We start from the raw sequence: 72,089 nt of genomic DNA, 5'->3' as shown, positions 1-72,089 counted from the left end.
TGTGGAAACAAAATATGTTAGATGCTGCAGTGGAACAAAACTGAAGACAAGACCTCTACTCTGCAGGAACTTTTCCTCTAGTTTGTAGGAATCACTTATAAAGGACACTAATAAATCAAAGCAGTATTTCTTTAAAAAAAAAACAAAAAAACTGATCCTTGTGGGATGTTACAAGAAACATCATTTGCCCACAATTGCTCTCAGTCCTGACCTCCCCAAAGCAAAAATTCCAAACATTACATATCAACAGATGCAAAAACTAGAAAAGGATCTTTTAGGGCAGAGATGAGATAGAGGCTCAAGACCTCTTCAGCTTTGGTTGTAAGTCCAAAATATGTTGCAATGAATTTACGAACTCTTTCCCTACCACAATCACTATTAAATATCAATGCTAAGGAGGGACATCACCAAGATGGTGGAGTAGGAAACCCCAACTTCTATTTCCCCACATAGGTAAACAATTAGACAGCTATCCACCAACAAAAACAGTTCTGGGGGAGTTGGGAGTCCACGTAAGAAACTTTAGCAACACTGTGGAACAAACAAAAAATAAACAAAAACAAAACACCTGAGAATAACTGCACAAAAAGGAAAGGAAGAACAACTTCGTTTTGTGTGCATCATCCCATCCTTCAGGATGGCACTGCTCAGCGCCAAGAGGGAACTCCCCATCTAGAAAGAGGTTCCCTTGCTGGGAAAGGGAAAGCAGGGTGAGTGATCAGCTTCCCCAGCCTTTCAGGACACTGTACAGAGAATCCACAGCAGTTTCATCCTACCCAGAGACCAGCAAAGCTGAGACATACAGAGAAGGCTAGGGACAAAGACGAAGGGAAGGGGCTAGCAGTATCAACTGCACAGCAGAAATGATTGCGGTTCCAGAGTGGTCCCTCTGCAGAGGACCCTAGCAGTTTTATCCACTGAGGAAACTAGTACAACTGCAACAGAACCCCTGCAGATGTCACTGGTTTTCACCCAACAGGTTTTTTTCTTTTTTAATTATACCGACTCCAGATGCCAGATCTGCACCAACATCCTGCCCTGGCTTCTGCAGCCGCAGGAGTGTAAGATGACAGCCTAGATTTCCATGGCTGACCCACCACTGTGTACACACTCCAGGCTAGCTCCTTCAGCTGTGTACTTGCACACCTCCAGCCCCACTCCTGTCACCAAACTCCGTGCCTTGTACACACCCATTGCAAGACTCTGCAGCCACAGGACTGCACACTGACAGCCAGAGACCCTACAGTTGCCAGTGCACCCATACTTGGCACCAACCCTTGATGCCTGCCCTATCCCCACCACTATATGTGTTTCTGAAATCGGCACCTGTCACAACATAGGCACTAGCAGCTGGCTCCCACAGCCCAGGTGTACACACCAGCGGCTTCAGTCACCTACACTGCCTTCTCTAGTCCAGTCCCTAGCAACTGCACCTGGACGTGACACTGAGGAATCAACAACCTTTGTGTCCACTGAAAAGCCCCCACAGTGCTCATCGTGGAGTCACAGACACCATGCCCCACCACCAGGACCCAGAACTGCCATACACACCCACACTGGTACTCGGAACCACTAGACCCGAGCTTATAATGCACTGTGTACCCCCACACAGTTGAAGGTCTTTCCTTATTAAAGCCAGTCCATAAATTTTGGAAGAGGTGACTGCTTCTTCAAATGTATAGACACCTATGCAAAGGTACTGAGAATCACAAAGAATCAGGAAAACATGACATTAACAAAGGAACACATTAAATTTCCAGTTTCTGATTGGCATGTACCCCCACACAGTTGAAGGTCTTTCCTTATTAAAGCCAGTCCATAAATTTTGGAAGAGGTGACTGCTTCTTCAAATGTATAGACACCTATGCAAAGGTACTGAGAATCACAAAGAATCAGGAAAACATGACATTAACAAAGGAACACATTAAATTTCCAGTTTCTGATACCAAACAAGGGAAATCTAGAAATTGCCCAATAAAGAATTGAAAATAATTGTTCTAAAGATAGAGAGCTACAAGAGAAGAGATAAACAGTTAATGACAATACAGGAAAACAATACAAGAGCAAAATGAGAAGTTCAACAAAGAGAAAGAATACACAGAAGAAGAACCAAAAGGAAATTTTGGAACTGAAGAATACAATGAATGCACTGACAAAGTCAGTAAGAGCTTCAACAGCAGACGGCACCAACCAAGCAGAAGAAAGAAACAGTGAGCTCAAAAATATATCACTTGAAACTACCAAGTCAGAGAAACAAAAAGAAAAAAAATGAACAGAAATGAGGAAAGCGTACAGACACTGTTAGAAAAGACTGCATCACTGAAGTTACAAGAGGAGGAAAAAAAAAAGGGATAGAAAATTTCAATAAGAAATAATGTCTGAGAACTTTACAAACCTGGAGACAGATTTAGAGATCCAAAATCAGGAAGCTAATAGGTCACTCCACAATTTCTATCCAAAACAATGTTCTACAACATACATTATAATAAAACTGTCTCAAATCAAAGATGAAGAGAGAATTTTAATAGCAGCGAGAAGAAAAAATTTCTCATATAAGAGAATCCCCATAAGGCTATGAGTGGATTTATCCACAGACCAGGAGAGAATGGGGTGATATATTGAAAGTGCTAAAAGGAAAAAACTGCCAACGAAAATATTTTACCTGGCAAAGTTGTCCTTCAGAAGTGAAGGTGAGATAAACACTTTCCCAACAAACAAAATCTGAGGGAGTTCATCACCACTAGTCTTGCCTTATTAGATATGCTGAAAGGAGATCTTCAAGCTGTAACAAAAGGACACTAATTAGTAACAAAAATTTAAAACATATAAGCATGTAGGGGGTGGGGTGGGAGTGGCAGGGGAGAGGTCAATGGGGGAAAAAAGAGACATATGTAATACTATATCTAATACTTTAAAAAATAAAGAATTTTTAAAAATAAAATAAAAAGCTTAATCTGAAAAAAACACATAAGAATGTATAATATACTGCTAAAGGTTAAGTATACAGTCAGATTCAGCAAACTCTAATAGTGTAATATGATAATTAGTTTACCATTTAACTACAGACTACAGGGGAAAAAGTATTCAATAGAATTATAGTTACAACAACTTGTTAATGGATACATAATATAAAAAGATATAAATTGTGATATCAAAAACCTAAAATGTAGCATGGAGGAGTAAAAGGGTAGTTTTCATACATAAACAAAGTTTAGCTATTGGCTTAAAATAGACTGTTATATCTACAAGATGTTTTATATCAGCCTTAAAATAAACACAAAACAAAAATCTATGCTAGATACAGACAAGATAAAAAGAAGAGAATCTAAGTATGTTACTATGGAAAATCATCAACTCACAAAGGAGGACAATGAGAAAGGAAGAAAGGAACAAAGAAGTACAAAAGAGCCAGAAAACAATGTAAAGGATGGCAATACCTATCAATAACTTATTTCAATATAAATGGATTAGATTATCCAATCGAATGGCATAGAGTGGCTGAATCAGTGTGTGTGTGGGGGGTGGGGGAAACACACAAGAAAAAACAACAACAAGACCTAATTATGATGCCCCAGAGACCTACTTCAACTTCAAGGACATACACAGGCTCACAGTGAAGGGATAGAAAAGATAATGTCATGCAAATGGAAACCAAGAGAGCAGGGGTAGCTATACTTATATACCAGACAAAATAGAATTTAACAAAAGATCATGAAGGTCATTACATAATGATAAAGGGGTCAGTTCATCGAGAGGATGTAACAATTAACTATATATGTACCCAACATCAGAGTTATATTAAAAATGGGAAAAGTACTTGAACAGATATTTTTACAAAGAAGACATACAAATGGATCACCAAGTACATAAAAAGGTGCTTAACATAAGTTATCATCAGGAACATGCCAATCAAAATCACAATGAGATACCACCTTATATGTATTAGAATGACTATCACAAAAAGACCAGAGATAACAACCGCTAGAGAGGATGTGGTAAAATAGGAACCCTGGTACACTGCTGGTAGGACTACTATGGGAAACAGTACAGAGATTGCTTAACATTAAAAATAGAACTACCACATGATCCAGCGATCCCACTTCTGGGTGCATATCTAAAGGAAATGAAATTACTACCTTGAAGAGATATCTGCACTCCCACGTGCATTGTGGCATTATTCATAATAGACAAGACATGGAAACAACCTAAGCACCCATCAACAGCTGATTGGTAAAGAAAGTGTGGTGTATACATATAAAATATAAATCAGCCACGAAAATAAAGGAAACCCTGCCATTTATGATAACCTGGATGAATCTTGAGGGCATTATGTTATTGAAATAAATCAGACACAGAAAAATACTCTATAATCTCACTTATATATAGATTCAAAAAATGTCAAAATCAGAGCAATAGAGGGTGGATTGATGGTTACCAGGGGCTGTGGGTTGGAGGAAATCGCGAGATATTGGTCAAAGGGCACACATTTTCAACCATAGGTTGAATAAACTCCAAAGTCCTAAAAGTACAGCATGGCAACTATAGTTAACACTACTGTATTGTATACTTTAAAGTTGCTATGAGAGTAAATATTAAATGTTCTTTCTCATAACAACAAAATGGTAATTATATGAGGTAAAAGATGAGTCAATTAACCCTACTATGGTAAACATTTTGCAATATATGTGTATCAAACACCACATTGTAAACCTTACTTAAACTTACACAATATTATATGTCAATTACATTGCAATAAAGCAGAAAAAAACACAAAAATGTCAATGCTTTTTAACATCACCTAGTTAAGGAAGCCTATAATTCTTACATAGTATTTTCTCAATAAAGATATATAGGTCTATGGATAAATTTTAAAACCTGTTCTTTTGGATTTCCTGCCCCTAAAAAAGTATATTTCATGTACAACTGAAAAACTGTAAGATGACAAACAAAAGGTTCTTTTCATTCACATTTCATTAGCATTTGAAAAAGTTTAACTATTTGCGTGTTCAGATCTCTAGCATCAAAGCTTACTCAGCCCTGGCCAGTGTACCTCAGTTGGTTAGAGCTTCAAACCTTACACCAAAAGTTTGTGGGCTTTATTCCTGGTCAGGGCACATACCTAGATTGCAGGTTAGATTGTGTAGGCGGCAACTGATTGATGTTTCATTCTCACATTGATGTTTCTCTCTCTTTCCTTCTAAAATCAATAAAAGTATGTCCTTGGGTGAAGATTTTTAAAAAACCATACTCAATGGCTATGTCTTTTGCAATTATATTTTTAAAATTCTTTGAACATACCAAGATTAATGTTTGCTGCATGCATGTTTATGTATGCATACAAAGCTCATTATTTATCTCTCTTAAATATTTCTGTAATTATTTTAGTTGGTAATAATGTATTAAAATCAGTTCTAGTGTCACTGAAATCAGGTTTTAAAAATCTTAATTTTTGAACTTGATTTGTAAATTGTTAATTCTGGAACTATAAACAAAAAATTATATCACATATACAGCAATATTAAGAAAGTAGCATATAAAATAAAGCATATGCAAAAAAATCCACAATTATATTAGATTGATTTTTATTAAAATATGACTACTTTTTGTAATTTAAAATAACATTAAACTAGCCCACTAGTTTTTATACTTTAAAAATCACAAAACTTACTCTAGGTGGCGTACTTCTATAAGCTTGTGGAAGAAAAAAATACAATGGAAAATCAAGCTTTTGTGTTATTTCTAATCAATGATTATTAAACTTATGAATTCAAAAATCCACCAATATTTGAGATTTGTTAGTGGAAAATTAAGTTCAAACTTAGTTATTAAGCTAAATTAGGATATAATTAATAACAAAATACTCTATAATGACGCTCTTTAAAGGAATAAATATTTCCTTGTGAGAAAAACCATAGAGAAATCTTATGCAGAAAAATGAAATACTTAGTAGTAACCTCCAAAAATGAAAGAAAAAAGCATTGTATTCAACTCTTTTTACATCTTTAACTTATTTTTTAAAGTCCCCCTCATTCTAAAATTCTGAATCTAGGGAGCCACTGTTGATGGCACCATTTGTTTGGTACCATTTCTATTTCCTGAGTGCTATTAGTTTTCTTAAATCAGCGACACATCATGCTATTTGAACTTCTTTTTAGCAAGACAATTTTTATAGTTTTTCTTCAGTCGTTTTTATCTGGAACCACCCAACTCTGATCAACCTCAAAGAACTCTAGCCATGTGTATATATATTCAGTCAGACTAGTGGGGAGATTGGGGAATTATCAACCAATGGGGCTGTGTTATCTCTGGTTCTCTCTGTCATACGGAATGTGACATGTATACCAGTAGAGTGAAATTGGATCTAAAATCAGCTGTCATTTGAGTCCAACCCTTGAAACCCCTGGCTATAGTTACCAATCTGGAGACCTTCAAATTTATTTTAAATTGATGTGATATTATGGCATGCATTGTTACCTAGTTTTTAAAGAACATGCTCTTTGGTAAACTTCAACTTTTTTGGTGATTCCTTTGATACAATCACATATTCACAAAATTGTTACCCATGTTTTCATGCAATATTTAAGTTACCTAAAAAGGAACTGAATTCACAATTAAAGGGGCTTATTAGTTGTATATCTCTCAAGTTACTTAAGCATAAGCTCAGATTTCTTCAAAGTTACTATCCATTCTCTATTTACAAAGATTCATTATTGCTTGGACGTCTACAAACAGATGTTTTCATATCAGTGACTTATTTGCCAAATTACTATCTCCAAGTTTATTTTGGTAGTAGCAGTTACATAAGATAGAGAATTTTTTTTTTTTATTTCTTTTTTTTTTTCTTTTTTTTTTTTTATGATTTATTTTTTATTTTTTTTTTTCCAGGACCTAAAGAGTTGAAAATAAGTTGTACTTTCTTATAATATTTTCTTACATTAAATAGTAGAGAAACAATTGATCCTATTGGAATTCACTTATTTGTGGCTCAAATGGTTAGTTACAATATGCTTCTAATTTAACTTTGGGGACACCAAAATCTTTCCAATTATTAATCTGACTTTTATATTAAGAAACAATGAGGACAGAATATAGACTTGATGTTAGTCTTGCTTTCTACTATGCCCATTATAATACAAAACTCATACCTTCTATACCACAATGATTATAATTTGGTGAAAAAAAATACAAAAATATATATATATATATATATATATATATATATATATATATATATATATACACATACACATACATACACACACAGGGGAGAGAGGAGGGAAGAAATGTATATATGAACATTTTCTATATGTGTGCAGACAGAAAGATTTTCTCTTTTTAAAGGACTACTGAACTACCTTCATCTTCCTTCTTTAAAAAATAAAGTTTAAAAAACTATTGAAGGCAACTAATATAAATCAAATAAATTCAGCTGGACTTCTGAGAAAAATAATAGCAACAATTCTACATACAGGGTCTCCCCCCAAAATATATACACACTTTAACAGCTGATAGTTCAATTAATGTTTCTTTCTTTTCAGATTTTACCTATTGAAATTAATAATTTAAAGTATGTATACATATTTTGGGACACCCTGTATATACTCATTTTTTAAATTACAAAGAGAAAAGTATTCCATTCAATAAACAAAAGAAACATGTATACCTCAGTTCTTTATTATGGCATCTAGAGAAAATAGGGTTGAGGGAAAAAATGGGAAAAATAAATAAAGCAGAATAAAAGGGGATAACACAAAGAATGTCATATGCAAACATAAAAATAGAACAAAGGGAATAACACAGAAATCCACAGAATCATCTGCTTCTTCCAATCAGTCTTCAAATAATTGAGACTAGTCAGATGTTAGTGGGCCTCAGGAATACCTGATGGGCTTGTTAAAAACAAATTGCTGGAGTCTCTCACATAACAGATTGGAGTGAGGCTCCATAATTTGCATTTCTAGCAAATTAAAAAATGAACATGCTTTGAGAACCATTCACTAGAACTCTCTAAACAGCCCATTAATGAAACTTGACCATTCACAATATTCTTAGAGTTGGAGAAAATTCTGTAGCTATTGAGAATGATCCAGATTTATGTATCTCAGAGTAGTCAAACTGTGAAGTATTATTTTTTCTTCCTGTTATTAATGTGGCATATATATGATCTCATTGGAAGCCTTAAGCATAATGTTGTTCCTGATATGGATATTAGATTTTTGAAATGACTTACTGATTAAATTTAATTTACCAGGGAACTAAGTGAAGCTAAAGTACATCTGGAAGATTTGTTAAATAGAGTATACCATAATGTGCAGAGTATTTTACTTTTAATTCATTCAGATATGTACCCTGTGCAAGCATCTGTTAGAAGCTGGAATGATAATAATGGAGAAAGCCGGCTATAGTCTCTGACGTTATTTAAAGAACCTATTGGGGAGGACAATCACCTGAAAATACAGTGGAAAATATAGTGGAAATGGTCCAAATGAAAGGTATGTGATAATATAAAAGTATACAACTGTTCTCCAGAGGAGCTAAATATTGACATTTCCAAGTTGTTTCACATAATCATTGACACACAGGATTATCAATGTTTTATTTTAGCCATTCTAATAAGTGTGCAATGGCATGTCATTAAAGCTTTAATTTGCACTTCCCTATTAATTGCTAATGATTTTGAACATTTTTTCATGCACATATTTGCCAACCTGATAGCCTCTTTGTGAAGTGTTTGCCTTTTGCCCATTTCCTAATTAGTGTTTTCTTACTATTGAATTTTGAAAGTTCTTCATATATCCTGGACACAGCATTGTTTGCAAATATTTGTCTGTGGCTTGTCTTCTTTAACAGGGTCTTCTCTGGCCTGTCTTTTCATCTTCTTTAACAGGGTCTTTCTCAGAACAAGATTTTATTTGTGACAAGATCCAATTTATTTTTTTAAAAAATTGCACCTTTGCTGTTACTTGAAGAATTTTGACCAACCCTAGGTCATATTGGTCAGATATTTCTTCCCTTTTTTTTTTCCTAACATTTTTACAGTCTTACATGTTACATTTAGATGCATGACTCATTTTGTTTTTTTAATATTTTATTGATTTTTTTTTTTTTTTTTTTACGGAGAGGAAGGGGGAGGCATAGTTAGAAATATCCATGAGAGAGAAACATCGATCAGCTGCCTCCTACACATGCCCTACTGGGGATGTGCCCGCAACCAAGGTACATGCCCTTGACCGGAATCAAACCTGGGACCCTTCAGTCCGCAGGCCAACACTCTATCCACTGAGCCAAACCAGCCAGGGCCATGACTCATTTTAAGGTGTGTGTTGTTGTTTTTTTAATATGGTGGAAGGTCTAAGTTGAGGGGTTTTTTTTCTTTGCTATGAAATATCCAATTGTTTCAATACCATTTTTAAAATATTCAACTGTCTCAATTCTATTGAATTGCTTATGCAACTTTTTCAGAATTTTTCATACTGGTGTGGGTCTATTCTGGACCTGTTCCACTGCTTTGTATGTCACTCTGACAAAACCACACCATCAGTAGCAATACCACATTGTCATGATTACTGTAGCTACATAATTTTTAATATGTTAGTCTGATTCCAAATTTATTTTCAAGGTTGCTGAAACTATTCTACTTCATCTTTTCACATAAATCTTAGAAAGTTTTATCTACAAGGAATCTGAGATTTCAGTAGAAATTGTATTAAATCTATATAGATCATTTGGGGGAGAACTGACATCTTTATTATATTGTCTTCCAATCCATGAATATGGTATGTCTCTCCATTTTTTAGGTCTTTTTTTCTTTTATTAGCATTTGTAGTTAGTTTTCAGCAAACATATCCTATATATGGTTTTAAAATTTTATACTTAATATTTTTATATTATAAATATTATTTATTGCTAGCATTTAGGAATACAATTGGTCTTTGTTGGCCTTGTATCCTGTGATCTTACTAAACTCACTTGTTAGAGTTCCAAGATGTTCTTGGAGATTTCCTGGGATTTTCTATGTAGATTATCAGGTTACCTGTAAATAGAGACCATTACTTCTTCCTTTCCAATCCATATGTCTTATTCCCTTTCTTACCACACTGCACCAATACACCAATACTATGTCAAATAGAAGTGGTTGAGAGTGCACATCCTTGCCTTGTTCTCAATCTTAATGGGACCACATTTAATCTTTCATTAGGTGTGATAGTAACTGTAAGTTTTGTGGATTTGGGTCAGACTGAGGAAATTTCCTTCTATTACTGAGTTAGCTTTTTAAATCATAAGTAGGCACTACATTTTGTCAAATGCTTTTTTATTATCAATTGAAAGGATCAAGTGGTTTTTCTTATTTTCTTAATATGATGGATTGCATTGATCAATTTTCAAAATATTAAAGCAGTATGCATTTCTGAAATAAACCCCACGTGGTGGTGAAACAACTCAAATGTCCTTCAACAGTGGATTACCAGAATGTGTATGGTGCATTCATACAGTGGAATATTACCTAGTAATAAAAAAGGAACAAACTATTGACACATGCAACAGCACCCATGAACCTACAGGAAAACACTCTGAAAGAAACCAGTCTGAAAGGGTTACATATTGTGTGATTCCCGTTTATAGAAGTGACAAAATTATAGTGATGGAGAAAAGATCAGATGTCAGGCACCTGTGTTAGAAGAGGGTAAAACTACTAAAGAGTAGCAAGAGAGAATTTATGAAGTTCTATCTACACATATAACATTTCATAATCAGAAAAAAAGAGAGAACATGTAAAAATTGTGAATCCAAGTAAGGTTTATACCAGCCGTGGGCAAACTAGGGCCCGCAGGCCGGATCCGGCCTGTTCGGCTGTTCTATCCGGCCCGCGGAGCCGAAAGAGCGGAGGGTTCTCTTGCTCTCCCCTCCGCTCCTTTACTTTGAATTTATATTAGTTCACACAAACACTCCATCCATGCTTTTGTTCCGGCCCTTCGGTCCAGTTTAAGAACCCATTGTGGCCCTCGAATCAAAAAGTTTGCCCACCCCTGCTTTATACCCTAGTTAATAGTATTGTTGCAATGTCAACTTCCTGCTTTGATAACGCACTATGGTTACGTAAAATAATAGGGAGAAGCTAGTACACGGGAATTCTTTGTACTGTATTGCAACTTCTTGTGAGTCTTAAAGTATTTTAAAATAAAATGTTATTTTAAAAATACCAGTAGGAAAAAAAGAAGGGCCTAACCTCTGGAGAATGAGTCAAGGAAGGCTTTGGTATATACCGCAATTTTCAACCTTTTTCGTTTCCTGGCACTCATAAACTAATTACCAAAAGTTTGCCACACTCCAAAAAATATATTTTGTGCCGATCTGACAAAACAATAGGTATAATTTTGATTCATTAACATTGGACAGCTATCGTGTTGGCTGTTATTTTTTTTTTTTAAATAATCTAAGGGAAAATAGGTCAGTGCTTCTGGCTAGTCAGGTATTGCATGTTTTAAAAATTTGTGAGGTTGGCCGAAACCGGTTTGGCTCAGTGGATAGAGCGTCGGCCTGCGGACTGAAGGGTCCCGGGTTCGATTCCGGTCAAGGGCATGTACCTTGGTTGCGGGCACATCCCCAGTGGGGGGTGTGCAGGAGGCAGCTGATCGATGTTTCTCTCTCATCGATGTTTCTGACTCCCTGTCCCTCTCCCTTCCTCTCTGTAAAAAAATCAATAAAATATATTAAAAAAAAAAAAAAATTTGTGAGGTTGCTGGTCTATACAGAAGGACCAAGTATATTGAAGAAGAAAGCATAACAACTCCATGAAACTTAAGTGTGGATAAATTTAGAAATAGAGGGGAGAGGGAGATAGTTTATCTATATATATAAAAGCCTAAGTGACAGTTACGGCCAGTCACTATGATGATGCACTGACCACCAGGGGGAAGGTGCTCAATGCAGGAGCTGCTCCCTGGTGGTCAGTGTATTGCCACAGCCAACCTCCCGTGTCCTTCCCCCACTATAGGCCCCGATCGGGACTGGTGAGATGGTCCCAATCATCCCCAATTACTGGCCAGGCCAAGGGACCCCACCCATGCACGTATTTGTGCACCAGGCCTCTAGTACTTAAATAAAAATCTGAATCCTTCTTCCTGATTCTGATACTATATAGAACCTCAAAGGCCAAAGAGCAATAAATGAAAAACAACTGAATTTTAATGAGGGGAAGGATAAACTGGCCTCTTCAGTGATGTTAGTAACATTCTAGCTGCTGTGGAGAATGGACTGGAAGTAAAAGTACAGGAAATCCAGCCATCTGGCTACTGTCCAGAAGTCAGGGGATGGTTATTGGGCTCAGATAGAGGGGCAATGGAAATAAAGAAAAAGACAGATTTGCAATGAATAAGAGCATAAAATTGTTTAGAGGACTAAAAAGGTCCATTAGATTGGTGACATGAAATTAAACTATTGCAAAGGAATAATGGGAAGGGTGTCGGGAAGAATGTAGTTTAAATAAGAGAACATAATGAAGAAAATAGTTTAAGAATAAGTGTAAAGAAATGAGATGATAGGAGGTCTGGGGGAAGGCAGGCTGCTTTGTGGTAGGAGAAAATATGGCAAATTCATGAAAGTGAAGTACAGCTAAAGTATAAAAATGAAGGGGCAGTGATGGGAATTGGCTCAGAAAAGGGTAAGGCTACTTGATTACAAGAGGAAAAGAGGTAAAGCTGGGTACAAGAATATCTGATCCTGGGTGGGTTTTTATCTGATTCTCTTTCTTTGGAAAATAGTAAGAAAGCTGTTATTAGTTTGCTAGGTCTGCCTTAACAAAGTACACAGAGACCTGGGTGTCTTAAACAACAGAAATTTATTTCACCACAGTTCTAGAGGCCAGAAGTCCAAGAGCAAGGTGTCAGCAGGGTTGGTTTCTTCTGAGGAATTGCTCCTTGACTTATAGATGGATATCTTCTCTTTGTCTTTCCTTGATCTTTCCTCTGCGTGTCTGTGTCCTAATCTCTTCTTATAAAGGTCAATCAATTGGATTAGGGTTAAACTATATGACTTAATTTTACATGAACTGCCTCTTTAAATACTCTATCTACAAAAAATTCACTTTCTGAGGTACCCAGGGTTAGAATTTCAACATGAATTTGCAGGAAACACAATTCAGCCTATAACAAGAGGTTACTAACCAAGAGTAAAAAGGGAGATAGCATACATCAGAGGTTCAAAGTGAAAGAGGTTTAAAATAGTTCTAGTCTAAAACAGTTCTTACATTGACTATAAATGAAGTAACATTTTAAGTGGGTAACTTATTTAGTTCAAAATAAAGTTGGGCTTTATTATTCCACTAAAAAATTGTTTAAAAACAAATCATAAAATCGGAATTCTCTTCCCTGCTCTAACAAGCAATGTCCCTTGAATATATCTGGCTCTACTTTTGTTACTCTAAAATGGGAACAATATATTAAAGGACAAGTATATGCCTCACAGTATATTAGAAAGAGAACTAAACTTGGGAGCCCGACATCCTGATCCTATTCCTTGCTCTGTCACTGTGAGCTTAATTGCTCAGAAACTTCATTCCTCATCTTAAAATGGAGTACAACTAAATCATCTTTTTCTTTTTTTTCCCTTCTAAAACCTATAGTTCTATGAAATGAAGTAAAATGATGTTACCTTGAGAATAAATGGATTATGGCATTAGAAGAAAATCATTCTTTAAAATATTTGCCAATAAAAATTGTATGCTTCCAGTATACTAAAACATTGGTCTTCCATTTATTTTTTCTACATCCCTCTCTGCTCCCAAGTCAATATTATCCTTATGGTTAAAGCTGTTTTAATATGCCTTTTTCTCACTTCTGTTGGCTTAAATACTGGGTGCTAAATTGCAACAAAATATTACTTATGTTATATCTAATTATCTACTTGACTTTAAGTGATTATATTCTTAAATAGCATTCCTAGCATGTCTAAAATAAGAGTTTTTCATGTGTAAAAACCCATGCCCTGGCCTGGCAGCTCTGTGGGTTAGAGCTTTGTCGTCATACACCAAGGTTGCAGGTTCAACCCCTGGTCAGGGCACATACAAAAAGCAAGTCAATGAATGTATAAATATGTGGAACAACAAATTGATGTTTCTCTCTCTTTCCCTCTCTCTCAGATCAATCAATTTTTTCTTTAAAGTTAAATGGTAGATATAATTAGTCAGAAACATATATTACTAAAGTAAGAGAAATCAAGAGTTTATTTTTCTTATGTAGTAAGTACGAGGTTGGCAACTGTTCATGTAGGTTCAGGTGTTCAACAATGCCATTAGGGACCCAGGACCCCTCTAATCTTTGAAGAAAACTTCTTTGAAATGTAGCTTTCATTCTCATATTTGCCCCTTCATGGTTGTAAGATGGCTGTTGTACCTCTAAGCACATTGTTGGCCAGAAGGAGGAGAAAGAGGCAAAAAGCTTCATCTCACAAAGCTTTGCCTCTTTAATTTGAAAGGAAGGCCCTTGCCAACAGTCTTTCATTAACATCAACTAGATCATATGCCCACACATTTGTTATCTGGGGCTGTCCAAAATGGTGGCCATGAGTCACAGTCGGCTATTTAAACTTAAATGAAATTAAATTAAAAATTCAATTTCTCAGTTGCACTGGCCCTATTTCAAGACACATGGAGCTAATGGCTATCATAATAGACAGCACAAATACAGGCCTGGCATATCACAGACCATAAAGAATGAAGCCATTTCTATATTAAATCAATCTGATGCATCTCCTGGAGTTGGGGTAAGATCCTAATCTCCTTGAGGAACAGGGATTTCTGCTCCTATCTCAACAATATAGGATACAATTTACTAGGAAGTGGAGGTAAGAGTTGCGCAGGCAACTGTCTGCCATGATGGGATTATCAGTACATTTAAATGGAGGTCTATAAATTATTACATATTAGCAATATACTGAAGAAAAAATTCTTGGCAAGAAGGTATTAAAATTTAAAAAAACAAAGTGAAACTAAGGCTGACAGTTATGAGGCACTAAATTTCTTATTACACAAATGTAATTGCTAAAGAAAACACTATTCTAGTGACTGATGGGAGAAGGTTAGAGAGAAGAAAGGTAGTGGGAATAGTATGCGGGCACTATTTTCTTTGTAGCAAACAAATTTTAAATGGCTGATTATGTTGAAAACGCAGTTACTAAATTCATGTATAAAAAGAGTACATCTTGTTATAACAAAGATTAGCTCAGAAGAATTATCTTCATATGAGAAGAGTTTTTACACAGTTGCTCATTACTCCTGACAGAATAAAATGAAAAGGACTATAACATGAAAGAATTAGACTAGATAGGAAGAATAACAGAATTATTCAAAAGGTTAAAATGCTGGTATCGGCAAGTTTTCTTCCTAAAGACTTTCAGGTTGTCAATTCCTCCACGATCCCCATTTGCCCAAATCCAGCAATGACAAGTGAGCAAGAGTTTCTGTATAATGTTGGTATAAATAAATAGGATTATGACTAATATATATATATATATATTATGTAACATATATGAATTACAAACTAATACTAACAATAAATATTTGTCTTGAATGAATAATTGATATTCTAAAAATTATGTCTGAACGAAGAGTTTAACTCTCAAAGTTCTTTGTATTCTATTGAAACATGCAAAATACTGTTGAAGGTAGTACAATGGTTGATTAATATGAAAAAAAAGAAGAAATTTCAATTATCACTAAGGAGATAATGAGAAAGGATTGTAAACATTTTTATTCTAAAAAGTTTATTTTTTTTATTTTGCCCTAAAGTAAAAATAATAACAGTCACTGAAACCCTTTAATTCCTATTCTCTAGATCTCTGAATATTCTTTTATGTAACTTACAGTTAAAAGTTTAATAAATATAACTTTATTAAAGGTTAAATTTGAGTATCATAGCATATATAAACCTTAAAGCATTTTAGGTAAAAATCTAATTATGTTCTATGGCAAAAACAAACATTTTACAGACAGATTGCTAAATTTTGGAAAATTACATATTTTAGCATGATTTAGCGGAATAATATTATAGTACATAAAACAATAGCCTACTGAAACAGAGCAAAATCCAACCTGACACTAAAGGAGAGTTAAAATAATTTGCCAATATTTTGCTCAGTTATATATGCTATGTATTTCTTATCATAGATAAAAAAGAGCTAACTAGGAATTGAGTTCTAAAATGTTATCTTCACTATTTAAGTATAATAAAAAGACTATAATCATCATATTCAAGTTTAATAAATCATCATGGTTTATTTAATGAGGTTATTTCTACATCAGATTATGGTTTAAAAGCAGTGTGATATTAAGAGAATGATGTACAATCAATAACTCTAAAATTCTTCTTCTATGGACCTTCCTGATCTTTCTGCTTAGGAATGAAAGGCATTTTTAGGTTTATATAAACATATTCTTTGCAACTGCCTCAACAGAAAATTAGCATATAAATAGCACTGGGCATTTAGTAAATAAGTCACAAGCCAATAGGTTCAATTGTGCAATTGTGAAATGTAATGTGAAAGAGTTTTTGAAACGTTAAGACTGGGTAATCTGCAGTGTTTCCAACATGTCTTCGACTGCCTTAAGAGAGTATTTGGTTTCCTTCTTACTTCGACCTGCAAACTAATTTTTTAAAAAATGCAATTAGGGTCAATTTCAATGGCAGGTTCAAAATCACAACCTTACATTCTCATTGCTAATGAGAGTTAACATCTATTTTATCACTAGCATAAAATCAAATGTTTTCAAACAAAGGTAAAATATAAATGTAAAGTACTTTCTATTAAACATTTTAAGTATAAGATATCTCTATGATTATTTAAAGTTGGTCGTAATCCTTTAAATTTTTCCAGATTTATTAGTTGACTAGGTAATATCATGCTTCTGCAGCAAAGAGCTGTCAAAAAAAACTTTGTTACATATTACAATGATGTAAACATGTTTTAAAATATGCATTTCTAGTTTAAATTGGATTTTACAATGAAAACAAAATATAATACATTAAATACTATCTTTGTTTATTTAAACCAAATTCATAGTGTATTAAATTCAATATAGTACACATAATCAGTGGGGGAACCACTGTTGACTACCCCATGCTAATTTCAAAATGACTTCTAACTAGACTGACAATTCCCATCATTTATCAGTTTGATTTAACACTACTAGATAAGTGTTTCTTATGGGGGTAGGTTACCAGGTAAGTAAATCTTTACTAGATAAGTGTTTCTTATGAGGGTAGGTTTATTATAACTACATTACCTATTTTCCCCATGGTTAAAGTACTAACATTTACTATTAAAACATAAAGTACTTTCAATTAACATCTAAGCACTCAATACATTTTCATGTGACTGATCTTTCCTTCAAATACCAATGCTGTCTTAGGTACTTAGCACTTGATTTATGATGTGTTCCTTCTCTTTTGTAATTAACTTAATTTGGCAAACTTCTTATGACCTGTTGAGAAAGATTAAGTGATCAAGCACAGGTAACATCATAGAAGCAATAGGTTTCAGGAATTGTTAACCTGCCTTTGACCTCTCTGCAGCTTAACATTATGATTCCCTTACTTCCTAAGCCATTAGCTCCTGTGGTTGAATCTTGATTTGACAGAGTAAATAAAGAGGATTTCTAAAGGAAATGCCAGGAAAAGAGAAGAACTCATAAGAATCAAGATCCCTTTTACTTTTTATAGACATTACTAATTAAAGTAATTCAAATGTTAAATATTCACAATTACAAAATGTCATAACAGCAACATCACATTTAAAACTTTGCCTTTACATAACTGCATTTGGTGAGTAAAGGATGTGGGGTGTGCTTATTACTCCTATTATCCAGTTGACAAATTCACTTTTATAAGGACTTACCAAGAACAGAAAGCCTTTTCTTTTACCTCTGCCTATCCAAAAATAGGAATGGTCCTAATCAGATACTTAAAGGTCTAATTCTAAGTAAAAGCTTTGATGGGTTGGAGGAAGGGGGTACAAATAGGATACCACATAATAACACTTACACAGCAAAATAAAAATAGATTCCCATAGAGCTGAAGTCATAAAAAGTATTTTAAAATACATTTTTCTTAGTTTGTACTTAAACATAATAACAATAGTAAATATGAATTTGTGATTTTTTAAATTATCTAATAAAAAAATCACCTAAGTTTGTGTATCAACATTACTAACAACCAGTGAGTACTATTTAGAATAAACAAAGCAAACTTATTTATGTCAGAACAAATAAAGAGAAAGTTGAAAATATAAATCAATCACTTCAAATTTTGCCTGACATGCAATTATTTTGTCTATTCCAGAATTATATGGCAATTTAACTGATTAAGCCGGAATCCTATTTTTCCCTCAAATCATGATTTAATTTTCTATTTCCCAAAAGGATAGTAACAGAATCACCTCCACAATCATAAATAACATATGGATCACTAGCACAGATGAATTTAGCAGTGTACCAAAGAAGCATTTATCTGGAAAATTATTGTGTGTAGGTTCACATTAAAGTTTTTCATGAGCATTAATCAAACTTGCCTGCCTCTACCGAACATGCTAAACCAATTACCTCATTGAAAAGTCAGTAGTAGACATATTCTGTTTCATTATTAAGTAGAAAGAAAGAAAAGCAGTTCCTAAAACCTCTTTTTCTCCAATTTACAAATGCCTAGAAAAACATTACAATAAGGAATATTTTTCTTTATACTTATTTATATGCCTAGACATGAGTCATGAAGTTCTCTATTAGATCCCACAGATTTGCTTACTAAAATGTCAATCTCTAGTTATAATTTACCAAATTAATTGTAAATTCTGCATTTTTGTTTTTATACAGTTAGATTTTTGCTTAAGTAAACTCTTTTTTCATAATTCCCTGTTGGATCTTAAAAAAAATTCACCCAAAAAATCACAATGATAATAATAATAATAATAATAATAATAATAAATAGTCAATGATTCATCCATTGCAATTACTGGGATAAGTTGGGCTAAAATTTACCTTTACACAATTTTGAAAGCAACATGGGTGTACAAAGTAACAGGATAAATAAACTGGGACACTGGTTGGATGAATCTCAGAAACATTACACTGAGAGAAAAGAGCCAGGCACAAAAGAGTACATAACCTATGATCTCATGTATATAAAGTCCTAGTACAGGCAAAATTAATTTATAGTGGTAAAAATCAAATCAGTGCTTGTCTGTAGTATGGAGTGAGTTCACTGCAAAGTGGCAGAAGGGAACTTTCTGTATGAAGATGTTGTGTATCTTAATTGGAGTGGTGGTGAGAGGGGAATTTAAACTTGTCAAAACTCAACTGTAGACCTAAAATGTGTGCATGTTTTTTGGCATATTTTACCTCAATAAAGTGGATAAAAAGGAAAGCAAAATAAACAAAGCAGAAGGAAGGGACTATGGAGTTATACAATCTATCTATCTATATATAAAAGCCTAAGTGACCATTACGATCAGAATGACCAGTGGCTATGATGTGCACTGACCACCAGGGGGCAGATGCTCAACTCAGGAGCTGCCCCCAGCCCGCAGGCCCCGATCGCTGATGGGGCCTACTGGCCAACCTCCTGGTTCCTCCCCCTGGCTGGCAGGCTCCAATCGCCTGATTGGGGCCGGGCCCCTGGGCTGGGAGGGGAACCAGGGGTGGGTAGCATTAGATGCGGCCCCTTTCCCAGGGGGACCAAGGGCCAGCTCCCTCCTCAGGGCCTGTGGCAAACCTCTCTGGTCCCTCCCCCCAGCCAAAAGGCCCCGATCGGCTGTCATTGTTGCAGTTGGTTCCTACTCCCCAGCCAAAAGATCCTGTTCAGGACCAGGCCCCAGGCTGGGACAGGGAACCGGGGGGTGGGTGGCGGTGGATGCGGGTGGCAAGGGAAGGAGGCGGCAGGGAGTTGGGGAACCTGAGGGGCCCTGATCTCTGGCCAGAGCTAGGGACCCCACCCATGCACGAATTCCATGCACCGGGCCTCTAGTAGTGTAATAAACTGCCAAATGAGAATATATTTCTCTTCCTATTGAGAGATAAGTACTGCATCCCTGATCTAGGCTGACCATGTGATTTTCTTTGCTCAATGGAATATTAGGAACATGTGACAACCCCAGAAGCTTGAAAAGCCCTTGCACATCCAAGTTTGCCTGTTTGCTGTTCTTAGAACCCTGAGAACCCTACATGAGTAGGTCCAGGTTAGCCTGCCAAATGAGAGATACCCAGCACTCCCAGACAACAGATAGCCTTTCAAACATTTAAGTGAGGGTATCAACCACTAGCATAGGACAGAAATATAAATAAGTCCAGTCGAGGGAGTATTTCAGATCTTGCTCCCTGGCTTATGTCCTCAGTTTTACTCAAATAAACTCCTATAAGATGGCAGCGTAGGTGAACACAGTACTTGTTTCTTCCCACAACCACATCAAAATCAGTGATTTGGAATATGAAGAAGTAAAAAAAAAAAAAAAAAAAACAATCAGAACAGCAAAAGGAAAAATAATCCAATTATATGAAATTAATGTAAGGAGGTTCTGGGACAACTTCAAGTGTATCAACATTCACATCTTGGGGATACCGGAAGGAGGAGAAAGAGAGAGCAAGCAAGAAACTGAAAACCTATTTGAAAAAATAATGACAGAAAATTTCCCTTACCTGGTGAAAGAAATAGATATACAAATCCAGGAAGTGCAGAGAGTCCCAAACAAGAGGAATCCAAAGAGGCCCACACCAAGACACATCATAATTAAAATGCCAAAGGTTAAAGACAAAGAGATAATCTTAAAAGCAGCAAGAGAAATGCAGTTAATTACCTACAAGGGAGCACCCATAAGACTGTCAGCTGATTTCACAACAGAAACTTTGCAGGACAGAAAGTATTGGTAAGAAATATTCAAAGTGATGAAAAGCAAGGACCTACAACCAAGATTACTCTAGCTAGCAAACTATCATTTAGAATTGAAGGTCAGATAAAGATCTTCCCAGACAAGAAAAAGCTAAAGGAGTTTATCACCACCCAACCAGTATTACATGAAATGTTTAAGGATCTTCTTTAAGAAGGAAAACAATGATCAAAAATATAAACAATAAAATGGCAATAAATACATATCTGTCAACAATTTAATCTAAAAATCAAAATAAATGAACAAGCAGAGCAGAAACAGACAGACAGACATAGAGACCATTTTGATGGTTGCCAGATGGGAGGGGGTTGGAGAAATGGGAGAAAAAGGTGAAGGGATTTAGAAGTATAAATTAGTAGTTATAGTGTAGTCACAGAGTTGTCAAGAACAGCATAAGGAATACAGTCAATAATCTATAATAATAAAAGCGTTATATGCTAATTAGACTGGACATCCTTCTGGACGACCTTCCAGATGAAGCTGGGATTACGAGGGAAGCCCAGGTCCTGGGTGCCAGAGGGCAGCCGGTGCCAGAAGCCGGGGGAAGGAAGGCCTACTCTTGCATGAATTTCATGCATCGGGCCTCTAGTATTCTAATAATTATGTATGATGTCAGATGGGTATGAGATTTTGGGGGATGATCACTTAGTAAGTTTTATAATGTATAATCACTGGGTGTACACTGTACACCTGAAACTATTATAATATTGTATGTCAACTGTAAATGAAAATAAAAAAGATTTAAAATAAATAAATAAGCCCAGTCCAGACTAGTGCAGAATTATTCAATTGAGCCCAAGCCAAACAGCTTACCTATAGAATCATAAGCAAGTAAGTCATTATTTTAAATCACCAAGTTAGCAAAGGATAAAAGATACAAATATTTACTGAGTCAGATTGACAGAAATTGAACCCTGAGCCTCTGTAGAAAAAGCACAGAATATGTAAGCTTCAAAAGCAACAAGAGATTTTATTTAAAACCTGTTACTGGTGTCAGGAGGAAGAAATAATTTTGCACAATGAGTCCTAGTTGAGGAGAAATGGAAGTTGCTATACAGAAATCTGACATGACCAACTAAATTAAGATGCAATACCTTCCAAGATTACAGGAACTGGCAAAAATTCCTTGTACTATCCTGTCCTATGGAGTCAAGAAAAAGCAAATCATACCTTCAGTAAAGTTGTGCAAAACATCTGAGAAATATAGAGCTTACAGTATAAAACTAAAAGACTAAAGAGCATTAGTGATGCTTTCAGAGCTCTTTCCAAAGAACACTGAGACCTTATAAATAAGCCTATAAAAAGAATATGGATCTAATAAAATACAATAAGAAAAAGTTTTTAAATAAGAATGGCAAGGAGGGTAATATAACTAGAGAATAGGGCTTGAATCTTTTAATGATGGCTTAAATTACTGAAATGATGGGAGTCATGGCTATTGGTAAAGTGCATCTCATAAGCAGGGAAGGGCATTTTTGTCTGTTTTTGTGTTACTGAGGGATAGGAAGAAAGAAAAAGAAAAAAACAAAACAAAACTCTGAATTTAGTAATTATTGAAAGCTTTAGGTCTGAACTGAAGAAAGTGAAGTGAAGGTAGAATATCAATTGTTCACATGAGAAAAGATTGAAAAGGGAGTTAGAAACTATAATTACAATGTCAGACACATTTATACCTGACAACTCTTTTATAGAGGCAGTATATTGTGGCCATTAAGAGCACCAATTCTGGAGTCAGACCTGCCAACTCTGGAGTCAGATTTGGTAAAAATTATGTATTACCTCCTTTAATCCTCAGAAAACTTTTATTATGCCTACCTTGCAGATGAACAGTGAGGCCCAGGATAGTATATAATATATCCAAGGTTGCAGAGCTAATGTCAGAGCCAAACTTTGAAGTCAGACAACATGGATCTATTCTGCGTTCTTCTCTTTAAGTACTACATGGTACTAGCTTCCATGGAACGGGACTCATGACACAATACAGAGATGGACAAAAACACTCTGGATAGTTAAAAGGGGGGAAACTGACTCCTATTTCACATCATACATAAAAAATCAGTTCCAAATGGACTTTAGATCTAAATGTGAAAAGCAGAAGGAAAAAAAGATCTAAAGACACTCAAGATTATCTTTATAACCATGAGTAGTAAACAATTTCTTAAACAGAAAACAAAAAGCACAAACCATAAAGGAAATGAAAGATTAGGTTGAACATATTTAACTTCAGAACTTTTATTCTTCAAAATCATTTGAGAGCAAAAGCAAGTAAGGAGTTGAAGAGATTTGCTATACATATAACAAACAAAGTGTTCATAATCAGTAAACTAAAAATCAAAATAAAAAGTCATAAATCAGTGAAAAAGATAAGGCTTCAAATGGCAATAAACATGAAAAAAACTGTTGAACCTCACTAGTAATCAGGCAAATGCATAATAAAACCACAAGACACCACTACACACATAACACAATGGCTATAATTACACAAATTGACAAACCAAATGTTAGTAAAGGCATGGAACACTCTGTAAGACTGCTGGTGATACTATAAACAACTGATGTGGAAAACAAACTTTATCTATTAAAGTGAAATATACATACGTCCCATGATCTAGTATTTCCATTCAAAGATATATCATCACAAACATATGTATATGTACAAAAAAAGACTTGTACAGCAATATTCAGTATAGTACTATCATAATAGCCCAAAACACAAAATAATCCAAATGCCTAACAACTTATGACTAAATAAAATATATGCTCATATAGACTATAGTACAATGAAAATGAATGAACTACAGACATAAAGTCTCATAAATACGTATAAACAGTGATATTGGCTAAGCAAAAATAAATACATACTGTATAATTCCACAAAGTTCAAAAAGGGCCCAAAACTACAAGATTATAAATCCACACTCTTGGGGAGGACAGAAAGACTACAAATTGAGAAGAGGTACCAGGAGAGCTCTGGAGTGCTGTAATGTTTCTCCTTACTGACCTGGATACATTTGTTGGTGCAGGTAGTTAGCTAGTTATTGATAAAGAAAGGGAGCAAAGGATATCACACATTATTAAGCATAATCAACTAGGAAGTATATGCCTGCTTGCTTCACAAGGAAGTTACAGCTTCACACACACCCCAGGGAACCAGCAGTTCAATGGGATAAGGGATAGAACGATAAAGGGGAAGGGGTAGAACAATAAAGGAGGAGGTAAGCACATGTGAAGTAGGAGCCAAGATGGTGATCATAAAGGCCTGTAAGCCTACCCTGGGAAAAGGATAAAACTGGATAAAGGGACACAAGACCCTGGAAGATCTAGGAAATAGATTGGTAGAGGGTGGACCCATCAGAAGCCCAGGAAAGCTTAAGAAGTTGACTGGTTATTGTGAAAAAGCACTTGGTCCTTCCCAAGTGTCTGTATGTGCACATGCTCTGTCTCTATGTCTCTCTCTGTAACATACATGTTCTCTCTCGACAGCAACCATGTGAGTCTGCAGGGACTGGGGCTCCAAAGGACTAGGCTTTAATATGGCACAGAATCTCTGCACACTGGCCCTGTTTCTGGGCAAGACTGGACTTTTCCCATGGCAGGATAGACAGAAATGGGACTGAAAACCTGGGGCCAGCCTTCCAATAAAGCTTATCATCAGACCACCCTTCCCATAAAGATCCTTGGAATGCTTTCCTCGTGACATTATGAAAGAGCCCCACTTTTATCAGCATCACATTTACCTTGTATAGTTCATTGAAATGTACATTTATGATGTGTTTCTTTTTACCATCCTATCCTGTGTAATAAAAGGCTAATACGCAAATTGACCAAATGGTGCAACGACCGGTCGCTATGATGCACACTGACCACCAGGGGGCAGACGCTCAATGCAGGAGCTGCCCCTGGTGGTCAGTGCGCTCCCACAGGGGGAGGGCCACTCAGCTAGAAGCCGGGCTCATGGCTGATGAGCGCAGTGGCAGGGGCAGGAGCCTCTCCCACCTCCACGGCAGTGCTAAGGATGTCCAACTGACGGCTTAGGCCCGCTCCCCCCTAAGCTGTCAGTCAGACATCACCCGAGGGCTCCCGGACTGCGAGAGGGCACAGGCCAGGCTGAGGGACACCCCCCAAGTACACGAATTTTGTGCACCGGGACTCTAGTGTATGTTGTAATTTAATAAAAATTGATTTTTGAAAATAGTTATCCCATGTCAAAAAATACACTCTGAGCAGCTAGTTGCTTCTCAAAAATGTCTTAAAAACAACAATGTAGTCTGCATACCATCCTATATAATAAAGGGCTAATATGCAAATAGACCGAATGGCAGAACAACCAGAACAACCAGTTGCTATGACATGTGCTGACCACCAGGAGGCATGTGCAAACATGGCAGGCATTGGCCACAGTGAGATGGTGGAGCAGGTGAACGGGAGCACCAGACCAAGGCCAGAGCGACCGCTCACACCCACTGCCAGTACTGGCCCCACTCACACCCACAGCCAGCACTGGAGCCGCCGCTCGCACCCGCTGCCAGTGCCCGGCGCCGGTCCCAAAAACTCGGTACCATCAGTGGGTGCGAGTGGCGGCTGCCGGCCCTAATTTCCCGAGGGCTTCTCTACCTCCCTTTGCTCCTGAGGGGCGATTGGGGTAGCAGCGGCCGCTAGCACCCGCTGCTGGCGCCGACCCCAATCGCTCTATGCCATCAGTGGGTGCAAGTGGAGCGGGTGCAAGTGGGGCTGGTGCCGTCAGCGCCTGGGAGCGGCGGTGGTGGGAGTGGGGCTGCTGGCAGATGGGACAGGGGGCCATGGCGGGAAGGGTCGGGCAGGGGCGCAGAGGATGGGCCAAGACCTGCCCCTGTGCCTAATGCAGTCTCATAGCCCACAGTTCCTTTCAAGGTGCACAAATTGGTGCACTGGGCCCCTAGTTAGTTTATATTATACAAGTCTTATCTTTAAACTTCTCCAAGCCTGCTTTGTATGAAATCCCGGTATAGATCTGAGCTCTCAAACTGATACTGTTGAAATTAACCTAGCTATTAATAGGAAAGGAGCAAAGGGAAAACTAGACATAACAGGCATGTCATTTGGATAGTTTCACCAGAAGATACAACTTTATACTCCATAGGGGTCCAATGAAGGGGAGATAGGCACATGCCCAATAAAGTTGGAGTGACACAGGGAAGGTGCTGGCTGTCAGAGCTGAGAACAAAGGTCATTGGCCAGAATGGGCACAACCATTGCAAGGGCATGACAGTTGGGATATTTAATCCCTTGAACAAAGGAGTTCACACCCTCTAGGGACTCTTGGGACTTGTGTGACTCTGCATTTGTGGGGCAATCCTTACATCCCACACAACAATGGACTAATGGACTGCAACTAGCCTGATACTGAACTGGACCCAGCTCAACATGGAAAGGAAACTCTGGATACTGGCTTTGCTTCTAGCTTTACTAAAACTCCAGCTCCACTTCTTCTATGACTGGACTAAGAGAAATGGGACTTTGGAAACCCAGGGATGTAATTCCACACAAATAAAAATCACCCATCTTCCCATGCAAGTCTCAGAAAACTCTTTTTCTCGAGAAACTGTAAGAATTCCACCACCAGCAGCACCCAGTAGGGAAGAGAACCTCCCATTTTCTCTGATAACAAAACTGCATTTGAAGAAGCCCAGTCAACCAAATATTTATAAATATGACTTATATCCTAACAGAGCTAACATTCTCTATTATATACATAAAATAAAAATACAGTTACATTAAATGATGTAATCATGGAAGCATTGAATTTTTTAATCTTCCCAAGCTTCTCCAACAGAAGTTCAAAAACAAGGAAACAGCACCAAAACCAAAATAACAGAAAATAAGGCCAAAGAAGACAACTTCAAAAAACTACACAGCAGGTAATTTTCCAAAACCCTAGAATATAGTTGTATCCACAACAGAAGGACCTAAAAAAGACCAATAGCTGTGTGTAAAAGAGGACAATCTACTACTCTACAAGCCACAGAAAGAAAAAAAAGTGTAAACTGATGAATCTTCCAATGGCCTGCAAAACCAGGACAGTCTCAAAGGCTACAGATCAAAGATATGCAAGTGTAACATTAAACAAGTCTAATAGTCAGACCTAAAAATCTCTGAAATATCTAGTAAATACCCTCTTCCAAAGGGGGAAAAAAACCTAAACAAACAAACAAAAAGTGAACAAAACAAAAAAACCCACCTCACACAGAACGAAAACTACTGGAATCTGAAATCAAACTGACCAAGACAGAAACCCTGGGGGTAAGAAGAGGAGAGATGGTTTAGAAAAGGTAGTCATACCCAGAGACAGCAAATCCCAGAAGAACAAAACAAAACAAAAACACTAACAATAAAACTAAACATTGAAAAATGAAAGCAACACCTCAAATTTTAAGATCTATAGAGATCTAGGGGTAGAACAGAGGGCTGGAACCGAAATATATTTCTGAATTAGACCTAGTTCTGACATAAGCTGAATATACAAAGAGGTCATATTTGAGTTCTCCTTAACAAAGAAGAGGAAGCTACAGAGAAGTCAAGTTGGAAAAGTTATCCTATTTTATCTCTGATTCCTTAAAAACTTTCTCCTAATAGCCCAGGAAAATTGTCTCCCTGAATCATGGAGAATAAGAAAAAGAATATAAAGTAACTCCATAAAAATTATTAAAGAAAAAAATAAGAAAATGACAGAAAAAGTATAGGAAAAAAATGAATAATATAGGATATGAGAAAAGAGAGCCAATAGACCTATAATTGGAGACCTGAACAAGAAAACTTAAGCCTTAGCTGGTTTGGCTCAATGGATAGAGTGTCAGCCTGCAGACTGATGGGTCTCGGGTTCAATTCCGGTCAAGGGCACATGCCCGGGTTGAGGGCTGGATCCCCAGTCAGGGGCAGGCAGGAGGCAGCCAATCAATGATTCTCTCTCATCATTGATGTTTCTATCTTTCCCTCTCTGAAATCAATAAAAATATATATTTTTTTAAAAAAGAAAAAGAAAACTTAAGCAAACAAAAAAGTATTTAAAATTATAATTTTAATAGCAAATTTCTCAAATTAAAAGAGGAATAAAATCCACATATTAAAGGGTCCATTGTATATTTGAAAAATTAACCCGAGAATAACATACTGTAGTATTTTAAAAATAAATAAAACATTCCTGAGGAGAACCAAACAAAAAGTCTAAGTTAGTTATTAGGGAAAGAAAATCAGGAAAATCAGGTGTCAGGCTTCTTGACAGAAATATTTTATCCTAAAAAACAATGGAACAATATGTTTAAAAGACTTAGTTATGCAAGCTTCATAAAGGTTTCATAAAAAGCCAAATCATCCTTCAAATATAAAGACTATAGACATGTAAGTTATAACATGCAAGATGTAAGAAGATATATTTTTCCAAGAAGCCTTCTTGAAGAATCTCCTAGGTATGAGCTTCAGAAAATCAGATAAGATATGACATGTAAGGCAAGTACATACACTGTTATATAGTCTGGTTAGTTTGCTTTTCTTCACTTTTTCATTATTTGAGATATCTTTAATTAATAACACATGCACATACCAAATTTGCTTCTGAAATGCATCCTGCAATTTGTTTATCCTTTCTGGATTTTTCACAATTACTTTTTATTTGCCAAATGCAGAACTAAGATTTCTAGATGGTGAGGCTAATTATGGGATCATAATAGTAACAGGCTCCTCTAGGGGGGGAAAAAAGTGATCCTACAACTACAAATTCATTCTGTAGTTAAAACACATTTGATAAAGGCCCAAAGGCATAAAAGTCCAATGACAGACATTTGGCTTTGTACTTTGTAGGAAAAAAAACAACAACTAAGACATACAATACATTAACTGACCTATATGATAATATAAAACTATTAATACTAACCTGATAAGCTCTGTTTATTTGACTAGCTGCCCAACTAGCATACTTCATGTTGTCCTTTTTTGTTTTTGCACTTGCTTTTGGATTAGAAGCAATATGACTTGCCGACTAAAAACAAAAAGGAAACATCAAAAACGAAATGCCATTTTTCTAGCAAGATAATAAAAAACATGTAAGGTCACAGTTGCAATGGGATGATAACAAAGTTTTAAAAACTGTACCAAAATAATTTGTTTTTAAAATAAATATAAAGTTAAATAAAATTGCAGTGTTTAAAAATGACATGTTTTAAAATAATAAATAATCCAAATGGAAAAGAGAAAGAATATCTTAAAAAATATCTAAAATTATTTTATTAGTTGTCTACCACAGCTCTTAAGGGTAAAATTCCATTTCTTTCCTGAAAAGTATTTCATTTGTTTCTTCCTGCCTCCATCTCTGCAATCAATTCTTTTCATTCATTCAAAAGTCCTTAAAAAGACTAGGATAAATTAAAATTCAAAGAACTGGCTTATTAAAGGAAAGTTTATTTTTCCAGGCATTTTGATTGTAGAGAGGGACTCATTTTATATATATTTTAAAGCTCAGCAAATTCTTCCTACCCCAAAGCACTTGTTAATTTACTTTTCTAAGCTTGTCACTTGGCATACCTAAATAATGGGAATATTTAATTACATGCTTCCCACAACTTCCAAACTCGTTTTCTACACCATTAAAAAAATGTTTTAATTTTACATTAGAGATTTTATTTCTAATATGTCTTTTATTGCCATAGTTCAAAAATATCTCATACAATTTTAATTTAAGGTAAGAAACATAACAATGTTGAGAATAAATCCAAGAATGTCAAAACAATTAAGAAATAGTATGAATTTTTATCAGTTACTATTTAATTTTATAAGAGAATATATCACTTCTGATACAATAAAAAATATTTTACACTGAAATGTCAAATATTTGGGATGTAATAACATTCAAAAATAAAATTATCTTATAACCTATTACTCATAATTAACTAGAAGAAAAAATGCATATGCTTATCAAAAAAAAAAAAAAAACAAGAAAGAAGTGATTGAATAGGATAGTTAATGGAGTTTAAATGACAGATTTGGTAAAATAACATTAAACATGCACCTTAACTCACCATGTAAAGTCCAAACAAAGCTCTCATGTTTCTGTTGTTCAATTTCAATGCCTGTGCAAAATACTTTCTTGAAAGCTCAAGGTTTTCAAGTCCACCTTGGGTATATTTGACCTGTAAAAATTTCAGAGTGCTGAAACTTGTTTATTTTACTACTTTGAAATATGGCATGTTTCATCATACCACAGGCATTACTAACTGAAACAGATATTCTGTAAACAAATACACGATGTTTAAAAATTTTCATCTTAAAGTTGTTAAAGCTAATCTAAAATTTAAAGCATAACCTTCCCCCAAAAACTATTCTATTAACAGTCCTTAATAATGAAGTCCTTCTAACCTTACAGCATTGAATTATATTGCTATCCTTAATACTTAATGACAAATACTTGCTACTTCCCAAAATACTGATCTTGATATGAATTTTCTAGAACAAAATTTAAAAAATCATAATCACTATCAATGTTTTAGAAGTTATTAAATGGTGACAACTGTGGCATAATTAATTCATAATTCAAAAAGAAAATAGTACACAAATAAAAAATACAAAGGATTTCACTGTTTTAAGCAGTGTTTTTAACTGAAAAGTCACTATTTCCATTACAGTATTAAAAATTTAAAACTTTTACTCCAAGTCAATTTTCATCAAATGCTTTAAATATTTATTATATACTTGCCTAACATTAAGGACATAATCTTAGTTCCATTATAATACCCAAACCAACAAAAATAAAATCATATACAATTGCTGTTTTTGAAACTTACTTCAGCATATTGCTGGCAGTATAAATGGTTGTGTGGATTAGTCATCATAAGCTCCTCTAAACAAAAGGCTGCTTTAGCATAGCTGAAAAATATCAAGGAGAAATTAAAAGTAACAAATTTTATCTTAGTTATGTCTTAAAATAATTTTAAAACAAGTTTAGTGATGTTAAACATTTTGTTTACTAAATAACTGAAATAGCTTTATTATTAATAAAGGACTTATCCTAAATTCATAAATACAAATATTTAGGTTTTTAATGAAATTAATAAACAAAGGTTTAAATCCTAAAGCAGCCCATGAACAATCAATACATATTATATTTTTTAAAACTAGGTCACTACTATGACATTTAAACATTATTAACAACATAGGCTTCAAGACCTTGGATCAAATTACATATAAAGTAACTTCTAGAATTCCACAAATTATTTAATAAAATAATCAAATAGCTAAAGTATAAGGAGGAAATAAACATTTTATTAAATACTCTCTATTCACTAAAAATCCTTTATAGACATAAATTTATCAACATATTCTATTATACTTTTCATTAGTTAATTGTACTGTAAAATACAAAATCATAATAAAGTTATAAATTTCTAAACCCATAAAAAATAGACTTAGTGGCTTTGATATATACTCTGCTATTATTTAATCACGTGGTAGAGAAACAAAAATCTTGCTGAAAACCTAAGGAGAGAACTGCTGCAAAGGGTTCTGGAAAAATGGTTTTACACCAGGTAACTACAATTCCCCTCAATGTATTTTATGTTTAAAGTCATGTGACTATACTCACTATTTATAAGAAATCCTAAAGAATACAGGTGTCCTAAGATTTATTCACAGTGAGGAGGTGATAAGAGTACCCATTTGAAAAAGGCTACCTACAGTTTTTTTGGCATTTGTCACCGGCATCCTATCTTTACACTAATGTCTGATATACTTACTTTTCAAAATACACGTTGCAGTTTCATATATGTAAATAAGAACTAACTTTTTTTAAAAATATGTTTTATGATTTTAGAGAGAGAAGAAGGAAGAGAGAAATATCGATGTGAAAGAAAAATGTCAACTGCCTCCCATACACCCCCTGATCAAACCCACAACCTTTCAGTGCACAGGACAATGTCCCAACTGATTCATACCAGCAAGGGCAAAATCTAACTTTTATCACATCCTCACTATGTATTATTTTCTAGGTATCAGAAGTATTAACTCATCTAATCCTTCCAAAACCCTAGGAAATAGGAAATTAATATCACCATTCTATGGTTAAGAACACTGTGGCACAAAGATTAAGCTGAAACCAGGCTGTGCCACTCCAGATAGTTAACCACCATGCATACTGCCTCTAATCACTACATACCACAATGAAAAATTGTGGTGATGGTAGTGATGAAGATGTGAATGGTAACATAAAGACAGGAACAACAATCAAATCAACAGGGTCTGAGGGACCAAAACAGCCTGCAGATTACCCCCAAATCACAGTACTTTAGATTTATGAAGGTTATTATATATAGACTAGAGACCTGGTGCATGAAATTCATGCACGGGTAGGGTCCTTAGGTTTGGCCAGAGATCTGAGCCCATCGGGGCCTTCCGTCATTCTGCACTGCCCCCTGGTGGTCAGCGCATGTCATAGCGATCAGTAGAACTCCCGGTTGGTCAAACTCCCGAGGGGACAATTTGCATATTAGCCTTTCATCAAAGATCATGCAGCTGTTTAGCCCTTTCATTTTTATATCCAAAACCAGGTTCTTGACATATGATAGGTATATAATGGGTGACTGGCTAATTGAGTGAACAAAACAGGCGTCCTCAAACTACGGCCCATGGGCCACATGCGGCCCGCCGAGGACATTTATCCGGCCCACCGGGTGCCGCTGCCTGTCCTGCTTAGCAGCCGACTCGTCCCGGGCCCGCAGTGCGCATAGGAATTTGTTCATAGTTTTTTTTTTAAACTATAGTCTGGCCCTCCAACGGTCTGAGGGACAGTGAACTGGCCCCCTGTTTAAAAAGTTTGAGGACCCCAATGAAAGTATTGATATGTATTTATCTATCTGATGTTTATTATTCTATAAGACAAGGAGAATGTGGTCTCTATACACCTAACTTCATCAAAAAGACAGTTCCCTTCTAAATGTTTCTTTTACTAAATTAAGTTTTTAAAGTTCTTCTGATCCTCACAAAAGCATATGTAAAGGTTACATATTTGTCCCTAGATTGCTTTATCAACATTATATTTCCTTATAACATTTTAATAATTCTAGTTGTTATAAAATTTTACAATAAGGCTGGGCCCACAAAAAGGAACCGTAATCACTATCATAATTAATTTATAATACTAGCTGATTCTTACTGATATAACATCTAGTTTTAACTACAAATTAAGTAAAAAAACTTAAGTGTCTGTTTAAAATATGTATTTTTGTTTTATAATATGTATTGGTAATGCTAACAATACATATTATAAACAAAAATATATATTTTATATATATCATATTGTTTTATATTTAAAACAAGTAAAGTATCTCAACATGGTCAACTGGTGTAACATATACCACTTGAATAACTAAATACACACTAGAATTTATAAGTCAGAAGCAAACTTAAATAAAGGTAACATAAAAGATATAAAAAAATTCATGGCAGAATGCTATTTCCCCTTTTCTCTCTCTAAAAAAACTGAATAGGCGTATATGAACATTCTACTGTGAAAATTTAGAGTAAAACATTCTAGATTTAGACTGGCAATGCTGCCTGTGACCTATTATATTTAAAATAGCTTATAAACTATTCATATGCAGAAAATGCCAAAATGTTAAATATATCTAGGAATTCCTAAATTGCTACATTTTAGCCACTGTGTCCATAAAACTGTGCTAGCTGACATCCCACAATAATTTACCACTTCCACACACACACACACACAATCCTACCTACTATAATGACTTGCCCAAACAAAATGAATTAAATGAACAGATTCTGATTTTCACTTCAAAAAATCTGAAGATATTTATTTCCAAGTACTCTACATCTGAATATTTCTTCTAAGTGCTCAATTCAAAAAAATAAATGGTTATTTTGTGAATGAATACCTTTAAGACCAAAAAGAGTTTTGTGATACAGGATAAAAGGGAAAGCTGAACACAATTATCATTTCCTCTGAAAAGAAATTTTTCAGGTGTTTTTCTGTCTTTGTAGTTTTCAATTTCTTGGGATTTTTTATTTCTCTTAAGTGTACATTCAACTCTATCTCAATAAACTCTTTAGAGATTCAAAACAAAGCAAAACTGAATGTGGGCATTAAAAGATGAAGCAAATATTAAATTTAATGATAGGTTAAAAATAAAGTGTAACCTATTTGAGAATTAAATAGAGAAATATTAGAAACATGCAAAACAGAGGTGGTATATTTATACAGTTCTTAGAGGACAGAAAACATACAAGCAATGAAAATGGATACAGATGACCATCTAAAAATAAAATGTTTTTTTTAAAATTAATATGAAAAAAACTCAACTACCAAGCATGTATTTCTGGAAAAACAAATGTTCCAATCATTTATATAAAGAGCTCTAAAATAAATTTTTTTAAAGTTTAACTAATTTTCACCTAACAAAATTTGCAAAGATTAAAAAGAATGATAGCACCCAATGTTGTTAAAGGGACACTAATAATAGCTGGTATGAGAGTGAAGTAGGAACAAGTTATCAAAATCCCTGAAAATGTGCATATCATTTAATCAAGTAATTCTACTTCTAAGAATTTAGCCCAAAGAAACAATTAAAATAAATTAGTATAGCATTATAGTGGAAATGAAAAACAACCTTTTTATTCACTTAGAAAATTAGTTAAGAAAACTAGGTTACATTTAATAAGATGGAATAATATAAAGACACTGAAATCACATTGTGGAATCACACTGTGATAAAAAAAAATTTTGACAATATAACTTAAGTGAAAAGCATTAGGCCACAAAAGATAATTCTATTTTAGGTTTTTGTGTTTCAAGAGATATTAAAAAATAAAAAATAAACTATAGTTAACTTTAGATGATGCAATTACACATGATTTTTGTCTTCATCTTTACTCTTTATTTAGTTTTCCAAATTTTCTGCATTAGGTATTCCTTTAATTAATAAAATAATTTCCTTGATGATTTGAAATGTGTTTATATGCTTTTAATCACAGATCTTCAAATGGCACAAAAATATTTTAGATGACTATCATCTGTCTTATGAACAAAATAAAACTTGTTTTTTTTATTGCATTCTGAAAATTCAGTTCATGTCATTTAAAATATATACTATATACTTCATAAATATGTACTTAAAAAATAAGGAAATGAAATTATTACCATTTAAACCAAATGGTAGTAATTACCAAATGGTAATTTGGTTTAAATACCAATCTCACATGCATAAGAGAATCCTAAATATGTTCACATATGTGAATATACAAGTATACACTCATCTATACTGAACATGATTTGGAAAATAATTTCCTAAGGGAAAATAAAGAGAATCTTAGAGTCAAAATATGGTAGAGAACTGGAGACTGCTTCCCAGAATGCAGTATACATTCATTAAATGATGCTATAATTTTAATTTTAGCCCCCACTAATCTCAGAATTATGCAATTAACTACCTTAATTCTCCATTTCACATTACATATACAGCCCTGAGCAAAGGCAACAGACAAGTGTCTTCATTCTGTTTTATTTCCTGTGTCAGCTATTTGTAGTATGAGAATGAGATTAACTCTTCATGCATAGTAAGATGTGCATGAGAATCTGATTCTATTCTCTCTAGAAGAAAGAAAGAAGCAATGTGATATACTTCAGATTCAGAAGAACTAAGAGGGGGTAGGGGTCCTGCCTCTGGATGGAGGTTAGCGTTAATGCTGTGTTATTAGAAAACTTGCACTAAGACTGGGCTAATCCTCTCACACTGGGATTTCCTCCTGTCACTGCAGCAATAAAAAAAGCTAACAAAAACATTAAATATCCAATAAGCCAGTTCCTACAGCATTCAACATTCTTGATTATTCTTGGTTTTTTACCCAGGCAACAGGATGCTTCTCTACTTTGGAAGACTTGATTCTCTTAGTACTAAGGCTAATAAATGCATACAATTGACAGAATTTTTAAACAGCAGGGAGTATAATACTCTTTGTATTATAAGAACAATTTGAACTCTAAAAATTCACAATTTTGATTCACTAAAATAACCATAGCTCAGTAAATGCAGGCCTTCCTAATTCCAAAGAATGCCTTATGCATTTTAAAGAAAAACTTATTTCTCCAACAAAAATAATTTAGTAAAAAAATAAATGATCAAGTTAAAGCAATGCACATATTATATCCAACAAATCATGGATTTGTTATTTTTTCATTTAACTATTTATTTTGTTCATTTAAAATGGCATGATTCGTACCTTCTCACCAATCCTTCGGAAACCATTAGACCTTCTGAACTTAGATAGTGATGAAAACTGCACTCCTAACAAAATTGTATGTGTACTTAACAACTTACTCATGTTCATTGATATAAAGTTCTGCAAGTTCATGCCAGGCTTCTTGGTCTCCAACAAATCTGGTGAGGGAAAAGGAAAAAAAAGTGTGTAGATATTTGGTAAATAAATAGCATGTGGGCAAAAAGGAAAATCAATGCAAATTCCATTTTAATTAAAAAAGATTTATCAGAATAACGAAACACATTCCTCTTCTAAAACACTCACTGTTCCAGATATTCATTCAGTTCCCGAATGGCCTCCACATTTTTTCCCTGGGCTTTTCGAATGGCAATCTTACGCTTTCTTGCAGCCTATGGGTTGACATTAATAAAGGATTAGGCGCTCATGATTCCCTGGGTTTTTGTAAAGAAGGTAATTTGACTGTGCAAATTATTATCTCCATGCCAGTGAAACTCTATTGTAGGACTACTGCTTAGTGGAGATTTATAAACATACCCCATGACATCCCACCGGGGAATTCAAACATTCCTCTAACAATCACATATGCTTTACTTTTGATGTACACATATATGCATCATTTCATTCAAATAAATAACCATCCAGATTCTGATAATTACAAGCCAGCAGGGAATCTTAATCTTTATCCACCCTAAAATCCTTTACTCTGTCTCATTCATAAGATCTGTATCTTAAGAGACAGAGGAATAGTTGAGATTAAGAAAAAAAATATCACCATGGCCACTTGAATGCCATTATACAAATATGGCTTCTGATAACTTTTTCACAATTTTAGGAGAACAATCTGAGTCTTTCAAATGAATAATATAGGTCCTGAAAGATATATTTTAAAATAGACAAAACATTTAAACTTGCATTTTAAAGTTTTTTAAATGATAAATATCAAAATCAGGGGAGGAAGCTGGGTGGAGAGGGGTAAACAGGAAAAATGGGGACATCTGTAATATTTTCAACAAAGTTAAAAAAAAGATTTTTTAAAAATCAATGACATTTATTTATGCATTCATCAAATATGTACTGAACATCTACTATATGATAGGTACTATGCTAGACAATGAAAATATAAAGAGAAAGATACATCAATAAAAGAATAACAATAATAGAGTATCTAGGGAGTTGTTATGATGGAGTAGATCCTAACATGCCTGTAGCAGAGCGGAAGAGGTGGAAGGGCAGGAAGCAAAGAGGGTCCCAGATGTGACACCTGAACTGAAATAGAAAGGGCAAGTAGACATTAAGAAAGCAAAAGAGGAAATAGTGTGGGAGACACTGCATATTAGGAGGAACACTGGAGCAAAGGCATAGGAGACAGCAATATTGTGTGTAATCAAGACTATGCACTAAGGCTGCAGTGAACAGTCTGGGACTGGAGGGCACTGTATGAATTAGTAAATTTACAACCCCTCCATCTCTGTTTATTTTATTCAATGCAGAAGGTTAAACAATAAAACACGCTAAGGCCAGATTAAGCTTATTAATTATCATTATTGTTACTTTTTTATATAATACATACTCCACAAGATGCAGACAATGGAAGTAAAATAGATGGATTCTCTTTAGACTAACGGAGCTACCTGTCAAGGAATGAAAAAGGTGGGAGATTTTGCTCTGAAGAAGTGAGAGTAAAAAAAAAAAAAAAAACACAGAAAATCAAGAGACTCCCCAATGAGACCAAGAGCAATATCTATAATAATAAAAGGGTAATATGCTAATTAGACCAGACGTCCTTCCAGATGAAGCCGGGGCTGGAGGGAAGCAGCCCGGGTCCTGGGTGCCAGAGGGAAGCCAGTGCTGGCAGCTGGGGGAAGGAAGGCCTACTCTTGCACGAATTTTTTGTGCATCAGGCCTCTAGTTTACAATAATAGCAATAACAAACAATATTTCAGTAACAAAAAAATAACCTACGTGTTAAAAATGTGCATCCTCGAATATTTGACTCAGGCCAAAGGCCTAGCGCAATGCCCACCACACAGAAGGTACTCAAATATATTTGGAATAATTTCAGTATGTAAAACAATGAAAGCACCATAATATATGTAAAATTTAGAAAGTCTCAATAATTTATAAGAAATGTAGAAGTAAAGTTCTAAAAGTAACTCAATCCTAGAGCCTTTAGGGAAAATATTAGACTTCAAATGAAAGCCTTATTCGAAGTCCTTCTGCAAACAGGTGAGGAATAAATTACCATATAATTAAGAAACTAATTCCTTTTGGACATATATTTAATTTCACTGATCCAATATCATTTGAAACAAATTTAATTGTTTATTCTTTTCATTTTTCATGATACTTATTCCATACGGTAGAGCACAGAGTCCAGATTTTTTTGGGGAAAAAAAAGAACTAAAGCCCAACTATTCTCACTTACCAGTTTTCTAATCAAGGGCAAAATATTTATTGTTTACAAACCTCAGTAATATCACCAATCTCCAAGTATCATTGTAAAGCAACTAAAATAATACTCAGAATATAATGATATTAAATGAATGCTATCTTCCTTCTTTTTACCTTTGCTTTGTGCTTAACATTTGTGTTTTAAGCCTTGCCAAAAGCTCTACTTATGAGATCTTTAAAAACAGGCGCAGGCTTGCCAAAACCGGTTTGGCTCAGTGGATAGAGCGTCGGCCTGCGGACTGAAAGGTCCCGGGTTCGATTCCGGTCAAGGGCATGTACCTTGGTTGCGGGCACATCCTCAGTGGGAGGCGTGCAGGAGGCAGCTGATCGATGTTTCTAGCTTTCTATCCCTCTCCCTTCCTTTCTGTGAAATATCAATAAAATATATTAAAAAATATATATATATTTAAAAAAAAAAAAACAGGCACAGGCTTGCTTAGTGTGACATTGATATCTTACCCCAAACCTTACAGGATTTGCACCAGCTGAGATGAGATAATTTATATAGATACAATGAAACGTGTTGAAAATATTGCATCCAAGTATCACAATTCAGACAAAAGTCAAAGTATAACCCTGAATGGCAACTAATACTTCTACAGTCATAATAAGAGGTATGGTATGAACACTGTAATGGACATCACTATGCAGAGTATGAGATTCGTGAAGAAAGGTGTACTAAAAACGTCTGTCTAATGTTGTTAACCTCATTTTCTCAGTGATTTGAAACAGAACCATTTCTCTACGGTCGAACGTACATCGATATTTTTAGGTCAGCAGCATTCTGCAGAATATAGTTTATAAAGCACTCCTATAGTGTTTCAAGAATAATTAATCTTTTAAAATGTCTTTTAAAAACTATTCTTTTTATAAATGGAAAATAGAGGTTTAAACAACATAAATGCATCAAAAGAGATCGAATTAGAAGATCTGAAATTTCTGATTTGCATCCTAGATCCTCCTATAAAATACTTGAAAGAATCTGAAATACTGCAAATTAAATAATGTTATTTTGAATTATGTGTATTCGTAGGTGAAATATAATTTATAATGTAAAACAAATTCTGTATTAAATTTGTAATAGCCTACTTTAAAAACTGTTGTCCACCTAATAAATACTTAACAGTGAGGTATAAGAAAAGATTTTAAAGATGGGGCCTTATTAATCAGTTTAAGAAACATGCCCAAAAAATCTCTACTATATGAGCAATATAGTGCTTAATCATGTAAAACCAAAGGTATAGCATTTTATTTCCTAATATTCTGAAGTTTAAAACAAGTTTTTAAGCGGTAACTATTTAAGTATGTGAAGCCAGTTTTCCTAATGTGAGAGCTTAAAAACCACCTACATGGCAATTACTATCATACAGGCAATAATAATTTATTACTAAGTCACATAATATACAGCCCTTTCCAGGTTTTGAGAAAAATAGCACCATGTTCTGACATAAGAACCAATCTTTATTTATCTTGATCATTTAAATGAACATTAAGCAAAGATTTCATTTCTAGCTGAGATGATGTAACAGGGACCAGATTTACCCTCTTGTCTGAAACAACCAAAGACCTGGACTAAATACATGAAACAACCTTGTATTCAGAGAGAGGGAGAAGGAGAGGAAGGGGAAGAGGGAGGGGGAAGAGTAGGAAGGGGAGGAAGAAGGAAGGAGAGAAAGACATTGATTGTTTGCCTCCCACAAGCACCCCTACCAGGGCTGGGGAACCTGCAACCAAAGTATGTGCCCTTGACCTGGAATCAAACCCGAGACCATATGGTCCGCAGGCTGACGCACTAACCACTGAGAAAAACACAGGCCAGGGCCATGAAACAACCATTTTAAAACACAGGACAACAGGCAGCAAAAGACAGTAATTCCTGAGAGGCAGGAAACAAATGAGGTGAGCCCTATTTTTATTGCCCTGGCTTGCTGCCTTAAGAGAGTTTCAAGGGTGCTGTGCAGAGAGGAAGAAAACCAGATTGAGCCCAGCAGACTCTGAGATCAGAAGAAGGAGCTGAGAGTCTAGGAAGATCAAAGAGGTTAGCATTAATAGTCCAGAGTACTGGAGCGGGGAAAAAACAGAATAAGGACTCTGGAGGTTCCTGATGAGGAGTACTCAGCTTGGTATTGATCAGTGCATGTGTGTGAAGAAACTACCCAAGGTCAAGGAAAAAATCATCAAAAAGGTTTTGGAAGCCCAGCCAGTGTGGCTCAGTGGTTGAGTGTTGACCTATGAACCAGGAGATCACGGTTCGATTCGGGTCAGGACACATGCCCAGGTTGTGGGCTTGATCCCCAGTGTGGAGTGTGCAGGAGACAGGCAACCAATGATTCTCTCTCATTGATGTTTCTATCTCTCCCTCTCCCTTCCTCTCTGATATCAATAAAAATATGTTATATAAAAAAAAAGGTTTTGGGGAGCCCTGGCTGGTGTACTCAGTTGGTTGGGATGATGCACCAAAAGGTCGAGTGTTTGATGCCTGGATTACAGGTTCAGTCTCTGGTCAGGGTGCAGCTGGAGGCAACCAATCAAGGTTTCTCAGATCCTCTCTTTCCCTCCTTCCCTCTCTAAAATCAATAAAAAAGTATTTTTTAAAAAAGATATTCCACATCACTCGTAATGTAAATTATAACAAGGTAACATTTTAATCAATCAGACTAGCAAAAGTTAAATATGCCCTGTGGGAGGATACAGAGAGAGTAGCATCTCCTCCACCATAGAAATGACTGTAGACAGCTAAAAAAAAAAAACCTTTGTGCAGGGAAATTTGGTAACCCCTATCAAAACTTAAAATGCATGTAACTTCCTGACAGATATTTTACTCCAGGAATCTATCCTACAAACGACATCCACTGCAACACCTTCTGGGAGGAAGACATCAAAATCAACATAAGAGTTCACCAAAAGGGTCTTCAGTAAAACTGTTTTTCATGAAGACAGAGACTATACATCCATGCAATGCAATGCTATGCAGCTTCTCAAAGGATGATATAAAGCTTATGCTGACATGGCATGACCTTTAAAATACACTGCTAGGTAAAGTATGCCACCATTGGCATTTTCAGCAATTCTCCCTGTCAAAGGGATACACAAACGTACACACATATCGTAAGTGTATAGGAAAAAAATTATCTAGAAAAATACATAAGAAATTACTAACAATGTTTGACTAAGTGAAGGAGGACTTGAAATCAGGAATGAGAGGAAAGACTTATTTTTCCACTACACATTGTTTTGTATTATTTGTAATTTTTAACCTGGGTATTAATATTATTTTTCAAAAGAGTATTTCAAAAAATTTTTTAAATAGATGGGGAGAAGGTGTACCATTTCAGTAACTTCCCAAAAGAAAAATTTAAAAACTTCTATTATAATTACTTTATTCTTTTTGCCCTAGGTAGGCATTGTGCTTTAATGTTAAGACTTACTCATGCCATTCATGAAATACGATGGCTTTGTCTCAAGCCACACTCATTTTTCAAAGCCTACAAGGCTCAAAAATCACACAGCAAATCATCAAAGAACCAGGACTTAATAAGTCTATCTCAAAGTCCAAAATCCATTCATTATATCATCCTGCTACCCTAAAAGCAAAGTCAAGGATGGTGTTTAATTCATCCTTCTATTCCCAACACCAAACACTCTGCAAGCACTCAACAAATATTTTTGAAATAATGAATGCATAAAGAGAGCTCTATAAAGCTTGAATAACAACCTCATTTCTATAGTGCTTATCTAGGAACATAGATGCACAAGACCAGTAAAAGAATCACATAACCACTTTTAGACAATGCAAAGAATTACAGTTACAAGCTTGAATTAAAACTACAGATGAAAACAGAACTGGACTTTCTCATCTTTGAGATAATGAAGGTGCTTTGGAAAAAGAAACTGTGATGTCTTCTAAATAATAATTTGACTACTTAATATAAGTAAAGTCTTTCCCTAATACACTTTTTCAGTTCTAGGTCTTATATGGCTTTGTTATTTCCTTCAATGTCTATACCTCAGTATCTTCTACGGATACAGTAACAGAAACAGTGTCTTTAATTCTTAGTAACATCAACACTTTGGTGGCTCATGAAGCATAATAATCATTTACAGCAAGACAGAAGGGACTGAGTAGAGATTAGATAAATAATCTCTCATAAAAGAATAATACATTTAACAGTTGATTTTAGTCACCTTGTTCTAAAATATTCACCTAACAACTAAAACATTTAGTTACTACCACTTCATATATAGTCAATGAGGGGAACCATTTGAATTTCTCTTTTGGCCAGTCTTAAAGCCATAAAACGTAGAAAGTACTACAAAGACAGAACTATATATCTTACCTAATAATAGACAAACATGCTAATTGACTGTACCTTCGCGACGCCCAAAGCCAATCAGGAGTGAGTATGCAAATTAACCAACAAACATGGGTTAATTTGCATACGTGGCCTCCAAGCAGCGGGGCGGGGCCTCTGAGCAGAGTAGGAAGGTGGAAAGGCGGCTCTGGCCAGAGCGAAAGCGGTGCCAGCAGCCAGGGAAAGGAAGGCCCATTCTGGCACGAATCTTCCTGCATCAGGCTTCTAGTAATTACATATTATTTTAGGTCTTGAAAAAGTGAAATAACTTATTTAAAATATCCTCAACTTAAACTGACACAAAAGTAAAATGTTTGATTCCTAATTTCAAGAAAATAAATTACAAGATATTAATTTTTAACCTAAGAGGAGGTGGAAAAATGGCAGTGGAACAGACAGACGTATCCCAAGCAGATAGAAAGAACAGCTGAGGGTCGCATGGGGAGTGTCTGATGGAGAGTTAAGGGACAGCTATACTCCAGGAGAAGGTGGGGGACTGCTGGATGGGGCTCCCCTGACCCGGCAGCCCTCACTGCTGCTGGGTTCCCTCCCGGAGCCACCGGCTCAGACGGAGGCCACGCCATCTTGAAGGGGAAAGTGGATGTTATCTGAAACCTGAAAATCTACAACTGCAGCACCCACCGAACAGCTGCGAACCCCAGAGCACCGGTCTCCAATTGGCGCAAACACGCAGATTCAGAGGAGCTCTACACTCCACCACAGAAAGGTCAGATTTCGCCAGGGATAAGGTGAGGTCTCTGGTCCCGGCAGGACAGAGAAACGCGCACACTGCGGGAGCTGGAGGACCGGGGGAAGTCTGCACCTAGAAAAATCCATGGCTGTTGGGCTGGCATGATCCGTGAATGTGGAAGGGGGTCCTCAGAGCTGCTAACAGAGAGGATCTCTAAAAATCAACCCATTTTGATCTGATGCAGAACAGCCTAAAAATTCTGGGAGTGTGCCGGCTGCTTGGACACAAGGGGGAAAAGGGGATTGTGCAGGCTTGCATGCAGACCCGGAGTTCGCACACTTGCGCTTTCTCTTCTTTGAATCCTTGCTTCTGATTACTGAGCCCAATACATAGGATCACCCAGTTGGGGATACCCTAGGATACTGCAGGGGAAAGTTGTTTTTCTGGAACCTGGGGATCAGAACGGGGAGTGACCGTCAGAGAACCAGCTCTGGGGCAACCCACTCCCACAAACCGGTATTGAATGCCACAGGGAAAGCAGGATCTAAGCACAGGCTAGAGAGGACCTATAGACCCGGAGGTCAACCCAGAAACACTGCCACCCAGGGGCTGAATCACAAATTGACTCTTGTGTAATCACAAATAAAGGAATACAAGAAAGTAAGACACACTGCCTGCTTAAAAATCAGGACGGGCTTACAACACTGAGGAGCAGTGGAACGCAGGGAACTGCAATACTGTCCTGACTGGGAAACAGGCGTGCCAAACAGAACAATAGAGGAAGTGAATGACCTTCACTACTGCACATTTTATTTTTATTTTTTTTTTTTCATCTTACTTAAGAAACTAATTTTTTTTTCCTCACTTGATTTTACCTTTTAAATTATTACATTTTTATTTTCAACCAGTATTATTATTACTACTATTTTACCTTTTTTTAAAAAAAGTGTCATTTTATTTTCTCTTTGACTTTGAGATTAGTGTTCTACATTCTATTTTCATCTTTCCTTTAGCATCATTCTACTCTATCTCAACTATACCTTTATGCCATCACTCTCTTCCTAACTTTTGCCCTTTTGTTGTCCTGTTTCTCTTACCCTTTTCCTGATTCAGATTTCCCCTATTCTTTCTTTTTATCCCATTAAAATTTCACCCTACTTATATATCTAATTTCCAATCCCCTGCTCCGAGTTCATACACACCTCTCTCTTCTCTATCCAAAAAATTGTTTTTCTCTCTGTCCTTTTGTTGTTGTTTGCTTGAATGTTGATTATATCGATTTTTTATGCTTGTTTGTGAGATTGTTTTGCTTATTCTTTTGTTTTGTTTGCTTTTTGTTTGTTTTTTGCATCTGTTTTTCCTCGCCTCGCTTGATATTAATTGTTGTTTGTAGTTTGTATTCATCTCCAGGTACTTGTTGCTGGCATTTGCTGGGATTAGTGGCTGTTCTATTGGAGTTTCTCCCCATATATATATAGTTTGTTCCCCTTTTCTTTCTTATTCTCTTTCTTTTCCCTCTTACTTTTTTTTCCTTTTCCCAATTTCATTTTGGCACTCTTTTCTTTCTTTCTTTCTTTTTTTTCCTCTTCTTCTTTCTCTCCTAGCCCCTAATTTGCCTTTCTCTGGTGGTCACCTTTATTTGGGGTTATTAATATCATGAATACATTTCTGTTCAGTGCCTTGTGTGTTGTACCTGGTTGTGTTGTATTTTGTGCCTTTAAATTTTTAACCTAATATGAGAAAAATATATGAAACTCAAACTTTTTTCAGAAACTTGATTTCATTTTTTCAATATACAGGGTAGGGCAAAAATAGGTTTACAATTGTGAGTACATGAAACACAGTTTATTCCTGTATTATTTATTAATTATAATTATAATATTCTTTATCAGTATAACTGTAAACTTAGTTTTGCCCCACCCTGTGTGGATGGGTAAAAAAATGAAATACCTTTAAAACAGGTCAAGTCTTATAGTTAAAATAAAAATATTACAAAATCTTCAGAACAACAAACAGTGCTTTTTATACAGTTAAGATTAGAATACTATTCAAAACTTTCCTATTTTAACTACCTTTTTTTATTGGGAATATCTAGACAAAAGTAACAGAAGCTGTTTCTTTTTTTTTCTTTTAAATAATAGGTGGATCTGTAGTTCTGCCAAAACTTTTCCCTGAATTTTCTATATTCTTAGAATCTTCACAAAATAATGAACCCTTACCATTTAAATATGTGCCAAAAAAAACAAACAAATAAACAAACAAAAAAAAACCTGGGAAGTTTCCCAGGGGTGGGATATTAAAAACACAAATAAAAAACATTTCAAATTATACTTACTAGGGGCCCAGAGCATGAATTCTTGCACCTTGAAAGGAACTGTGGGCTGTGAAGCTGCAGTGGGCACAGGGGCAGGTCTCGGCCCATCCTCCATGCCCCCACCCGGCCCCTCCTGCCACAGTCCCCCCAGTCCCCCCCCCCCCGTCCTGTCTGCCGGCAGTCCCGCTCCCGCAGCGGCTGCTCCCATGCACTGACAGTGCCGACCCCATGGCACGGAGCAAGTGGGGCTGGCGCCAGCAGCGGGTGCAAGGGACAGCTGCTACCCCAATCGCCCCTCAGGAGCAAGGGGAGGCAGATAAGCCCTCAGGGGCGATCAGAGCCGGCAGCCGCCATGCACGAGCACCTGCTGACAGCACCAAGCGGTTGGGGCAGGTGCTAAGCACCTGCAGCAGATGCAAGCACCAGGCGGGACCACAGCATGCTGGAACCAAGAATTTTCAGTAACCACCAGAGGCTCGCCCCAATGACAGTGACAGGGGCCCTGCCTTGGTCTGGCGCCCCTGCTCACCTACTCTACCATCCCGCCCGGCTGATGCCCACATGTTCTGTGCTCTGCTGCCTGCTGCCAACACCCGCCATGTTCCAAGTGCGCCCCCTGGTGGTCAGCGTACGTCATAGTGACCAGTTTCTGCCATTCAGTCTATTTGCATATTAGGGTTTTCTATATATAGATAGAAAATCACCATGTTGTGTAACTTAAACTTGTATAATGTTACTGGTAAATTATATCTCAAAAAACTGGAAAAAAACTCCATCTTTTAAGCAATATACAGAAGTATTACTAAATAATGTATCAAAAGGGACAAGCAGAGATCAGAGATTTATGACCAATGAATGCTTGGTTTAATGCTATCTAGAAATTGCACACTTCAATATGAAATCATTTCCCAACTTAGCATACATAATTTATTTTTAAATGAATCAAGTTACTCATGTTCAATTATTAAACATTTCTGCATCTTATAATCCACAATCATATATTTTATTAGCTTATTTTGAATGTGATATTTTTAATGAAATATTGCTAAATAAGAGAACACCATGTTTTTGTATTATGTGTTAACGTAAGAATTTCTCCTTTTATAAAAAGACAATACAAACTCAAACTGCTTTTGTTTAAAATTTCTAAAAATATTTTTATTTTAGCAGCATATGTATGCAAGGACATAACAACATAAAACATTAAAAATGCCTGATGTTATTTAAAGTCTCTCTTTAACTTTTCATTTAATACAAGGTAAATCTGAGAGAAGCCATTATACCAATACTAAACTAAAATGTTCTCAACAATAAAAAATTTTTTCACCAAGGCATTTTTAAAACAAATTATATTATATTATATAAGTATATTTGGAACAAATATTTTGTCCAATAAACTGATATAAAATTTGTTCAAAATCAGAATTAAAGATATTTACATATTTTTCCTTTAAATATATTTATATATGATATAGTAATTCTTATTCAGGTAGAAAAAAGTAAATCCAAAACAAAACACCTTCATTAACTCCATATACTAATTACTGAGATGACTTCTTTCATTTCTCATTAAGACAACTAAAATTTAACTACACAAACAAGACAAGTTACTATTTCATAAACTTTAACAAAATATTACACACAAAAAACACACTGAGATTTGCTGGGCTTTTATGCAAGCACATAAAATTCTTTCTTCCCAAATTTCAATTAATTTTTTTTAGTAAGATATCTCATAAGTCAAATTTAACTGGAGAGTTTTAAACCTATTTTTTAAAATGATCCACCTTGAAATATTTAAAATAAGATAATAAAACATAGTTCCATATGTATTTTCCCGTTACTTCCAAAACGAATTAATTTTGCCTTTTGAAATAAACTATATCATCTTTAGAACTATTAGTTAACTTACAGTGTTAGTTGGATCTTCATGTAGAATTCGATCATATAGCTGTATTGCATCATCATATCTATTTAAAAAGAAAAAGAAACATCAAGAATCATGAACTTAAAATTTAGTGACAAATGGTAAATACTGGAAAAGATGCAACTGGCAGGGCTTTACATGCATTTATAATTGTTATCCAAGTCACTTTTTATATTCCTATAATAGTAAGGTTTGCTATGGTGTGGTTTTTTTTTTAATAGAAAAAAGTATCACATAAAGTATTTCTAGAAAAAGTTACTTCAAAACATACTGATCTAATTGGGCCTAAATACAAATGTAAAATCTAGCAGCACTAAGAGATACCTTTATGATCCTAGTTATACCTAGAATTACAACCAATAAAACATAAGGAAAAGTTTAATTTTAATAAATCCATTCACAAGGAATGATCTATGTATTAATTCTCCTTTAATGAATATTTATAATAGCTTTTCTTAGTTGAGCTGTTTCAGTTCATTAAGCACCTACTGAGTATCCATACGTAATACTTACTCTTTGCTGGGTTACCATCTCATGAGAGAAACGGTTAACAAATTTATCAAATGAAAAAATACTCACATATGACAGTAAATAACTAAGAAGCCAAAATTAACATTAAGTGATAGAGAATCTAAGTAGGGATATATTAGAAATCAAATAAAAAACTTTCCTTAACTATATACTCTTACATATAATAACCTTGATTGGGATGCAAAGAAAAAGCTGAGTGATTCTGAAATTCCTTCCTAACAATGTTCATAACCCCCAAATCCCTTCCTATCAATTTCTCCACTTCTGAATAAAGATCTTTAAAGAAAGCAAAAAACGATGTTTAAAAACTTTTACAGCAGTATTTCTAAAACCAGACATAGCAGATACATTGTCTTGGGATCTCTTCATAAGTTCCCTATAGGATATTATTTTTAATTTTATATTTTTCTCTTAATGACATTTTCTGGAAGATATCTTTTATTGATAGATATGAATACTTTATATCATGTGACTTATCTTTCAACTATACAGTGACCCCAAAATTTTGTACCCAAGTCAATGTTGGTGATTATGGTAATGCCAATAGGTAAGAATACTTTACCTATTCTTGTTATCTGTAGCAGACTATTGAAAAAAATAAAAGCAGACTGAATTTGTAAATGTGTTCACTCCATGTGTCCACATCCCTGCACACTAAGTCAAGTAGACTCAGCAGTAATTCAAATAAAGAAAATTAGTTTGGACATCCAATACATGGTACTATAATAGGTCTGCTAGCCTCATAAGAATCTACAACTAAATGATGGAATAAAATAAAATCATTAAATAATAACGAAACCAATCAGTAAAGTATGCAAAACAAGGGCAAAATTAATGCTATAGAGCAGAAATTGTCACAAGACAATACATGAGAATCACCTGGGAATCTTTTCCAACTAAAATACCTCTGGAAAAGATATCAGAAGTAACAGAGAAAGATATGAAGCCATTCATTGTTTTTATAGTTGTATAAAACCTACATACATAAGGCACTAATATCTAGTTTTATATTTAAACATATTTAAATTATACTGTAATTTGAAAAATAATTTATGTAAAAACTGAGTGTTACGGTTAATATTATGTGTCAACTTGACTGGCTCACATCAAACATTATTTCTAGGTATGTCTGACGGTGTTTTAGGATGAGATTAGCTTTGAATCCGTAGACTCAGCAAAACAGACTGCCTACCCAATGTGGGTGGGCATCATCCAATTTCTTGAGGGTCTGAATAGAACTAAAGTGGAGAAAGGAGGAATTTAACCCTATTTTACAGCCTCATTTCTGAGCTGGGACATCTCATCTTACCTCCCACTATCCTCAGAATGAGATTTATACCATCGGCTGCCTTCGTTCTCAGCCTCCGGACTTGGACTCAGACTGAATTATAGCACCAGTTTGGCTGGATCTCCAGCTTGCAGATGGCAGATTCTGGAACTTCAAAGCCTCCAAAATTGTATGAGTCAATTCCTCATAATAAATCTCCATTTATATATGTGGTTCTCTGTGTATGTAAATGTCTGTGTGTGTGTGTGGCGGGGGGGTCCTCTAGAGGATCCTAATACACTGAAGGTCAACAAAAATTTTCATTTAGTCAACAATGTTCTGATACCTGTCTTTTTACCTGCTGGGTTTTTTTAAAGAAAAATCTGGGTTACACCCCCACAAACTGATTTCAGTAAAGTGGGAGCAAGGCAACTACTTATTTTTTAAAATTCCACATATTCTAATTTACACAATCATGTATGAGAATCAATGATTAATGATCCTATTTAACAAAGGCACATCTAACAACCACTCTTCCATATAAAAACATTAAAACTTTACTAAGTAAAATGGTTCTACGAGTTTCTATAAAAACAAACATATAATCTTCTATATAATAAAAGCCTAAGCGACCATTACGGCGGAACGACCAGAACGACCAGAACGACCAGTTGCTATGACGTGCACTGACCACCAGGGGGCAGACGCTCAATGCAGGAGCTGCCCCCTGGTGGTCAGTGCGCTCCCACAGGGGGAAGGCCGCTCAGCCAGAAGACAGGCTCATGGATGGCGAGCGCAGCAGCGGTGGCGGGAATCTCTCCGACCTCCACAGCAGCGCTAAGGAGCAGCGAGCCAAGTGGTAAGGAGCAGTGAGCAGGCGGGTGGTAAGGAGCGAGTGGTCCTGGACCGCAAGAGGGCACAGGCCGGGTTGAGGGACGCCCCCTCCCTCCAGTACACAAATTTCGTGCACCAGGCCTCTAGTAATAATGATAATGATGATAAGGCTTAGCCCTGGCCAGTATGGCTCACATAGCTGGAGCATCATCAGGTCACGTGCCCAGGTTTCAGTAAAGGTGTGTCAGAAGGCAACCAATGGGTCGATGTTTCTCTCTCTCCCCCTTCCTCTCTCTAAAATCAATAAAAACACTTTTTAAAAAGGCTTAAAGAAATTAAAGTTCACTGAGTTTCTTAGAAAACCTGAAGCAACACTTAACAATAAGTTCTTGTTACCATATCAATATTTTGTTTGGTTGGAAAGGGATAGTAAATATTAAAAACTGGTACCACTCAATCCCTCACAACATAATTTTAAAAATCATTCATCTTGGACTATGGAATGTATTCTGCCATTCATATATTTTAAGAATGGTTTAAGGACTCATACCACTTGAGATAAAACAAAAAACAATTATTACGCTGATTCAGGAGCAATCTTTTCAGATTTTTTCCATTCTGTCCTGATTCAAAATTAGCTTCTGCTAACCTAAACTAATACTATTTTACTTACTTTTTTATCTATATCGTTTGCTAACTTACAGAAAGGATACAAAAAGATTAAAATGTACACACAAACAAACATGTAAGCCCAGGAGTGAAGGGGTTGAGAAAAATTATATCAATAAATCCGGTTTGAAACAAACTACTACAATTGAAGTACAAGTTAATTATCTTACCTAAAACAACAAGCTAAAAAGGTGAAAATAAGCTGATCTTAAAATACATGCATAAATTCAAAGGATTCAAAATAGTCAAAATAATCTTGGAGAAAAAAAAAAAAAAAAGCTAAAGAATTCACAATGCCCAATTTTAGAACTTAATACAAAGCCACAATACCAACAGAGTGTAGAATCAATATGGTGCAATATATGATAAACCCAGAAATCAACCTCACATTTATATTTAATTGTTTTTAACAAGGGTGCCAAGACAAATAAGGAAAACATAGTCTTTTCAGCAAATGGTGCTGGGACACCTGAATATTCATATGCAGAAAAATGAAGATAGACATGTACTTCGAATCATAAAAAATATTAAGTCAAAATGGGTAAAGACCTAAATATAAAAGCTAAAACTACAAAATTCTTAAAAGATAGGCATAATCTTTGTGACCTTGAATAAGATAATGGTTTCTAAATATGACACCAAAAGTAAAAGAAAGAAAAAAAATAAACTGGACTTAATAAAAGATCAAAAAATTTAGTAATTCAAAGGACACCACTAAGCCAGTGATTTTTAACCAGTGTGCTGTGGCCCACAAGAATTTTTAAAACATGCAATACCTGACTATTAAGTCAGAAACAATGATTTCCTTTTCCTTAGATTGTCAAATAAAAAAATGACAACAGCCAATATAACAATAGCCATCTGTGTGAATGAATCAAAATTAAAACCTTTTTTGTCAGATTGACAAAAAATGTATATTTTGGTGTTTCAAAAAATTCTAATAATTAGTTTATGTGTGCCTTGAGATGAAAAAGGTTAAAATTGCTGCATTAAGTAAATGAATAGTGTCAGACTATTTATGCAAATCATCCTATATAATAAAGAGCTAATATGCAAATGGTCATCACGCCTTCACACCTTCACGCCATAACAGCTCATACACCCAACACTGGGGAGAGAGGAATGGGGACCAGCCAGGCTGTGGCCCGGGAGAGGGACAAGCCACCCGCCCCACAATCCCAGGTGCCAGCAGCTGAGCCTGCGCCTGCGACCTGGGAGAGGGACAAGCCACCCGCCCGGGGGTCCTAGGCGCCAGCGGCTGGGGCTGCAGCCCGGAAGAGGGACAAGCCGCCTGCCCCGCAGTCCCGGGCGCCAGCAGCTGAGTCTACACCTGCGGCCCAGGAGAGGGACAAGCTGCCCGCCCCGAGGTCCGGGCGCCTGTGGCTACGGCCAGCCCGGGCAAAGCCGGCCTGGGTCCCGGGTGCCTGCGACCGGCCGGAGGAGGGAATCTGGGTCCTGGGTGCAGGGTGAGGCAGAGGTGGTTAGGGGCAATCAGGCAGGCAGGCAGAGGGATTAGGGGCGATCAGGCAGGCAGGCAGGCGAGCTGCTAGGAGCCAGTGGTCCCGGACTGCGAGAGGCAGTTGGACATTCCCCGAAGGGTCCCAGATTGGAGAGGGTGCAGGCTGGGCTGAGGGACCCTCCCCACATCCCCGTGCACGAATTTCCTGCACTGGGCCTCTAGTATATCTGATAAGGACCTTGTATCTAGACTATATATAAAGAACTTTTACAACTAAATAAAAAAAGACAATAACCCAATTTAAAAACAAAGAAGATATAGAAATGGTCAATAATTTTATGAAAAGATGTTCAACATTTCTGGTTCCTGGAACAGCAAGTAAAAAGATCTTAGAAGTTGTCACTCCCATCCACACAAGAAAAAAGCTAAACAAACTGGACAAACCAACTAATTCTAGATCCATCAGAGAATTAAAGTCACAGGTCAAACCACTTCTCCCAAAATTAGAAGACATGTAAACACAGATAATCACAGCTTACTGTAGCAAGAAGACAGGACATAAATGTTGACAAGAACATGGAGAAAAGAGAACTCTTGTGCACTGTTTGTGGGAAAGTAAATTGGAACAACTATGTAAAAAAATATGGAAATTCCTTAAAAAAAATTAAAAATAAAATTACTATTTAATCCAATAGTTCCACTTCTGGGTATTTATGTAAAGGAAACAAAAGCACTATCTTGAAAGATATATGCATCCCCATGTTCATGAAAGCGTTATTTACAAGAGCCAAGACATGGATCAACAGATGAGATTGTGACGTGTATACAATGCAATATTATTTACTCATAAAAATAAAGGAAATTCTGCCACTTATGACAACCTGGATGGACCTTGAGGACATTATGCTAAGTGTAATAAGTCAGACAAAAAGACAAGTACTGTATGATCTCACTTACATGTGGAATCAAAAAGAACCTGAACTTACAGATCAAGAAAGCGGATTGGTGGTTGCCAGAGGTGGGGGTGGGGCTGGAGGTGGGAGTGTGTGAAATGAGTGAAGAGGATCAAACTTCCACTTATAATTAACAGCATGGTTACTATAGTTAACAAGACTGTGCTATAATTGAAAGTTACTAAGAGAGCAGAACTTTTAGTTCTCATGACTATGGGTGGTGATGGATAACTAAACTTACTATAATCGTTTCATTATACATATATATCACATCATTATGTTGTACACCTGAAACTAATACAATAATGTCAATCATATCTCAATAAAAAAATTAATAATAATAGTTTCTATACCTTGAATGCCTATGAGGGTCCTACACATATATTTGTAAGTCCCCCCAAAATTCTGACAAGTTGGTAATATTCTCGCTTTACAGAGGAGTGAAGCAAAAAAACCTTGAAGTTAAATAATTTGCTAGGTAACCAGCTATTAAATCCTAAAACCAGGATTATTTGAAGCCAATTCTTATTGCAAAATATAATCTATTTCACTAGCCCAGAGATGGTAAGTGGATTACACTTTTATGTCAAGTCCTATTTACTGGGAGTAAAGGCCAGGATTTATGCTGAGAAGCACTCTGACATTACTCTGAATCTCAGGAGCAAGAGATCTTGCCCTATCAATGATGCTGCCATAAACATAGGAGAACATAAAGACAGGCCTCATATCCGCTGTTTTCAAATGGGACCACACTGTTTACGAGACTCAGTTACCTTTCCATGGCTTCAAATCTCATGCCAGTTAGTCGCTTGACTCTGTGACTGCCAGGGAACTGTCTTCTCAACTCCTGAAGACAAAACTAAAAAAATAATTGGTAAACAAGACTTGAAAAGTAGTAATTATATTACATATACTAAATGGGCTACAAATAAGGCTGATGCTCTATCCACTGAGCCAAACTGGCTAGGGTGTGTGTGGGAGGCAACCAATCGATGTTTCTCTCTCTGTCTCTCTCCCCAATCCTTCCACTCTCTCTAAAAACCAATGAAAAAATGTCCTCAGGTAAGGATAAACAAAAAACAAACAAACAAAGAAATAATTGTGAAAATTAAAGAAAGCATGATGTAAAGCATTTAGCATAGTACTAGCAGATACGGGCTCAAAATATAGCTATTATCATTCTCTATTTTAAAAGCAGCATTAGTAATTTAAGTCATGCTGTGCAAATGTTAGGACTTTCTAAGAGTTTAAGGTATACATTTACAATATTACAAAATAGTATTTAACAATATATACTATGAAAGATATTCAATAACCCAAAAGATAAACTTGTTTTAAACTATCTACTTCTCATTACATACTCTATAATATAGCATAGGAAGCAGATAACCTTCAACTAATTTATCCTCTTCAGTAAAACTGGAATACTAAATATCTACTTCTCAGGATTGTTAAAAAGATTTAAGAACATACTGTGTTCAAAGTACCCAGTTAGGCCTACCTACCCTTAAGAGTAGCATTGAAAGCCAGCTATAGAAAGCATTCTATACAAGCCATATACTAAGTCTTACACATATAATCCATGAAGCATATTAAATATAAAATAAAATTAGTTTAAATACCTACCAATGCCAAATCATCCCGACCATAGTCTAGAGCTGCAATCATCACCTGTTCATATATGATCCAAACTAGATACATAGAGAAAAAAAACTAAATTTACTATAAAATCTCCCAACAAAAACGAGATAATGAACTCTTCCTGTTTGGTATTTTAGAGAAAAGTACTTATAACTGAAAATTGATTTACTGTATTTTATCAGCAATTAAGAAAAGAAGGTATTCTTATATGCTTCAGCAATGTAAAATATTTCAGTATCTTATCAAGTAAAAAAAAATTTCCAATTATCTAATACCTTTACTGTTCTAAAGGATTCTTTACGAAATACATTTTGACCAGACCAGGACTGCAGCCCTATGAGCTTTAAAACAAAAAGGCCTATCTGATAGCTTTACTTCTAACAGAAATTATAAAGCCTTCTCAAAATAAAGTATCATTAGTCTTCCTGAGAAGTTTTTAAAAAGTGACAATCACAGATAGATTGCTATAAACACTAGAAAAAATAAGATTTTTTTTAAAAAAAACTAAGAATGGTAAATAGACATGTGCCAAACATAAAGATAATAAATTAAAAAACTTACTATCATCTCCAAGCTTAGAAGCATATTCATTAATTAATTCCTCTCCAACTTCCACAATTTGCTCACTATTTCTTGAGTTTTCATCTCTCCATTTTCTCATTTTATCTCGCATTTCTGAAAACACAAAACTTGTTATAATGTATATATATATACATATATATATTTGATCAATGTCAAAATTACTAAAATGAAGTCAAATTTTTTGATAAAGAAAATAAACTCACATTAATATAAAAGTCCATGTATCTCAAAGTTCATAAAGCAGAATACCAATTTAATAAGAAAGACAGATCCTTTGGAAGACTACAAATATATTATAAATAATACAACTATCTTTAAAAGTAATGAATGGCATTGTGCTAGGTATCCTATCTATATCCTGCCCAAATACCCTAACCTCAATGAACCCTCCTTATAACTCTGTCCCACCTCCAAATCACTAAATAATAACTCCTCTAATAAACCTCAATAATTTTCAACTGGCTGAATAAATAAACCACATATTCTACTTTTTCTATAGATCCTAATAGAGACTAGGAGAATGTTAGATGTACTATATAAACATGTGATCACTTCTCCTATAATGAGATTTACAGTACTCTTTGAACTAACCATTTAAACAACTTTAGTTCATTATATGATTCAAAGGAATTCCTGAGGACCTAGGTCCAACTGACAGCCCTCATAGAAATATATAAAGAAATTATTCCAACACTAGAAAAATTACTTAGTTTTTTTGGTAACAATTTATTAATGTTTATTATTAATCTAATTAACCATTCATTTAGTCAGCAAATAAATACTGAGTTCCTCTCATAAATCAGGCACTAGATCAAGAGGCCTGGTCCCACCCTTCATTCTAGGAGAGAGAAAATTTTACAATTTAACACAAGTGGGTAAGTGCTTCAAGAGTATAAAAACACATAGTTTAAAGGACAAGGGGTAGGTTTCGTTGCTTTTTTGGTTTTTGTTCTTTTTCTTTCCCTTTTTTAAATTTTGGTGGAGGGATGGGGAAAGGCTGTGGGATAGTCAAGGAAAACTCTCTAAAATATGTGACTGTTGAGGGGAAATTTTGAGAAATGATAAAGTACAATGGGGACAAGAGTGGGACAATGAGGAAAGAACACTCCTAGTGGAAGGAACAGCACGTGTCCAGCCCTAATGCAAGAGGAGCATGGCACACTTACGGAATTCAACAAAAGGCAGCACTGTCAGCGCTGAAAGACAGAACAGTTTAACACAAAGCTGGAGACAGGTCGGAGCTAGATCATCTTTCCTATACAGCACTTAGTTTAAAAGCACTTTCCCGTGTGTTCTCTCTGGTTCCTCAACAAACCTGTGAAGTAGTTATTATTCTAGACTGCCCACAGGGCAGTCCAAGTGACTTAGTTCAATCTCCTTGTCTGATGGTACACACCTACTCATTCCTTAAGATTATATACATGATACTATCATCTAAGAAACTTATTTTTTTTAAATATATATTTTATTGATTTTTTACAGAGAGGAAGGGAGAGGGATAGAGAGTTAGAAACATCGATGAGAGAGAAACATCGATCAGCTGCCTCCTGCACACCTCCTACTGGGGATGTGCTGGAAACCAAGGTACGTGCCCTTGACCGGAATCGAACCTGGGGCCCTTCACTGAGCCAAACCAGTTAGGGCTAAGAAACTTATATTGAACATAGTTTCCAAACAGCACTTTCTAAAAATAAAAAGCATGACATATTCAAAACATTTTCAAAAAAACATTAAAAATAACAGCCACCTATCTACCATCCAACTTAAGAAATATTTCCTGAGAAGCCTTTTAAAACTACCTATTGACAGGTTTGTCCTCATTAGACGGTGAACTCCGTGAAGGTAGGGACTGTATGCTGCTTAATTTCATATATCCAAGATAGAGCACTAAGCGCTTTTCTTGTTTAATATCGTGGAATTCTCTGATATGGGTAGAAACACTGAGATTCACAGTAGGCAAGAGGCCACAAAACCAATAATCATTGAACTCAATTCAAGTATAAAGGAATTTTACCTTTTCCCATACATGTTTGCAACTCTGTAATCCTAGAGATATTTATTCACCCTGGGTGAATATAACTTTCAGTACACATGTTATCAGGCCATTGTTTAACCACTGGAACAAGGCATCCCTTAAACGCATAAGCTGTTTAAGTCTCCTGTTAAACGCTGGGAATATGAATTTCAAATACAGATATTTCATGAGTTGGAGAAACTCAAGGCTCTTCTCAAGTATGTTTCCCGCTCAAGTTTTTCAGAAGGGAAAAATCTGTTCCAAAACTGGTCCAAAGTTTGCTTCCAGACTTAAAGAACACACTTCACCTTACATTAAACTAGGATGGGGAAGAAGTCCATCACACTTGAGCACATGCCCAAGATACCGGTCCTTTTCCCCTTTAGAAAAGACATTCCTGCGGGAGTAAGAAGTTCTGTTGTGTATGTAAATGTGTTCTGAGGAGTGGAACAAGGAGTCATTAAAAAGGGAAGATATCAGAAATTCAGCCTTGAAGAGGAAACGAGACGTAAAGTCGCATGCAGAAGAAGGGAGATCTGTGAGTTCGTGGGTCTCCTACACACCTTTTCTGCACAAAGCTGTAAGCCTTACTACACAGCGCTCGATCAAAGGGCCTTCCAGGTCCTGGATTTCTTGGCCGCAGGAACCTATCCCGCCCTCTCCGCGCCGCCCAGAAGCCCCAGGTCCCTCCCGCCTCAGAAGAGAAGCTGCCCTGGGCCCCTGAATTGGTCTAGGATGAACACAAGCGGTGGGGACACAAGCGCTGACACCGCTGGGTGGCCGGGCCAAGCAAGATACAGGCCAGCCTCCACCTCCTCCTTGGCCACCACCTCAACTCAGCCCGTTCAGAGAGCTGCAGTGCGGGAAGAAAGAGCAGAGAACTCAGCCCTCCAAGGGCGCTAGGTGTCCCGCACCCGTTCCCAGGCCTTTTGGTCTTTTCGCGCCCGCTCCACCTTCTGTTACCTTCCCAAGTGACATCGTAAAGCTCTGACACCTTCGCCATCTTCTCAGAACCTAGAGGCAGCTGGGGAAGGGGGCGGAGACACGCGATCACGTGACCTGAGACCGGGTGGTGGCGAATTACGACACCATTTCTCATTGGTTGAGAAAGCACAGGGGGGCGGGATCCGCCGCGCACGTGCACGCGGCTTTGAGGAGGGGCTGTCGGGCCAGGGGGCGGGGCGAGCTGGGCGGTGCACGGGCGGTACCAGGACGTTGAAGACGCCCACGCCGGGTAAGGGGGCGGGGCGAGCTGGGCGGGACCCGCGGCGCTGGGCGGTTGAGGACGCCCAGGCGGCTGAGCTTGGTTGGCGTGAGGTGTGTGTTTTTTACCACGGAGTTTTAACGAATGCGGGATTTTTAATGTGTGCACTTCTGGTTTTTCCCTTTTCTCCACCTCCTAGGTGTGTTCATCCTCTTCCTACTCCCTAATCAGTTCCTTGTTCTCATGGCCTGCTGCAGCGCCACGTTCTGCCCGAATCCTTTGTTTGTCCCCAACTTTCCTTCTTCCTCAGCGGCAATCTCTCTCCATTTATTTTTTAATGTTCGACTAAACTGATACTAAGTTTTTCCCTAAGTCTCTTTGAGGGACTAGGTGGGGTTCGGCCTTTGCCTGTTACGTACTGTGGACAGAAAGGGGCCGCATGCTAACCTGACTACCTCGGGGAAGGCCTGCGTGGGGCCTTGCAAACTCAGATACCTAAAGGAACCTCTGAAGATGGGCTGAAATTAAAACTGTTTTAACTAAGCAGTTTATGGTGGGTAGTCCTGTCCGAGGTGGGCATCTTCCGTGACCAAGGTCAGTCTTTACCTTAGCTGAGGCTGTCTATTGTCTTTTTGCATCTACAAGAACATATCGTTGCAATGTCAAAAGTAATTTTCCTTTTCCCTGGACCCCTCAAAGCATAGGCACCACTCTGGGGAGACCACAGATCCTCTCATTGTCATTAATTATTGACTGTTAACTGTCCTATACCCACCTATGTAAAAGAAGCATGTGTCTATCATTTTCCTTTTCATCCATTCCCGGAGGTTTCCCCACTTTGCTTTCTCCCACCTCCCTAATCTATCACCGGTGGATTTCATGAAACCCACATATGTCTCCTCTTTTGATTGTAATGTACAAAGTAAGGTGCAAAACGGCCGTTCTCAGAGCATTATCTCAATCGGTTGAGATTTTGCTTCCCAGCAGTTGTCTACAGTTTGGCACAAATAAGCTCATTAAAATTCTTCACGGGTTTGAATGTTTCTTAAATTGACAGTACCTGTGGCCTAGGGCTTCTTTATGTCCCGTTACATGTCTTTGTGCCACCCATATCCTTATATCCTAACACTCCGAGGACCAGTCTGCCTGTCCCTCTGGATTAAACTCCATCAGAGCAGCCAATATGCAAATGCTTATGAATAAATGAAATACTGAATAAATGAGACCATCGCAAACCCCACGCTTCGCTCCTCTTAACCTCACAACGGGAACCTCCTTCCCTACCTTTCCCACCTGGCAAATTGCTATCAGGAACCTTTGGATCTAGCCAGGGAGAAATGTCTGGAGTGGAAGCCAAAAATTGGAAAGTCATAAGCATATATTTAATATTTGAAGCAATGAGAACACGAAATTATAAAGGGGGCAATATGTGAAGTGAGGAAAGAAGGCTAACAATTCCTGCATAACAGACATAATTAAGAGTTCATGAAAAGATGCAATCAACATTGAAAAGAAAAAAAGAGTCCTATCCCACAAGCTAAGAAAGTAGAGTTAAAAAAAGACAAACAGCCAATTAGTTTTACCTCTCCCAACTTCTTACCATAGTATGTGGCATACATATACAAATTAATATTTGTACTAAGTTGTTGATGCCCAACATTTTGTTGGACTTTTTGAGGAGATAAAAGGCCAAGAAGATTTCTTTTAAAAATGTACAATGTATATCAATTAATGGTTACAACTAATTGAGGGTGTAAATATTTTCTAGTTACTTAAATGCCCTTATAGCTAGCTACTTATTGTCTATTAGGCGATAAATCATATTTGACTCTAGGTTGAAAAAGCTCATTTTCAGAATTTTTGAGCTGAAATACAGAGTAATCTCATTGTAGGCTTAGAACAGTGGTTCCCAGCGTGGAGCACACCCCACAGGGAGGCAGTTTGATTTTTAAGGGGGGCAGTTTGAGAATGAGTTACTAACAATGAATTTTTTGCATTTCTTACGGTTCTAGGGGCCTTGTGACATATTTATGCATTTTAGTTCTCTATTACATGCTTTGAAACTTTATTTTCCATTTTTTCATATTATTATTTTTTTTAACAATTCCTTAGTGATTTCTTCCTCAGCACTTCAACTATCCTTTTGTTCTTTTATTTTCCTCTTTCATGGATGCCATGTTCTTTGGAAGCTTGTTTAGACCAAGTTAATGGCCTTTTAGGCTTCCTCCATGTGAATAGGAGTTCACTTGCTGAATAATAAGAGTAATATGTCACGTGGGGAGGGGCATCAGGATTTTAGAGATGCTTAGTTGGGGCATGGCCAAAAAATGGTTGGGAACCACTGTCTTAGAAGGTACTTATGATTCTTTAGAACAATATTTTTTAAAGTTTTCTGCTTGCAGCCATACTAAGGAATACATTTTACATCATCATACAGTATGTATACATATACTTAAAGCTGAAAATTTACAAACTAGCCTTACAATATGTCTTGTCCTCTATATTTTCTACTCAAATTGAGTCAATTCCATTTTATTTTATAAAAATACTAGTTGTGCCCCACTAATGGAGTAATGACTCATATTTTGAAAAAACACTAATGGACACTGTACATGTGTCCTAATCTGAGACCCTGAAGTGAAATGATTTTTCTCAAGTTCTTGCCACTAGTAGGTAAAAAAATGGGAAATTCATATGGAGGAGATGAATTATTTAGATCATGGATGAAAAATGAAGCTTTTATAGGAAAAATGTTTTTAAGGGAACATTTGTCACCAATAGTACACTCTGAAGTGGGGAAAAGTGATTGTTTCCATATAGTAACATTTCAAATATCTAATAAAACCTGCCTTCATCAGGCACACTCAGGAAAAAACTGGTATGTCTGTGACAGTATTCCTTTTTTATAGACTTCTTTAAATTTTTGTACTGTAATTATAATGTAAATAAAAAAGAAATAGCTTTTATAGATAAAACCATAACCCTGAAAATGTAAACATTATGTTTTCTATAAATCTACCTTTACAAGATGTTCTCAAAGTTTTGCCTTTACCGTCTTACTCCTTTGAAAAAGAGTTTTCATTCATGAATGTTAAAAATATGTAATACAGTTTCTCTGATGGAACACTGCCTAAAATGGTGACAAATATCAAGGAAATATCAAAGCAGCTAAATATTAGACTGCAGTTTCAGACACCGTTGGAAATACTATCTCATTTAATGGTCTTAAAAGCACCATGAAAAAGGCACATGACTATGATATGCTTTTTATTTTTAAGGTGAAGCTTTTTTCCCCCTCCACTATCATGTTTGAATAGTTAGAATGATAATTCATTAGAGTGAACTAGGGTCAAAAAGGAATAACTTTGAATAAGCCCACATTTTCTTTGAGATGGTATAAGCTTTGATTATTTATCAAGCCAGACTGACCCACAAAACACTCTAGAGTGCTTCTCTTTTATGGCCAGGGTTTACTTAATTAAATTTATATTTTCAGACATTATGAAAGACTAAAACAACTAATTGAATAAACCTGTGACATTTATAAAATGGACATTGGCCCTTGCTGGCATCCCTCAGTGATTGGAGTGTCAGCCCGTGCACTGAGGGCTCCCGGGTTCGATTCCCAGTCAAGGGCATATACCTGGGTTATGGTTTTTGCTCCCCAACCCCTGGTCGGGGCACCAGCAGGAGGCAACCAATTGATGTGTCTCTCTCACATCAATGTTTCTCTCTTTTTTTCTCTCTTTCCCCGTTTCCCCCTCTCCCTCTCTCTCCTCCTCCCTCCTTCCCTTCTACTCTCTCTGAAAAGCAATAGAAAAAATAGTGAGGATTAACAAAAATAATAAATAAAATAAAGTGGACATTGTATTTAATTGGCCATCATAGTTGATTTTACAGTAGTCAGCATCTTTATCAAATCATTTATTTAGAACCTACTATCTGATTTGTTCTGTCTTAGTCATAGTGAATTAAAGTAGCCCACATTATGTAGCATAGTTTATAACAGCCTTGGGCAAACTACAGCCTGAGGGCCGGATCCGGCTGTTCTATCCGGTTCTCTTGCTCTCCCCTCCGCTCCTTTACTTTGAATTTATATTAGTTCACACAAACACTCCATCCATGCTTTTGTTCCGGCCCTCCGGTCCAGTTTAAGAACCCACTGTGGCCCTCGAGTCAAAAAGTTTGCCCACCTCTGGTTTATAACCTCTATTTACTTTGACAATCACCCATCCAAGTAAATTGGTCTCACTACAACTCATGAAATTTACCATAGCTTTTAAATCATGTTAATGTTTCTAATTAATGAATCATAACCATATCTCTTTGTATTTAAGGGAAAATATTAACTTATTTTATCTTCATTCCATTCACATTTGCAAGGAAGTTTTCCTTAGAGTTTGCTTTACCAAAAGCCAGATTAACATGGAATTGTTTTAGGAAGCTTTTGAACATTGTTTTTTATTACATTTTTAAAACATTATGTAAGTTATTATGTAACCAAAACACAAGAGCCTATGCCCCCTTTGCTGACACAACCATAGCATTTAAGTACTTCTAGTTTTTCCAAGTTTGCCGTCATTTGCAATATATATGTTTTTAAATGTGCCAGCCATTTATTTCATATCCAATTATATTATTTTATAAAGTAAAGGAAAGCCTCTAGGAAACATTTCCAGTGAGGTCACTTTGGTTCTTTCACAGTAGAATTCACACACTGATAATTGCCCCTCTGTGCAATAGTTGTAACAGTGAAGAGGAAAGTACATCCAGAAAGAGTACACCCAGAATTTCTCCCACATGGGCAATAAATTAGAACTGTTTCTTTTTGAGATTTATAACCATACTTGAGTCCACTTTTTCAAGAAGTATTTATTTAATGTCCCCAAAGTGCATATTCTGTTCTGGTATGCACGTACATCTGTGCATATGTAACAATCCTTGTGCAGAAATGTATTTTTGTAAACATCCCTTTGGATACTGAATATCCAGGAATCCCTATGTACTATAACTGTTACCTGATGGTCTATGGAGCCCATCTAGACTCTGTTTTTTACAATCTATCTATGTAAAACCCTAATATGCAAATAGACCGAACAGCAGAACAACCTAACAATCCATCACTATGACGTGCACTGACCACCAGGGGGCGAGCTGGAACATGGCAGGCATTGGCCTCGGCAGGATAGTGGAGCAGGTGAGAGGGGCACCAGACCAAGGCGGGGCGCAGGTCGCTGTCATCGGGGCGAGCCTGCCGGCACTTGCACCTGCTGCTGCCCTCGGTGCAAACGGGGCCTGCGCCATCAGCATGTGAGAGCAGCAGCAGGAGCATGGCTGCCAGCAGAGAGGGGACCACCGGGGGCCACAGTGGGAGAGGCTGGGCAGGGGCATAGAGTATGGGCCGAGACCTGCCCCTGTGCCCACCACAGCCTCACGGCACACAGTTCCTTTCAAGGTGCACCAATTCACGCGCTGGGCCCCTAGTACAGTGGTCGGCAAACTCATTACTCAGTAGAGCCAAATATCAACAGTACAACGATTGAAATTTCTTTTGAGAGCCAAATTTTTTAAACTTAAACAACTTCTAATGCCACTTCTTCAAAATAGACTCGCCCAGGCCATGGTATTTTGTGGAAGAGCCACACTCAAGGGGCCAAAGAGCCACATGTGGCTCGCGAGCCGCAGTTTGCCAACCACGGCCCTAGTAGAACTATAATTGAACTCATGCTAGAAAAATGTTTAAAAAAGTATTTATTCACACAAAAACAAATTGCATTATGGGTAAGCTCATGAAAAAATATACATTTTTTATAATTACAAGTTATTATATTATGGATGTAATTTCCATTTTTCAGCAGTCCTTTTCTTTGGTGGTTTGGTACCATCACTCTAACCACAAGTGAGTAAGTTATTTACTCAGACCTGTAGTTCTGAGGTATCTTACCCTTGCCATCAGACCATAGGTCATTCACTTCACTGATCATCCTTTTCTTTCCATGGTCATACTGACCACTCTTGGCCAAATTAGCTTAAACACATATAGACACATTGGGCATTAAGTGGCCATCTCATATTTCATAAATCCTGTGCTTTTTTGAACATAGGAGGACTTATTTATTCAACTCTCTGGATTTATTTGGCAAAAAGAGTGATTTCTGGGCAGGATATCTAAAAAAGCTGCCCAGCCCCTAAATCCAATCCACCAACCCATCCATCACCACCTCGTTTCTAAGGACACAGCACAATTTCAAGTGTGTTTCTTTAACTTTATGTAACATAGTATTTTTAATTTACTTAAAATTCTTTACCCTAAAACTGTGAGGTGAGGAACAATATAGGTGTGCTGTGAAGGATTCCGCTCCATTTAAATTGCTATCACCTCACTAGAAATTCTTTCAACATTTTAATAACTTCCTTCTACTAATTGTGTTTTTATTATAGATTTTTTTAATCTTTTAATAATGGATTTGAACATTTGTCCTGTGGGTGGGGTGAACAGGGACAGGCAGAGGGGGAATGATTTAAGTTTATGTAATTTTTCTAGCAATCGCAAGATTATGGAATATTAAGTATAACCTCAATCTAGTCATGGTAAAACATCATACAAACCCAAATTAAGAGCAAAAATAACTGACCAGTACTCACCAGGGAGTGGTCATGGCATAATATGTTGCTCTTCTAAGCTGTTAGACAAATGCTAAGTCTTCAGGACCCATTAACAGATTCTAATGTCATATATGTGATGAAATTAAGAGCATCAGCTTGCAGTTATGAAAGAATCCTCAAAGTAGTTTGTATTAATTACAAATTGTACCCCAAATCAATTTAATAAATATTTTAAAAATTACAAATTGTACATGCCACATCATAGAGGATATGGAGCTCCTTTATCCTATCTAATAAAAGAGTAATATGCAAATTAACCATCACTCCGCTACACCCACCAGCCAAGCCCACCAGCCACGCCCACCAGCCAACCAGGAGCGAATATGCAAATAAACCCAACCAAGATGGCTACAGCCACAGAGAGCAGGAGGGAGGCTTGGATTTCCCCGGCAATGGAGGAAGCCAAGCTTTCCACCTGCCCTTGCCGGCCAAGGCCTCCACTCAAGGCTACCAAGTTTCAATGATAGAAGATACATAAACCCAAAGAGAAATGGCGGCAGCCACAGAGCTGGAAAGAGCAGGAGGCTAGGGTTGACCCCAGTAATGGAGGAAGCCAAGCTTTCCGCACACACTGGCCGGCCCAGGCCTCACTTAAGGCTACAAAGTTTCAATTATAGAAGATACATAAATCCCCCCAAAAATGGCTGCTGCCACGGAGCAAGCAGAAGGCTTGGCTCTGCTCCAGGCTACAAAATTTCAATTGTAGAAGATAAATAAACCCCAGATACCAGGGCCTCCGCTTGGGTCGCCAGGGGGCATGGCCGGTCTGCAAACCACCACAGGCCCCTCGCCCAGGCCGCCCCACGCCCCAAGGGAACCCCCACCCTGATCCGGGACACTCTTCAGGGCAAACCAGCTGGCCCCCACCCGTGCACCAGGCCTCTATCCTATCTAATAAAAGTAATATGCAGATTGACCATCACTCCAACACATAAGTTGGCTGCCCCCATGTGGTCAAAGATCCTGCCCCCATGTGGACACAAGATGGCCACCACAGGATGGCCAGCAAGGGAGGGAAGTTGGGAGGAACCAGGCCTGCAAGGGAGGGCAGTTGTGGGCGATCAGGCCAGCAGGGGAGGGCAGTTGGGAAGGACCAGGCCTGCAGGGGAGGGCAGTTAGGGGTGACCAGGCCTGCAGGGGAGGGCAGTTGGGGGGGACCCAGGCCTGCAGGGAAGGGCACTTAGGGGCAAACGGGCTGGCAGGGGAGCAGTTAGGCATCAATCAGGCTGGCAGAGTAGTGGTTAGGGAGTGATCAGGCTGGCAGGCAGAAGCGGTTAGGGGCAATCAGGAAGGCAGGCAGGCGAGCAGTTGGGAGTCAGCAGTCCTGGATTGTGAGAGGGATGTCCGACTGCCCGTTTAGGCCCGATCCTGGTGGGATCGGGCCTAAACGGGCAGTCGGACATCCCTCAAGGGGTCCCAGATTGGAGAGGGTGCAGACTGGGCTGAGGGACACCCCCCCCCCCCGTGCACGAATTTTGTGCACCGGGCCTCTAGTATTCTAGATAACAGAAATTCCTCAACAGAATCTGGCATATGATATAATAGCACTCTTAGTGTTATGTACTAGTTATTTAGTACCTACTGCATATCAGGCACTGTACAAATTGCTCTTTGTAGTTTATTTCACTTAATTCTTACAATAACCTCACTTTACAGATGTGGGAACAGTTGGGAGTCGTTAAATGACTTCCCCAAAACAATATGGTGTACTTTTTCACATAGTAGGTTCTTAGTAATTAGTGGCTTTGCCATTTTGGTCCTCTGGGAAGCAGATGTTGATGGAGTTAAGAATGCAAGAGATTTGTTATAGGTCACGCTGTGTAAAAGATAAAAGGGGGAGGAAGCAGGATAGGGCTGGAAAAGCTTTCAGACCATGATTCACATTTGATATCTGTGAAAGAAAAGACAGTAGGAAACAGAATTGGGCAGAAATTACCTCACACCATAATTTAGACCTGATGAAATAACAGCCAACTCAATGAGGAGAGCTCCAGAGCAAAGATTACCCATCAGAGGAGGTCTACATTGGGCAGAAATGGCCAAGCACCAGGACCCGTACATGTTCAGTCATTGGCTGGGGGCTTCCCAGAAGGGCACAGCCTCAGCTTAGAAGCAGAGATAATCCTGAAGGCTGTCAGCTGTCTGCACTCCTTGCAGCAGAATAGTAAGTTCTTTCTTAAAAGGAGATTCTAATGGTGCATCCGCATAGCTGCCACAGTAGCCATTATTATTCTTTCATTCTGACTGTAATCTTTCATTTTTGATGAGGGTAGAGGTGTGTGTTCTCCTGAAGTGCTAGCTAGATTCAGAAGCTATTTGACATATGGAAATTATATTTCAACTCCACAGAATGTCTTTTTCTGGTATATGATTAATAGCTCAGCAATGGTTGCCTTCTGTTGAAAAGACATGGTAGGATATATATAGCCCACAGAAGCTCGACAATTTGCTTGTTTTTTATGAGACACAAATCAGTAATTACTCATTCTTTTCTTGGGTTGAGAATTAATGCTACTACCATAGATAAATTACCTAGAACTTCATAATTCTTTCTTTTTCACTCAGATTCCAAATATATCCAAGTAATTTAAAATTGTCAAACGTCTTTCCAAGAATAACAGTTTAACTCTAAATAATGACAGCATTTCTAAAATTTTCAAGATCTCCATAAAGTACTAGAAAATTCAAAAAAAATGCACTCAGAATGCCTCTTGATAATTCAGTGGGTAACTGCCATACTATCATTGATGATTGCTTATTAATAAACTTAAGCAAGGCCAAATTTTATCAATACTGTCCCCCCAAAAGAAGACCCTCATTGTCAACCTGCTCTTCACCTTTTTAAATGCCAAGGCAGCTCTAGTTAGCATTTGCTGTGCTAACTAGAAGGACATTACAAGTGGTCCATACTCTGGGCTGCCAGAAGCAATGATATCATGAAATTGGTACCTAATAGGAGGAGGCAGAGTACATCCAAGTCTCACCTGAATAGCAAGGTTATTGAAGAATTACACATTTTTTAAAAAGAGAGCAACAGAAGAGAAAAGGTGAACAAATAAAACTTTGGTAGTTAATTTCAGGGAACATTTACATGAGACATAGTAGCTGTAAATCTCAGTACATAAATTCAGGTATGCAACTGCAAGAACTAAATTTGCATTTATATAAAACTCAATTTCTAATTGAGGTACCATTCTTGGGTAAGGACAGAAATTTAATCTCAGTTAGGTTGGAATTTGCTCCATACTGCTGCCTCCTCATTTTTCAAGGCTACTCTGACTCATGCATGAAAGTAATGTTCAAAATATTTAACAACACGTAGGGCAAGGTGACCAATTGTGGTAGGAGCAGTGAAGATGGTCCCCAGTGATTTTCACCTTCCTGGTTAATACACCCTGTGCAGTACCTCCCACATTGAATAGGATGACCTTTATTGTCAATAGGACATTTCAGAAATGGTGGAATCTGACTTCCAATTCTAAGTCATAAAAACATTGTAGCTTCTGCCTTGATCTCTCTTAAATCACTCATTCTGAGGAAAGGTAGCTGCCATATGATGAAGACACTCAAGCAGCTTCACAGAGCCCAGCCAGCATGGTTCAGTGGTTGAGCATCAACCTATGAACCAAGAGGTCATGGGCTCGATTCCTGGCCAGGGAACATGCCCAGCTGAGGGCTCAGTCCCCTGTTGGGAGAATGCAGGAGGCTGCTAATCAATGATTCTCATCATTGATGTTTCTCTCGCCCTCTCCCTTCCTCTCTGAAATCAATAAAAAAAATTTTTTTTAAAAAAGTAGCTTCACAGAGAGGTCCATGCAGTGATGAACTTGCCATCCGTGTGAATGAGACATTTGGGAACTGGTCTCCTCAGCCCCAGTCAAGACTGCAGACCCAGCTACCTTGATTGCAAACTCATGATAAACCTTTGAGCCAGAACTGCCCCGCTCACCTGCTCCCAAATCCCTGGCACACAGGAACTGTGTGAGATAACAAATGTTTGTTATTGCTTTAAGCTGCCAATTTTTTTTTTAGTAAAATGTAATATAGCAATAGATAACTGCTAAACCAACACATCAGAAAAGGTGCAGAAACTGGCTTTCATGGTTATGTAGCATCCTGGAGGCTCCTCTGCTATCCCAGGCATTAATCCTTTAGTTTGGGGAGAGTGGGTGATTCTGTGTAAATGGTTATTTATCAACAATTACAAAGTACTTTGATAATTTAGCAACCAGTACCGCTATACCTGTTACATATCTGTCATGCTTATGCCATCTCAAGGCATTGGGAAGTTTACCTGGTTGGTCTTCCAGTTTGGCAGTATAGCCCTTGTTTCCATGAGCACCTTCTATAACTCTCCTACTTTCACATTGCAATTTGAGGTTCCCTCTGTAGACATATCTTCCAGGCTTTTATCTCCCTGAATGCTCTTACCTCCTTGAGACTGTGACTGGACATAGGGCATCTCTCCCTGGGAGCCACCACACTCTACTTTTATTAGCTGCCCTTGGCTCTCGTCCTCTCTGCGCCCCACCCCACCCCCACCTGCATTACCCAGCCCTTCAAAAGCAGTATTTCAGTCTCAGGGGAGATTCCCTCATATCCTCAGTGCTTTATTCCCTAGGCATTGTCTTACTTGTGATTTACCCAGAAGCACCTACATATATCCTATTTGATGGGTTTTTGAAAACTGAAAGCAGAGAAAGGTTCCTGAATTGTGAGTTTTCTCCCTCTTAGACAATGATTTGGTCTGGAGGAGGCAGATTTCAGAGAGAGAAAGAGAGAGAGAGAGAGAGAGAGAGAGAGAGAGAGAGAGAGAATGAATCACTTCTTGCCTCAAAAATGCTATCCCACTACTCTATCTCTAGAGAAAATATCTGCTCTCTAAAGAACTGTTGTATTGGCTGGGACATGATTATTTCATCAAAGTTCAGCAGGCTCTAATTATAGCCATTAGCTTCAATTCCATGGTAATAAAGAAGCTCTTTGTTTTGCTTTTCCTAGTACCTAAATACCTTGAAAGAGATACTTTGCTCACAAAGCCAATATACCCTACTCATATTTTTTATTGCTTTCCTAGAGAAATTCTTGCCTGACTTCCCCTAGATAGGGGTTAGGTTCCCTTCTCATATACTCCAGTATTCCCTGACTTTCCTATCCCTAAAATCGTTTATCCCACTGCATTATTATCTACTTATTTGTGTCTATCACTAGATTCTAAAGTCTATTCAACACTTGTTCATGATCTGTCCCCAGAGACTCAATAAATATCTGGAATGTCAGAAGTTCTGTTAGATCACTGCTCACCAATTTGGGCCTTTATGATCCAGTAAAATTTCAGGGGACAATGTGAAAGGATCAATATAAGGTTGCCAACTTTTTTATCTTGCTAAGTGAGGACATTAAAAGTAATAACTCCAGCCCAGCTGGTATGGCTCAGTGGTTGGGTGTTGACCTATGAACTAGGACAGCGGTCGGCAAACCACGGCTCGCGAGCCACATGCGGCTCTTTGGCCGCTTGAGTGTGGCTCTTCCACAAAATACCACGGCCTGGGTGAGTCTATTTTGAAGAAGTGGCGTTAGAAGAAGTTTAAGTTTAAAAAATTTGGCTCTCAAAAGAAATTTCAATCATTGTACTGTTGATATTTGGCTCTGTTGACTAATGAGTTTGCCGACCACTGAACTAGGAGATCATGGTTCTATTCCTGGTCAGGGCACATGCCTGGGTTTCAGGCTCGATCTCCAGTAGGGGGCATGCAAGAGGCAGCCAATCAATGATTCTCTCTCATCATTGATACTTCTATCTCTCTCCCCTTCTCCCTTCCTCTCTGAAATCAATAAAAATATATTTTAAAGTAACAACTACAGCACAATCTCCCTACAGGAGCACTCCCAAGCCTTTCCCCTCCCCCACTCCTTCCCCCACAGGCATACATCTCCTAAATTCTAAGGGACCCTAGGCTTGCAACCAGAGCAGCAATGGGCAGCAGTAGTTCATCCTGGACAAACGCCCTGAACCTGTCCCCAAGGCCCCCTCTTCTCTGACTCTTATTGCTCTGTCTATCCTAATCCCTTCCTTGTTTTACTGTCCCCAACTTTAATAAATGTGCTCTAAAATTCACCATTGTGAAATTTTTCCTTCAGGAAGTCAAGAACCCTCATACTAGGGGCTGACCCTAGTCAGACCCACTAAGAACCAGGTCCCCCTTCTGGTAACAATAGGGAGAGCAGATATTTACTAAATAGAGGTTTGTCCCGTTCTAAAGATAGGTCAAAAGAAGTTATCTCTGATAATCTCTTATGAGCTAGGTATTTAATTCAAAGTCTTCTAGGTAGTTTAGGGAGGAGCAGGAAAAAAAA

General features: G+C 37.0%; 1 protein-coding gene across 1 annotated transcript; it reads right to left on the bottom strand.

Moving 5' to 3' along the window:
- Positions 1–16,244: 16,244 nt before the first annotated feature.
- EMC2 (ER membrane protein complex subunit 2) lies at positions 16,245–58,940 on the bottom strand. Its single transcript, XM_080646193.1, has 11 exons — positions 58,826–58,940; positions 55,828–55,941; positions 55,252–55,316; positions 54,399–54,484; positions 47,898–47,955; positions 36,481–36,566; positions 36,276–36,335; positions 30,735–30,816; positions 29,973–30,083; positions 28,832–28,936; positions 16,245–16,639 (listed from the first exon to the last, which is right to left on the bottom strand). The coding sequence occupies exons 1-11, from the start codon at positions 58,863–58,865 to the stop codon at positions 16,553–16,555; spliced, it is 894 nt and encodes a 297-aa protein (XP_080502319.1). The 5' UTR covers positions 58,866–58,940; the 3' UTR covers positions 16,245–16,552.
- Between the last annotated feature and the right edge of the window lie 13,149 nt (positions 58,941–72,089).

The sequence above is a fragment of the Plecotus auritus genome (assembly GCF_963455305.1).
Source record: "Plecotus auritus genome assembly, chromosome: 11".
Classification (NCBI taxonomy): Eukaryota; Metazoa; Chordata; class Mammalia; order Chiroptera; family Vespertilionidae; genus Plecotus; species Plecotus auritus.
Note: the sequence above shows the minus strand (reverse complement) of the source record. Positions and strands in the feature narration are given on the sequence as shown.

Excerpts from the sequence above, each read along its gene's own strand:
- EMC2 (XM_080646193.1), bottom strand. The coding sequence starts at position 58,865 with ATGGCGAAGGTGTCAGAGCTTTACGATGTCACTTGGGAAG. Across the intron at positions 30,817-36,275 it reads CTTTATATCAATGAACATGA|CTATGCTAAAGCAGCCTTTT; the intron begins GTAAGTTGTTAA and ends GATATTTTTCAG. Across the intron at positions 28,937-29,972 it reads CTTTGTTTGGACTTTACATG|TCGGCAAGTCATATTGCTTC; the intron begins GTGAGTTAAGGT and ends TTTTGTTTTTAG.